This window comes from Lytechinus variegatus, chromosome 6 (assembly GCF_018143015.1).
Source record: "Lytechinus variegatus isolate NC3 chromosome 6, Lvar_3.0, whole genome shotgun sequence".
Classification (NCBI taxonomy): Eukaryota; Metazoa; Echinodermata; class Echinoidea; order Temnopleuroida; family Toxopneustidae; genus Lytechinus; species Lytechinus variegatus.
The window spans coordinates 25,537,152-25,609,240 of NC_054745.1; the positions used below are offsets into that span (position 1 = coordinate 25,537,152).

The window sequence follows — 72,089 nt, forward strand, 5'->3', positions numbered from 1 at the left end:
TGTATTGTTTTAATATTACACAATATTTCTATTTTTACAGATTTGTCAATAAGGACCAACACGAACCATAAAAATAATGTTTAACAATGGTAATTCCACAAGTTCAGGGAGAAATAAAATTTTGTTTCACAGGACAATGAGGAGAAAACTAGAACATTTCGTATTTTGCATAATAAAATACAAAAGAAATAGTGAGTATCATTAAGTTCCCTCATGTGCATATCAACCGGGATGTGCATATGATGTTTTGTGAAATTAAGGGAAATTTTAAAATGTCAAAACTTTCTTATCTTACATCCGATTTTTTAAGTGTTATGTTTGTTGGATTTTTATCTTTTTATTCAAGTTATCTTTTTTTGTTGGGGTGGACCTGTCATTTAAACCTTGCTCGTGGTTGGCTGCTAAGCCCTGCGACCATGGTAGTTGCAATAATTGCAAAGTTCAAAGTTAATTTCCACATTTCCATAAAAACATTTTATAATATAGCACATATCACATCGTAACGCGTCATTCAACAGATATCCATTTAACCAACCCCAGAATCTTGCTCATAAAATAATTCGCCACCATGGTCAGATATTTGGAATGCCTAATTGCCACATCCATCAAACAGTCCGCGTCTATTATTTCTTTTAAAGCTTCATTGAAAAAGTTTCTTATTTCTAAGTATTCTTATATTCACCTGCACTCACCCACTAGCACTCACTCGCACTTTAAAAAAAAATTGATCTTGTCTCTCCCATGAAATATCTAACTTTTATACTTTCTCTTTTGTGCCATCATTTTATCGAATTCTATTTATAACCTATTACGGTTCCCATGTAGCCCTCCCTCATGGCTGCTATTGTTTCAAGCAGTTACCTGCAGTATAGCTGGCCCCTGCATTTTTACCCACTTTAATATTTTACGTGCTTCATTTATGTATTTTTCAGTCTTATTCATTATTTATGTTTTCGATTGTCACACAAAAATGTACTCACTTGTGTCATTGTTATTGTGTCATTCTATTTTCATTTGTTGATTTATGAATGAAATGCAGAAACTCCTGCAAAAAAAATAATAACATTATGCCAATTACTGATGGAGCCACCCTGCAAAAAAAAGACTGACAAATATATAAAAGACTAAATGAAAATAGACCATGTGGTGAGTGGACGAGTTGGCAATAGACGAATTGGCAATTCACAATTATATAAAACATAATGCTAGTACACCCCTCCCTTTAATGATGATCGTCGGTGGAGGTTACGAAAATTGCAAAAAAATGAAAAAAAAAATATGTCTTCGTTAATTGTTATGCTAATAATGTGAAATCCTTTATTTCATTACCCACTTTTGTTTCCTTTTCTTTTTTTCCTGACAAAAATCGTTCAATTTCTTCGGTTGCCTTAACAGGAAATCATCCTTCATAATGACGTCAGCGAATAAACCATATGTACAGCCAATCAGGAGCTGGCTGGTAAGACAAAAAATATTTCCCCCCCCTTCCATTTTTTCTTTCGTCTCTCAAACACAATATCCCCCTGCCTCCCCCGACTATTCTCTCTTATATCATTTGATATACAAACTTTAGATGCACTGCAAATACTCCGGTGTTGATTTAACACCAGCCCGGAATCTATATATGTTAAACAACACCAGTTTCATTTTGGTCTAACACCAGAAAGGTGTTTATACAACACCAATAAGTATTAAAACCATTCCATTGTATTCCATTGTAAAAGAGAACTGTTGCTCGGCTAGCGCCATGAGCGTCTACTGACGGTGTGCGCGCTCTAAAAATATACACCATTATTATTATTATCATTAAAACAGCATCGGTTTGATTCTAAACTGGTGTTGTTTCAATACTTCACTGGTGTGGACATATATAGAATCCGGGCTGGTGTTAAATCAACACCGGAGTTTTTGTAGTGTGGACGTATGCAAAACCAGTTGTTCAGTATGCGGAGCTGCCAAATTGTCACGATATTAATACCAATGACACTAATTTCAAAATTTATAATTTCATTAAGACTCGATGACCCCACACGGGGTAAAGGGTATTATAATCTATATCTGTATTATATGTACATGCAGTGCTAAAATATCATGTGCAGAATATCATTATTAACGCATTATAATTAGATTATTTCTGTATGTCCAAAATTCAAAATCATAATCTCAAACATCAATGCAGGCACTCGTATCATTTAGTACTTGGCCAGTTAAATAATAGTTATAATAATGAACAAAAAAAGAAAGAAACACATTCGTTTGGACCTAGCCAAGGATGGATCATCTATTGTTACTGGGGATGATGTGACAATGCTAAGCACCCCCAGTAACAATAAAATATTTATTATATTATTCATATATTAAATCTGGAATAGTTTGACACTCATTCTTTTCAGCCTGAATAAATCAATAAATGTGAGCAAGTACCAGGATTAACATTTTACCGTATGATTCACTTTCGTCATTACCAGGTCAAATGATTTCTTGGTACATTTTATTTTCCAGAAAGTTTTGTTGGCTGTGGTTCTTCTGGCGACAATTATCCTTCTTATCGCATCGCAGACCATGGTCAGCTCGGCACCCAACATTGGGATATACTTCATTGCGAAAGAGAACGAGTAAGGATGAATTAGGGGAGTTTTCGTTTTGCACGTTAACTATAGGCTTATTTCTAATTGGTCTAATGCCAAATACGTCCATTTACAATCCGTCCACTATCATTTGGACTACCATCAGTTCGTCCCCTATCCACATGGTCTAATTGCCAGTTCGTCCACTCACCATTTCGTCTAATAACCATTGGCCCAATAGCCGTTCAGTTCATGTATGCCTATAAAATTGGACTAAGTGTTCGTATTGTGCAAAATGAATGAAAATAAAATGGTCATTAGACCAACTGTGTATGAGACTAAATGGTCATCCACATGAGATATGAAGGTGATTTTTTTTTTCAAGATTCAATAAATTTATTTTCATTTCCATTACAAATATAAATCAAATACAAATCAAAGTACGAATACAAAATCATTTTGACTTAGGATAATTATATAACAAAAGCTTTTATGAATAGTGAAGAAAAGCGTATATGGGAATGAGGGGATCCACTAAAAAGCATTTCTTGTAGAGCGTGGATCCCCTAATAGCAAGTTGAATGAATAATTTATATTAAGCAATTGAGACAAGGCAAGGCAGTACAAATTAAGTAAAATATGAAAAATCATTCGATTGTACAAATATACAATATCATAAAATGGGAAAAAAAGCTGTGATAAATATAATAGGAAAACTATTTTAGAGAAAAGAAAGGAAATAATAGCAAAAAATGGAACTAAGGTGACAGAAATACGGGACGACATGCATTATCAACGTTGATTGTCGCGATAGTAATAATAATAATCATGTTAAAGGTGCGTCGCGGTGATAGTGTCAGGGCTCTGATGGTGTTTGTGGTGCATATCTTGCCGCGGGCTACGGACACGTAACCTACCCCGTTTCTTTTCCTTTTCTTTTTTAATCCACTACATTTTCGCCTATCTGTTATTTCAATGACAGTAACATCGTGTCAGCACAGAGTAGTCGTGACATCCCCATGACGTCAGATATTGATGCCAGTAATGTGACGTCTAGCAAGTTCAACAACGGAAGTCACCCGAATTCTTTGGCGTCGCAGATTGGCGCAACTTCTGAAGTGGAACCTACCTGTGTACGTCAGAAAAACTTAGCCTTCATCAAGACGCACAAAACAGGAAGTACCACGGTGGCTTCCATCATGCACCGATACGCACTCTCGCACTGGTTATCGTGTTTGGCCTACAAATCAGACCCTACGCGAGGCCATATCAGATTCGATGTGCTCAAAGAGCGCTCCAACCGCAAATTCATCCCACCGCTTGGCGTCCGTGACGGAGACTACGAGAATTACAAGGACTACAATATGCTGGCAGTCCACGTGCGCTATCAGCCGGAGATGTTGAAGAAGTTTATGGCCGAAGAGACGAAGTACATCACAATTCTCCGGGAACCAAGCTCGCATTTCGAGTCTGCCTTTACGTTCTTTGGAGCGGAGAGTGAGCTCTTTGGTACCCATCACGTCGGCAATATAGCCAAGTTTGCCAAAAAGCCAAGCCAGCACTGGAACAGACTCTCAAGAGGCCATAAGAAATATTACACGCGCAATGGGCAGATGTTTGATCTTTCATTAGACCAAAGGATACACACCGATAGAACGATTGTGAAATCGATCATTGATGATATCGCAAAGAAATTCAGCTTGGTCTTGATCATGGAATATATGGATGAATCGCTTCTGTTGCTGAAGAAATTAATGTGTTGGGACTTCAGGGACATTTCCTACGTCGTAAAGAACCACCGCGCGCATACCTCCAAGATGGCGGACGGCGTGCGCGTGGCGCTGCGTAAATGGAACTGGGCGGACAACCTGTTATACGAGCATTTTAATGCCACACTGTGGAAGAAGATTGCTAAATACGGACCGACGTTCAAGGAAGACTTAGTGAAATTTAGAGAAATCTTGAAAGAAGACTACGACGAGTGTGTAGCCCAGGAATTAATAAAAAGAAAGAATAAAATTGTAAGGACGGAGTTGGCTAATAATTCCGACTATTGTACCAATTTGGCAGGTAGTCCATATCGTTTATTTAACAAAGTTTACAAACGGCAGATGGATAACATGAAAGTGACTTAACATATTGTGCAATTGACATTATATGACGTCATCATATCATAGCGCCCTCCCTCAGATGGTATAGGAATACGCGTAGACGGCGATTTGTCAGAGATGCGCCAGCTGCAGCTCACCTACGTACGCATACAAGGCAGAAGGATATGCTAACAGATGAAATCTATCGTTCTAGAAAGAATTGGAATTGCGTGGAATGGTTATTTACATATATATACTGATGGATCTAAATACGAAAATTTTAGAACGGGGGCAGCATTTTATGTTCCTCAATATAAAATAAAAAAGTATTTCAGGTTGTCAAATGTATGTATTATGAGAGTGGAACTCATGGCCATTTTAATGGCACTTGAGTGGTTACACTCCTTTGATAAACCATGTTCAGTTGTAATTTTTGCGACTCTTTGTCAGCACTGAATATGATCGATTCATATTTCATAAAAGACACTATTGTCAATGAAATTTAATTCAAAATTTATAGACTCACTTTAAAAAATGTTTGTATTAAAACTGAATGGATTCCCTCACATTGTGATGTTAACGGTAATGAGAAAGTCGATAAAGTTGCCAATAAAGGAGCAGCGAAAAAAATTGTATACATCGTTTTACCAAACACTACAAATTAACTTGCTCACGCATTGCATTTTATAAAGTTGTATGGCAAGCAGATTGGAATGTGTCTAGAAACGGTAGATCTTTATATGCTATTCGTGATAGTGTATTTAAGCAGGCATATAGAAAAGATTTTTCTCGGAAAGAGGAATGCCTCCTTCATCAAATCACAGTAGGTAAGTGCAAATTAAACTATTATATGTTTCAAATTAAACAGCACTCTTCAGGCCTCTGTGAGGTGTGCAAAGTATTTGGGACTATTGAACATTGTTTTATTCCGTTTAAAAGGAGAGACGAATTATGTTTGATAAACTAAAGATGAATAACCCGAATCTTAAATAATTGTTAATTAATCCCGATTATACACGGGAACTATGTTTTATATATGCCACTAACTGTTTTGACAGGTGTAAGGATTTGTAATGCTTATTAATAAGAAACTAAGAAAAGAAAAAACAAAAGAATAAAACAAAATAATAAGAAGGACGTGAAATTGTATGTGACTTTACACTTGAATTGTTATTTGACGAAGATTTTAATAAATTCTATAAATGTTTACCTTATAGCCGATTGGTTAGCTGGTGTGCCCTTTTCTACGAACATTCATTTAGCACGCGCGATATTTAATTTCTCTATTTGTATGAAAGTGTTATTCCTCGAAGATGTTTCATCTTGTAGGACCAACTAATATAATAGGTGGATGGGTGACTAATCTATATTAATATGTTATATAATCGTCACCAATGGTTTGACGTCGTATGCATGGATCGCCTTTGCCGACGACGTCCTACTTTAATACGAAAGCGACTGGAGCGTATAATCTGGAGAGATTGAAGAGCGCCATCATAATTATTCAACAACAACAACAAATTATTATTATTGTTTCAGCCACAAAGATAGCTTTGCGGTGACGTCAAAGAATATGGTTTATGAAACATCATGTTGTATAAGATTGTTGAAAACGGTCTTTATAAGAAATACATCCACCATGAGTATGCAAATAAATGCGTCAACCGGTTCTGAAAATTTGAGGGACCATTAGCGAGGGAACGAAGTAAGTGACCAAGCCAGATGGGAGTGATACTACCATATCTGGGCAATTCATAGGAACTCAAGGAAAGAAAGTCAAATGCGTATCAGAAAGGTTGATTAAGGTAAATGGGATTGATTTTTAACTGACTGCTAGGAAAGCATGGAAGCTTAAAGGCAAGCAACCAGAGGACCGACGGCTTAGGGTCCTCTCCTGGTAGCGAGGATTTAAATGCCTTACCAAAGGGGCGCCAATTGTTAATCGAGCCCGGGTCACCGCAATATACGAAACCCCGATCTACCGACTGAGCTATCGCGCCGCCATAACACGTTCTTTCCTCGATTAATGGAGGTATTCTCCTAGCGATTGTATTTTCCTTGAAGCGCGAAGTGCGCCAAGGGATTTGTTCCGAGGGTAAAAAAGGGACAAGAGATTTACTCACATTGTGCTGCACTCATTGCGGGTGAGATGAATAGTGAATGGGTAACCAAAAGTCTTTGAATGCACATTTGACATGGTTAGCTCGATCTTAAGGGGGAATGAAACCTTTGGAACAAAAAGGCTTGTGTAGAAACAGAAAAATCAAAGAATAAGAATAAAGAAAGTTTGAGAAAAATCGGACATATAATGAGAAAGTTATGAGCATTTGATTATTGCATTCACTAATGCTATGGAGATCCTCACATTGGCAATGCGCCAAGGATGTGTGATGTCACTGATGAACAACTTTCCCTTTGGTGGACAATAAAATACCCTCAAAATGTCTGTTTTTGCTTTTTCTTATGATGATACAAACTCTTTATCCATGATGTATTCTTAAAAAATATGTATTACATACCCTCATGTAGAAAGAACACATAATCTATGGATAGATGTGATAAAAGAGGCAATTCAAGTGAAATATATACTAAAGTAATGGGGAGAGTTGTTCACAAGTGACATCACACATCTTTGTCGCATTGCCAATTTGCTATCTCCATAGCATTGGTGATTGCAATATTCAGATGCTCATAACTTTCTCATTATTTGTCCGAATTTTCTCAAACTTTCGTTGATCTGTTTCTTTGATTTTTCTGTTTTCACACAAGCTTTCTTGTTCCAATGGTTTCATTCTCCTTTAATTTATGGCAATTAATGATACTGCGCGTGTGTGTTTGTATTTAAGTTTTGTGAGACGTGCATCAATCAGATATGATTTTTTACCTCTGGGACCGATCTGTAACGTCACCATCCGAAAGACGTGACCAGGGCTCGAACCTCGAAATCTATTTGTAACTTCCCCACATATAGCTTGGATTACAGGCGCACGCCACACCGCCTTGGCATGTTTTTGTATTTGAAAAATAAGTATTTCAATGACACTTTAACTTTACTTTCGATTCATAGCAATATTTGAAATGTATGGATATTCCTAATCCCATGTGAACGAAAAATAAGTGAAATTAATATTCATGTTGCATATGTCTGTAGAATGTACCACAGTATGCGAGGGGGTGTGGGTTTGGATGATTCCGTGTGTTTGAGTGTTTCTGATGAATCTGATGACGGCACAGAGGGTTGGGATTTTTTAAAGATTTATTTCTCGTATATTTTGCACATTATGTACTGTATAATTTGTATGTAATTTGATTAAACAGGGTCTGATTGTAAACCAGCCTTTGAATTGGTTTCCCTGTATAAAGATATGAAATAAATAAGATAAAATAAACAAGTCTTTGTATACTGTTCAAAGAAATTAATCATGCTCTATATTACATGCATAGGCTACTGATTGTTTCTATGAAATAAATATATTATATTTATATATTTGATATTAAAGACTTCAACATCATTGATGCTATTTCCATTTTATATATTGGTTTTGTGATGTGATGTTATGTTATGTGATGACATTGTTTTCAAACTGAAATGATCACTCCGGGCTGAAAATATTTATATGAATATATCAAAATTCACAGAGCAAAATGCTGAAAATTTCTTCAAAATTTGATATCAAATAATGACGTAATTGAATTGTAAAGTTAAGAAATATTTTGTGTAAACAGTTATATGCACGTCGTCATGGATATTAATCAAATGGACAGATGATATCACATCATCACTTTCTCTTTTCTTAAAGGAGAATGAAACCGTTGGTACGAGATAGCTTGTGTGAAAACAGAAAAATCAAAGAAACAGATCAACGAAAGTTTGAGAAAAATCGGACAAATGATGAGAAAGTTATGAGCATTTGAATATTGCGATCACTAATGCTATGGAGATAGCAAATTGGCAATGTGACAAAGATGTGTGATGTCACTTATGAACAACTCTCACCATTACTTTAGTATATATTTCACTTGAATTGCTTCTTTTATCACATCTATCCATAAATCATGTGTTCTTTCTACATGAGGGCATGTAATACATATTTTAAAAGAATACATCATGGATAAAGAGTTTGTATCATCATAAGAAAAAGCAAAAATAGACATTTTGAGGGTATTTTACAGTCCACCAAAGGGAAAGTTGTTCATCAGTGACATCACACATCTTTGTCGCATTGCCAATATGAGGATCTCCATAGCATTAGTGATTGCAATAATCAAATGCTCATAACTTTCTCACTATTTGTCCGATTTTTCTCAAACTTTCTTAATTCGTATTCTTTGATTTTTCTGTTTCTACACAAGCCCGTTTGTTCCAAAGGTTTCATTCCCCTTTAAGTTATTCCATGAACTCATAATTCTTTCATTTTTTCATGCATGTGTGAATGATATGCACCCATTACTATGAAATGCGTTGCTGTAATGAGACTAATGAAATCAGTAGTCATTCCAATTATTTTAATTATTGGAGAGAAAAAAATTTATTTCAAATAATAATATACAAAAGAATAGGTGGGGATATGACATCATCAAGTTGCTCATTGAATATTCATGAAGATGTTCCAAGAAATGTATCACCAGAATAATGCAAATCATAAATTGCCATAACTTTATTTCTTGTCCGATTTTGACCAAATAGTGTTTTGTTTGTCTGTCTGATTTTGCTTTATCTGTTTAAATCATTATTCACAGCCTGGGTCCCGTAACACAAAGGTTAGCGATTCATCGTACGCTTGATTCTCACAATTGTAGTCAATGCAAATCATCGTATAAAATGTTCTACCATCATTGCTAAGCTTTGTGTTAGAGGCCTCTGGAGTACTCCTAAATCGAAAGCACTACGCCTTCGTATCGTTACATAAATTTGCTTACGACTGTACGCACGTATGTTTTCCCATCGTCTTTGGGATATTTTGATGGGGGGAGGGGTTAGATGGCATGTATTAGTGGGGTTTTTTTCTCAGTTGAATAAAAGGCTGTGGAGACAATATAGGGACACTAATCATACCTCTGATTTTTACACTCTTCCTATTTTCTTTAATTTTTCCCCTCCCCACTACTTGAAAGGTTGTAGGGGCTGTCTCACCCCCGGGTCTCACCTTGCCACCCCTGTTAATTAACACAAAAAGAAAGGTAAAGATATACTTCGGGCCCCCTTACAAACTCTGCTTTTGATAACTGTGATATATCGCCCTCTGCGTTGTGTCTAAGACATTACCAAGCCAATCAATGACCTCTCTGCAAATATATATGCTTCCTCTCTCTTCTCTATACCTTTCGCGCAGGGGGTGGGGGGGCACTTCCATTGACGAGTGGATACCATGCGCGACCACGGGGTCTCGAAAAGTACCCTAAACGCGTATTTTCCATATTCTGAAAATGCACCCCTTAACAAGTATTATCATCTGAAACCCTACCTTTAACAAGTATTGGAAGCAAAACGATACTCTTGGCTAGTATTCCCTGAAATGAACTCCTAAACAAGTACATCGATATTTTATTTTTATCATGTGGTCCGTCCGTCGGTTTTACATTCACACACCATTTGGTTTAGTACTGCACCAGCTTCCACACCTCGCGCAAATCGGACTCTAAACACGTAACTTTCCTAACGAAATAGATAACCTTTTTTCATTTATTTTGTGTTTTTGATACCCTTATCACGTTACGTACGCGTGAAAAAGACATCCTTTTATACGTGTTTTTTTTTTGGGTCGCGCATGGTATCCACTCGCTAATATGTAACTTAATAAATAAATCAAATAAATTAATTGGTTAATAACTTAATTAATAAATAAATTAATAAATAAATGATTGAATAATTTCAAAAAATCAATAAAAAAGAGGTACACAAACTCCACCATGGCACAAAGTATTCAATCATAAAAACTACAACTTGGCCTAAATCCACATACGATCAATATAATGACATAATACTAATATTTATGTACATATTCTTTATTCCAAAAGATTCCAATTATAATATACAAATTCTTGTGATACTGTAATATTCATACTAAACAATAGATAATAGATAACGAAGTCGAATGTTAATGGAATAAGTATATGAAATATAGCTGGATAGCTCCCTGTGTTCTCCAACACTAGTGCCCCAAAAGCACTCAGGAATAGATTGTTATTCAAACAAAAATTAATTAAAATTTAGTTTCAACTGTTGGAAATAGAAAAGGCAAATCTAAAATTTACTTCCCGATAACAAAAATGAACGAAAAAATGAACCCGGGATGATGAGATCATCGATCTGCAGAAGTAATCTGATCAGGGTCCAGTAACACAATGGTATGAAAGAACAATTCTGATTGGTTCCCAGTCGGTCTACTGAGCAAAATGCCAATGCAACAATGATCTTGATAGGCTATTTCATTGAGTCATTATTAAAGGTCAAGTCCACCCCAACAAAAAGTTGAGTTGAAAAAAAGAGAAAAATCTAACAAGCATAACACTGAAAATTTCATCAAAATCGAAAGTTAAGACAATTCAAAATTTCGCTTTATTTCACAAAACAGTAATATGGACATCCTGGTCGGTATGCAAATTGGCAGACTGATGACGTCACCCACTCACTATTCCTTTTTATTTTACTATATGAAATACAAAATACATGTGGAATAACCATCATTTTAACAGTTTATGGTTAAGTTAAGTAAGTCCTTATTGTCAAATCTGTGAAAATTGAAACATTGTATTATTCAAACAATAAAAAACAAAAGAACTGGAGAGTGATGGACATCATCGACTCTCTCATTTGCATATCACTGAGTTTTGCATTTAACTCTTTTGTGAAAAATAAGCTAAACAAAAATGTCATAACTTTCATATTTTACATCCGATTTCGATGAAATTTGCAGCGTTATGTTTGTTTTTTATTTTTCTCTATCGATTCAAATCACCAATTTTCTAGGGTGGACTTGACCTTTAATAATGACTCAATGAAATAGCCTATCAAGATCATTGTTGCATTGGCATTTTGCTCAGTAGACCGACCAGGAACCAATCAGAATTGTTCTTTCAAACTAGTGACTAATCGCTACGCTTCATGTAACGGGGCAATGGACGTTATTTGTTCAGAACACCTATAGAAAACTTAATGATGATAAATCATGATATTATACAATAATCCTCCAAATTTTCAACCTGTTGGGTAAATAGTGGTAGGACTATTTTTGGTGTGTATACAATATGCAATGGGTGAGTTTCGCGGGTTCCCGAACAAAAGTACTAACATCTAGTGCAGGCTGCACAGAAACGTTGTTAGCCTAACAGAGCGCTTACAGTAAAGCCCAGTCACATCTTTGGGATTGTGAAGTCAAAACATTTATTTAAATGCATTATTCTAACAACTCTAACATCAGGCATCTCTGTCACATTATAAAAGGGCCTCTGTCAGTGCATTGTTAGCGCTTACAGGGTCATTCTGTGTCAAATTACAAAAAAAATCAAAATTCAAATTGTTCCAACTCGAAGTTTACTCATATTTGGTAATTGACACCATGAAAGAAGAAATTCTAATTTTGAGATTTTAATGAAGATTTCAAATTTAATAAGTCAAATTATTGCCAACTCAAAGCATTATTTCAGCCCAGGTGAGTGTTTCATAAAGCTGTTCACAAGTTACAAGTGACTTTACAAAAGACTGGGGATCCTTTCTAAGGAGCTAAGTCCACACCAATGGAAATTGCGTGCACACAATTTTTTACCTCAAAAAAGGATCACCAGTCGTTCGTTAAAGAGAAATGCCAGTAGTTGCAGTAAACACTGATTTCATGAGAAAGTCTGTAAATCCAGGCTTAATTGTCAGTATATCATCGAGGATCTAGATCTGGTACAGTTACATAAACTGAACTTTGTGAAATCTTGAAATCTACGCTGAAAAATGTTCACACTGAAAATCACCAACACAGATAGGAACACGTGGGACAGTGTATTATTATTGCTGGAATAAAGACCCGACGGAAGTGACCGAATCCGCGCTTGTTTTGCTTATTTCTCAGCAATTGCACAATTTCTTAAAGAATCCTTTGGCACATATTTTTTATTCATATAAACAGACACTTGGGTGGTCATTATATTAGATTCTGTAAAAAGTCATTTTGAGATCGTTACCAATACTGGAATTTATCTTTAAGCCTTTTGTACAGATGTTTGTATCTTATTGAAAGATTTATGAAAAACTCAACAGAATAAGAAACACAGGTGAAGTGTCATTGTATAAAGCAAGAAATTTGACTTAGGCAGAGATAACCTGTATTGTACATAAAATCAGTAACATCTGCGGGTGGATCACTCTATTTTGTTGAGAACATTGCACACCCTTAGATGTGTTTCGTTTACATTTTAGCAGAACCACTATTTCCCATACGATGTCCCTTTGCCCAAGAACATATGATTAACAGAATGGGTCCCGTAATGACTTTTTATAACTTATGCACAATTTCTCTAACAAATTTACCATCAGCCAATCAGATTGAAGCATTTCAGTAGCTTTTAACTGATATTGCAAATTAACATCATTATAACAAGTATCATGAAACGGAGCCCATGAATGCAGTTTCATGGATCAATAATTGCACAGCATGATGCTGCTTTTAATTCAAGACATCCCTTCTACAAATTCACGCCCCCCCCCTACACAGAGGGCCATCAAACGCCTTACGATTGGTCGGCGACCCGATTTTGAAAAAAAAAAATCCAAAATTTGTTGCGAATACTGGGACAAGGAACATCTAACAGTGTACAGTTCCAAATCATTGTGCGCGAACTTATGCTTAAAATTCAAGATGTTATTGACTGGAAGTTTTCTATATTCTGCTCTGAAACATTCCTTTTCGGTTAGGCAATTATTTGACTTACAGAAGTTTGGCTTATGCATTGAGTACTGTGTGTTCATAAAACACAGGAAGTCAATTGAAAGAGGGATTATATGGGGGGATCAATAATCCCAACCACCCCCCCCCCTCCATGGACAATACCCACGTTCAGGTTCATTGTGTCGTGCGGTGACTCACAGTAAAGAGGAGCCTTTATCTGACACTGGGTCCAGGTCAAATTTAATTTCTTTTCCTTTTCCACCATTGTATGAAGTTTTCTAGTAGGATTACCATGTGATCTCATTCTTATCACTGGCTTTCGAAATTCCATGAAGACAACTTGTCAACTTTTTTTATTATTGTAACTTTCCTTGCAAAAATAATATCTCTCCAACATTTCCCCATGTGTTGCATGCATTACCAATTCCTTCTTCATCCGAACTATCAACCAATGGAATGGCCTTCTACCAAAAACTGTAGAACAGCCATCAACAGCAACCTTCAAAAATGCCCTTACTTAAGACCCAATCTAGGCCGGGGTATTTTGGGAGTTCATATGGCCGGGAGGCCCCCCCCTAAGATCTCGGCCGTCGACCGCACGATCGCGCCGAAAATTGGCATGCTGGTTGCCTGGGACATAATCTCCAAGATTGTATAGTAATTTTTTTCGTGCGAGTCACTATTAAGTGATTATGCTAATTTATGCGTAATTAGTATGCGAAATCATACTTTTTCCTCTAACTCTCTAAATAAAGCTCCAAATGTACTAATTTTTGGTATAGAAACTCTTTGTGGTGTTCTTAGCAAGTGTACATGAAAAAAATTGCGATATCAAATCATTTTCTTATGTATTTTATTGTTTTTTGCAATTTCTCATGTATTTCTTTGTTTTTTTACCTTTTGTTTTTCATTGTTTTTTCAATGAAATTTGTTGGGGACTCTTCTGTGATCATAAAAAGCATAAAATAAATACATTTAGAGCAGCAAAACTAAAAATAATCATACATTTATGAATTTTGGTTGAAAACACAATTTGCATTGACTTTGTACACAAAATCACGTTTTTGAGCAATTTTCGGTCTGACATGCACTTACATAATGTTGCGTAATTTCGGAACCACGTACCCGGATGACGCAAAGTTGGTCTCAAAAGTTGCGCAAGACTTGAAAGTAAAAAGTCAGCGAGTGGCGCGGTCAAAAAATTTCGCACGGCGAAAATATTGCGCGATTTGTTGAGGGGGGGGCCTCCGAGGCCCCCCCCCGGCCTAGATAGGGTTAAGACCCAATAATTCACAAAAACTAGACCACACTCTCCGGCACACCTCCAGTTCAAACTCTTCTTGGAGGAACGTCATACCAAGTACAGAGTTGCAAACTTAGGGACTATTTCCCATCAATTTTCATTTGCCTTTTTTTTTTTTGATCACTGATATCAGCTCAAGAACTGCAAGAGGTAAACTCCACTATACATGTGTTTGGTAGCATGCCCAGTGATCCTCAAATTGGCAGAAATACTACCTAAGATCAAAGCAACATAAAGAATGGAGGTATATTAAAAACCATTTGAGTACAGAGCTCTGCCATCGATTGCATATTGTCTTCCGGTATCGCACTTAAAGAACGAGTAGGCTTGTGTGGAAAGAAGAAAATCAAAGAAAGTTTGAAAAAAATCAGACAAATAATGAGAAAGTTACATGTATGAGCATTTGAATATTGCGATCACTAATGCTATGGAGATCCTCCCATCGGCAATGCGACAAAGATGTGTGATGTGATGTCAAGATGTGAACAACTTTCCCTGTGATGAACTATAAAATACCCCTAAAATATTCTTTTTGCTCTTTCTTATGGTGATACAAACTCTTTATCTATAATGTATTCTCAAAAATCCATATTAAATGCCCTCTTATAGAAAGAATACATGATCTACCGATAGATGTGATAAAGGAGGCAGTTTAGGTGAAATATACATAAAAATTGTTCACAAGTGACATCAAACATCTTTGCCGCATTGTCAACTGGAGGATCTACATTATGATAATGATCTAAACTTCAAATGCTCATAACTTTCTTATTATTTATTCATTTTTTCTCAAACTTTTGTTGATCTGTTTCTTTGATTTTCCTGTTTAACACAACCTATCTTGTTTCAAAGTCCTCCTGAGGACTACAAGAACACACTTGTCAAAAAGTCGAGATTGGGTGGTCCTTTTCAGGAACAACACTTGTCCAATAAAGATACATTGTGTACCGTGAAACCTACTACACTATTCTTCTTCGCCATGGAAAAATTCATAAGTTAAATTCTCTTGATACATGCGATTTGCACAATTTAAAATAATGAACCTACAAAAAAATGAAACTTTGGAATTACAAACCCTTCGGACTATAAAGGAGAGTACACCAATCTATAGTTATATTAGTATTGATTTATCTATCTAATGTTTAGAAGGAAAACATCACACTTTATGCTTCTTTTTCTTTTTCTTCTTTGCGCTAGTACTTGGACCTTCGCCACAGTCCTCTTCATCTTCCTGATAATTTCTCTTACGTTTCTTCTTACCTGAGCTAGTCTCTCCCCTCTCATCCTCCAGACCCTCTTCACTACTTTCCCTCTTACGTTTACTAGTCTCGCCACTAGACCTTTCTTCACTATTCTCGGCAGTGTCATCTTCGTGCGAGCAGTCTGGGGTTTCGGAATGTCTGTTCTTATCCTTCTTAGATTTTTTCGTCTTTTTCTTCTTCTTCTTGTCGCTGTTCTCATTGTGCTCACTGGCGCTTTCCGACTTGCTTTCATCAACGAGCCGCCGCTTCTTCTTATTCTTTTTTTTCTTCCGACCGAGATCGATGCCCTCGTCCTCCTCAATGTCGCTCTCTCCCCGAACCTCGATCTGCTCCCCGTTCTCCTCATCCGAGTCCCGAGCAGCTGCCCGTGCCTTCTTCTTCCGCTTCTTTTTTTTCTTCTTGCTGCGATTCCTCTGACCATCCTGCCCCTCTTCGCTCTCCTCTTCCTCCTGCTCCTCCTCTTCTTCGTTCCCTTCATCCAGTAAACCTGATGGTCCTGCGACGTCTACATCTGACCTCTGACCCTGCTCTGCAGAATCCCTGAAACCGAATCCGCAACGAGGCACTTCTAGCTCGGTATCCGAGTGCGATTCACTCTCCTGCCTGCGCTTTGCTTTCTTGAGGGCACTCATCTTTTGTGCAAAGTATTCCCCGACGCTGCAGGAGCCTTTGATGGTGACGATACCATGGGTCTTCTCTTCCTTCTCTTTCTCTTCTTCGTTGTCTGAGTTCTCTACCTGCGAGGGATGGAGATAATATACAAATGATATCTAATATATTATTGATATTAACAGCACTGATTCACAGGGCTCAATTTAAGACTTCAAGGGGCAAGGTCATTTTTTGAAAGGGCACTTAAAAAATGGGAAGGCAGTGCTCCTTTAGGGGCACCTAGGCCACAGGCAAAATGGGCACTTAGTTTGGCACAAGTCTATAAATCCTTGGAAGGACATCAAGGCTTTTTGAGGGCATCTGAGGCCATGATCTTGGATGCCCATTACATGTACTTAATTCGAACCCTGGATTCATGACTGAAATCTGTACACAATTTTCCCAAACATCAAATGCTGGAATCTTTAAAGATAAATGCTAGTTTTGGTAACAATATCAAAATGAGTTCGTACAGAATCCAATGAAATGACCACCAAAGTGTCTGTTTGTATAAATAAAACGTATGTGCTAAAGGATTCTGGAAGAAATTTTGTAATTGCTGAGAAATCAGCAAATAAGCACAGGATTCGGGTAGAGCGTCGGGCCCGACATTCAAAGCAATAATTATACACTGTCCCACGTGCACTTATCTGTGTTGGGGTTCTTCAGTCTGAAAATCTTTCAGTGTAGATTTCAAGATTTCACAAAGTTCAGGTTATGTAACTGTACCAGATCTAGATCCTCAATGATATACTGACAATTAAGCCTTGTCATGAAATCAGTGTTTATTGCAACTACTGAAATATCTCTTTAATATAATTATTGAACAAAATTGCAAGTCCACATACAGTATGCTTCCTTATGACATCACAAGTGTATCCAATTGCCAACTCATCTACTGTCATTAGGTCTACCATCGGTTTGTCCACTCACCACATGGTCTACTTTCTGTTTCTTTTATCATATGAAACATTCCAATTTTCTCCCTGAGCATGCGGCATTGGCATTGTTTAATACTCTTTGTTCCAGTCAAGTTGTTCCTTATTGTCAAATCCGAAAAAAAATGAAATATCGTATAATTCAAACAATAAAAAACAAAAGAAGTAGTGAGTGAGGGACATCGACTGTCTAACTTACATGCCACTGAAATTTTAGTGAAAAATAAGCCAAAAAAGGTCATAACTTTCTTATTTTACATCCGATCTTGATGAAATTTTCAGTGCAATGCTAGTTTGATTTTTCTCTATTTATTTATTAAATAAATATTTTCTTGGGTGGATTTGACCTTTTAACAGAAAAAATATCAGCATCCGTGTGTACCTTGATTTTTGAGACCATGGATTCAATCCATCTTTGTGAACTTGAACAGTTTGTGTCCAACTTACCGATTGTGTTTGAGGTGTAACCGGAGCAGAGCTTGTGAGGCGGCGTCCCAGGATGCTATTCATACCATCCTCTCCATAACGACTCATATCCTTGCCTCGTGTGAATTTCTTGTAACTACAATAAACATCATATATTGAAAAATATTTTCAAAATGATAGCGTATACAGAAACGGAGTCATTTCACTGAACTGATTGTATTGCTAACTTTTCCCCCCATGAATTTCTAGTAACTATAAGTGAACATCATAATCCAACAAGCAATGTTAAAAACAGATTACTTTTATCATTATTATTAATTATTACCAATAATATTATTATTATTATTACATTTATTATTATTATTACATTTATTATTATTATTATTATTACTATCATTATTATTATCATTACATTTATTATTATTATTATATTATTACTATCATTATTATTATTATTATTATTATTATTACTATCATTATTATTATTATTATTATCATTATTATTATAATTATTACTCCTCTAAACAGGATCAAAGTCCGTATTTTTTCTTGAATAACTTTGCTCTAAAAAAGAGCACCAAGAAATTTCAAGTGCAACTAGGAACTTTACACTACTAATGTCCGAGAGTCTTTCTTATCAATCTGGTTGTCCCCAAGATAGCTGCTATCTGAATGTCGTACATCCGACTATCATTACTATCATTATTATTATTATTATCATTATTATTAAATAGTAGTAGTATTAGTATTGTTAGTGTTGCTGTTGTTATTAATATTATTATAATCATTATTATTATTATTATTATTATTATTATTTCATTCGGCATAATAATAATAATAATATGTCCATTCATATAGCGCAGTTACTCAACTGCGCTTTGATACTTGGTATCATATTATTACCCCGGCTGTAGCTGAGCCGCCATATTAATAGGCGCTAAAGCGTTCAAGGAAAAATCCTACCGGGTACCCATAATCAGACATATAAACAACATATCGTCGGCCTTATGCCAAAAGGGCCTTAACCCGATTTTAGGGGTTCTGAATATTTTATAATAAATTTAACACATTTCAAGTAAAACTTAATAACTTAACACGTTTATCAAAATTGGCTTCAAAAGCAAAAAACGACCACAAACTTTTGATTATTAGAGAGGCCAAAACCTTTATAAACGCCATTATCTCGGAATGGCCAAAAGCAGTTAAGGCCCTTTTGGCATAAGGCCGACGATATACAAACAATAGGATAAGGAGAGTCACATAAATGCCGGGAAAGGAAAAAGATAACCCGAAGATCTTACTATGTGATTTTACAAAGATAACATACATGTACATGTATTACAAAATAGTAAAACAAAATTATAGTTGTTAAAGATCATAACACAATAGAATCAAACATATTATCAACATCCAGGTAATTTTCCAGGAACATGTACTACCGATAGCAATAAGCACAGCAGCTGATCAACACTACTATTTACAGCTAGCTAGCTCAGCTAATTGTGAAAATGCAAAATTTGTTTCTGTAGATCTAAGGAATTTTTAAAATTGTCAGTGATGGAGTTTTGAACAGTCCAGATGTTCCTGAAGCTGCAAAGTAAATGATCAGCTATTCGAACAGGAAATATCCCTCACATTACGTCAGGGTCTTATGTCAGGGTACATGGAAAGAAATAATTTTCAATACATGTTATCATCAAGTATCGGCTATATATGATAAGGAGAATTTAATAAACGTAGAAATAAGTATTTCCACTTGACTGCCAGTTTTATCAATTCAACATTGAGATGAAAGGGGATTTTCTGAAATCGCCCCGAATCTGGCGTAATTTTTCTTCTGGTCATATGCTACTCACTGAACTCTGCTGCGAGACTTCTTAGAGCGTTCTTCCAAGCTCAAGGCTTCTCTTTCGTTTGACGTAGAGGGCGCATGCCCCTCGTTGAGGGAGCTGAGAAGGTCGTTGAAATCGTCTTGATGGGCAATCCAATTGTCTTCTTGACTAGCCTTGCATCCGATCCCTATTTATCAAATTTAAGATATTATCATTACTCATAACGATGATGATAGCATTCCATATATTTCATTCACATTTTAAAAAAAAAGGAATGCAGACAAAATGATAATGAATAAATGGCATAGCACACTGTACATAAAATTATGTTTAATTGGACTCTTAAAACTACATGTATAACATAAACAGTAGAGATGCTCCTGAATCAAATGCTGTGACACAATATATAATAAACATAATAAACATAGGATTGACAAATAAATGTGGATAGAGAAAGCTACAGAAATAATGAGTTCTAACTCGCATAAGCTGCCTCATGATAATTCAAAATAAGAAAACTGGAAAAGAGTCACATATTACACAAAACACAAAAGTGAAATTCAACTTTTCATAATTTTATTTACAAATAAATATTTTAATTTTTTAGGATGATAGTACATGGAGTAATACTGGTAGTGATTATATGGATCAATAGGGATGACAATGTTGGTGGTATAGTGAAAATGATAAAGATGATAATAATGATGAGGGTGATGAAGATGGTGATAAATGGTGAAGATTATGATGATGGTGATGATGATGATAATAATGAAGATGATCGTGATGATGATGATAATAATGAAGATGATGTTGATGATAATGATGATTAAGACGATGGTGATAATGAAGATGATGGTGATGATAATGATGATGGTGATAATGATGGAGATGATGATGATAATGATGATGATGAAGAAATGTTGATGATCATGATGGTGATGATGATGATGATGATTATGATAATGATGGTGATGATGGAGATGATGATGATTATGATAATGACAATGAAGATGATGGAGATGATGAAGATGATAATGATGGTGATGATGATGATGATGATGATGGAGATGATGATGATGATGAAGAAGGTGATGGTGATGATGATGAAGATGATGATGATGAAGAGGATGAAGTTGGCTATGATAATGATGATGATATTGACAATAAAGATGATGGTGGTGGTGATGAAGGTGATGATAATGATGGTGTTGACTATGATGATGATAGTAACAATGACAAAATGATGATGACAATCATAAGGATGATGAGGGTGATGATGATCGTGGTACCCACTCCTCTACTGGCCAGTGTGAACTCACCCAAGTTGTTGTTCTTGAGAGAAACTTTGACGTGCGAGACATTTCCATCCTCTTTGACCCCAAGACCTTTGCCCTTTGACCAACCCATCTTCTCCATCAACTTCTGACCAAACTTGGTGGAATCTGAATGGATAGAACATAAAGAGTCAAGAGAGATGGAGAGAGAGCAGGGGGTGGAGAGAGGGGGAGGGGAAAGAGAAAGGAGAAAGACAGATTGAGCAAGTGGGTTGGGGTGGGGTGGAGAGAGTGGGAGAAAGAGAGAGAGATAAATTGGGAGATGGGGTAAGGGTGGGGTGGGGAAGGATGGGAAGATGTGGGAAGCGAGAACGAGAAAGATAGATTGGGAGAAGGGGTTGGGGAGAAGTGGGAGAGAGCAGTAAAGAGAGAGATCGATTGGGAGAGGGGGTTGGTGTGGGGTGGGGCGAGGATGGGGAGAAGTGAGAAAGAAGGAAAAGATAGATTTGGAGTGGGGGTTGGGTGGGGATTGGGGTGGGGAAAAAAGGGAGGAGAGAAAAAATAAATTGAGAGGAGAGTGAGAGATATCAGGGTCATTCCATCTGGATTCACCCAGTGGTTGCACCCGACCGTCTCAGAATTCGTTGTAAATTGGTATACATAAAATTCAACATGGCCCAAGCACAAAACAGAAAAATTATTCAAATCGGTCCGTCGGTTCTCGCGCTACAGCCCGCCCTTTTCTCCTTGTTTTGACAAAAATGGGCGTGACCTTCAACTTTCAATGGCCATTGCGTCATAACGTGTTGACCATTTTTCACGAAAATGGTACTATTTAATAGGAAATTCAGAGAGGAATCAAAAAAATGCATCAAATAATGCATTGGAGCGATTTATAAGGTCGTGACCCTTGACCTATTCTTTGACCTTGAATTTGACCCCCGGACAAATAATTTTTTGACTTGATTTTCGTGTATGTTAATTATTTGTATGATATTGACAAAATATGTTAAAACCAATGATGATATTTTATTTCTTCACCTTTAAAAACTCTTCCAAAGATACCATGAAATTTCACTCTAGTCCCACATACTGATATTCATGTTAGTAAAGTGTTCAAAAGTTACATGATTTCTTCTAATCTTAAAGGGGAAGTTCACCCTGACAAAAAGTTTATTGTAAAAATAGCAGAAAAAATAATAAAAAATATTGACGAAGGTTTGAGAAGAAATCATCAAATAATTAAAAAGTTATAATAATTTCAATTATTTGATTTGTGACGTCATATGCGAGCAGCATTCATACATAGCGAATGGTAAAAAATCAAATAAATGTCATTTTCTCAGACAATTAAAAATGGTTTTCACTGTACCTTTTGTATATCAATAGACACATCATTTCACATCCGATCATGAATAGAAAACAAAATTAAGTCATCAGGAACCATACAAACTTTGAAATTCATGCATTTTATTTTACATAACACATGGGGTAGCTGCTCGTCTATGACGTCACAAATCCAAAACTTTGAACTCTAATAACTTTCTTACTTTTTAACGGATTTTCCTGAAACCTTCACCAATATTTTTTATTAATTTTTCTGCTATTTTTACAACAAAGTTTTCTTCAGGGTGAACTTCCCCTTTAAGTCACAGTATGCAAACACATTAAAAGAAATTAAGCTCATCAGTTCACAAATGAAACATTAAACATTTATGCTAATGAGTAGGTATCTGTTTAGGCATTTTGATGTTCAGCAATATATATCATATATGTATATATTCTTCTTAGTAAAGTGTTTACCCGGTACTTTTATCATCAACTTGTTGAGTATATGCTTATTTAAGGATCCCTAATATACATATATGATATATATTGCTGAACATAAAAATGCCTAAACAGATACCTATTCATGAGCATAAATGTTTAATGTTTCATTTGTGAACTGATGAGCTTAATTTCTTATCATGTGTTTGCATACTGTGACTTAAAGATTGGAAGAAATCATGTAACTGGTGAACACTTTACTAACATGAATATCAGTATGTGGGACTAGAGTGAAATTTCATGGTATCTTTGGAAGAGTTTTAAATGTGAAGAAATAAAATATCATCATTGGTTTTAACATATTTTGTCAATTTCATACAAATAATTAACATATACGAAAATCAAGTCAAAAAATTATTTGTCCGGGGGTCAAATTCAAGGTCAAAGAATAGGTCAAGGGTCACGACCTTATAAATCGCTCCAATACATTATTTGATGCATGTTTTGGATTCCTCTCTGAATTTCCTATTAAATAGTACCACTTTCGTGAAAATTGGTCAACACGTTATGACGCAATGGCCATTGAAAGTTGAAGGTCACGCCCATTTTTGTCAAAACAAGGAGAAAAGGGCGGGCTGTAGCGCGAGAACCGACGGACCGATTTGACTAATTTTTTTTGTTTTGTGCTTGGGCCATGGTGAATTTTATGTATACCAATTTACAATGAATTCCGAGAGGGTCGGGTGCAAAATTGCACTTTCATTGGGAGAATTGGCATGGAATGACCCATCAGTATAAAAATTTAACACACACTATGCAGAAAGACAAATCATAAAACATAAGAAAATGATTGGAAATGTCCTTATGGCAGTAGAGGCACACGGCCAATATGGGAGACTCTCTCCAATAGGGGAGACAATCTCCCACATTGGAGACTTGCTTAGCAAAAGGACAAAAGAAACAACACCAACAAAAACACAATTTTTTCCACCCAAAGTTTTGTCTCGCTGAGGTCAGAAGCCCATTTGTTTTGTGTGTGGATGACAACAAAAATCCTTATCAAAACAAAAGTAGACGGTGAATTTTTAAAGTAGACGGTTGAAAAGGTGTAAATTTTCATGAGGAATCTGCTTATCACATTTTTATTTGCCGCCAAGGTAATCCTTTTGCCGCAAATGTAAACAAAGAAAACTAGTCTCCAAAACTGGAGACTGTCTCTGAAATTGGATACCCAAATTCTTTACAAAAGTCTCTGATATTGGAGATAATCTCCCACATTGGAGACAGTCTCCAATATTGGCCGTGCGCCTCTACTGTATGGATACTTATCTTTTGCATGTAAATGCTTAAACCTCTGTATTGAGATTGAGTCTGCTGTTTTTAAGACGTTTGTATTTTGCATGTTGCATGAATTCAACAAAGGCAAGGACCCAAGGTGGTTGCAGATGGTACATGTATGTCAATGCCAAACTTTTATTTGACTGGTATCCAATACTAGTCATTCTCATAGCCAGTCTCTCTCAGTCACATTTCAAGGTCAATATGCCCATCACTTTTCCAAAGAGTGTGGTCGAGAATGACTGTATTTTGGCTTGATCTCGACGTTATTGTCAAATTCTAATAATTCAGACATCGCTTCACCTGGTAATCAAAGCGATACTTGTCTGACTGTGAATTTGAACGATGTTGTCGAGATCAAAGGCGAATACACATTTGTAGAGCCGTTCCGATCTTTTTTTGCGGGCTTCAGATCATTATTACACATTTTGGCCCCTAAACAAGTTGTCGCCAGTATGCACCTTAAACAAGTTTGTACTGTAAGAAAGGTGAACACTTTTCAGAAACGAGGAGGAAAAAAAACCCAGGGAAAAAAATACCAACTTACTATTATTTAGGCCTAAACTCGTAATTTGTCTAGTCTTAAAAAAGGTTTGGAAAAAAATGAAAACACACCCTGACTGAGGGCCTGACCTGAATAAATGCGGTTAACCCCGCAATTTGACTATGTTTAAAACTTCAATGTTGACCATTGTCATTGATTGGATTTGATTTTGAGCAGTCTTTCAGACAAAACCACCCTTTTTCTTGAAAATCAGTGTTTTCGATATACCCTCTTTTTCTTAACATGACCAAACCTGAAAAAAACACTCCTTTGGACTTCCAAACACGTTTTTGGTCACGCATGTGTACAACAATATATTTAACTGCCCCCCCCCCCCCCCCCCCCCGGGTACCGTAAGCTCTGGGGCCTTAGCAGAGTCCACATACACGCATTCTACATGTACTGTACATGTACATCTGACATACACAAAACGGACACTGCACGCACTGCCACTGGCATCCTACTCCACAACCGCACACTACGTGTCAGACTCTGACCGCACTGACATCTAATACAATCTTCTTGGGAGCAACAGAACCACTGGAACATCAGAATAACTGATACTCATATTATTCAATGTCGAACATGTTTCATACCTTCACTCCAAGCTTTATTTCTCGGGTCAAAAGACAATTTCTGTCGCCGTCGCGGCTCCGCAAGCATCGCCATCTTGTTGATGCACGTGGATGAACCATAAATATGTAAATAAATCTAGCTTCACTATCAGACTCTCTGAATAATAGAATAATAATTATTATTTGTTGTTTTTACTTTTTTTATTATAAATGGTACCAAATAAGAGCAAATATATCTATAAATCGTAATTATGAAATGACTTTACATTTAAAAAGAAATATACTTAAATAAATGATTAGAAAATCACCCTAAATGCCTTGTACCACATTTAAATTTATGAACAACTAGGTTTAAATGTCCGTACCTTCGTCCAATCAGAGCAGAGTATTTGCGGAAGCGGAGATCTTCATCGGCCAATGAACGACCACTATTCATTGATTACCGGCCCGCTGTTTTTAAATGCACAAAAGATCGTCAGAAACAGGCGATCGCAGCTGACTTGATCGACGCATTGAAATTGTCTGCAGTTTTTTTGACTAATTTTGAAATATTTTGGCTTGAAATATTAAGATGGCGTCAAGACATAAGGAAGATCTCAGAGTAAAGGAAGTTCCTGATGTTGTTACAGATCCATCAACTGGAAAAACATACACTAAAGGAAGATTTTTGGGCAAGGTAACTTGTGAGCTTTTTTTTTTCATTTGCAGTTTGAGTTAGCCTAGTGAGTCATGTTGCCTGTTGAGCTGTGTGTGAATGCAATGTGTCCTGCTGAACAGACACAGGGCAGTGTTGTGTGAGGTTTTGGCGTCATTTGAATGGAGTCAGGAAATTGAGCTCAAAATTATTGGATTATCAAAAATAGTAGGCCTAGAGGTATCAGTTAAAAGAGAGAGAGAGTTGAGAAGAAGGGAGGGGCACATATCTGCGCAACTAAATAAATTTGAAAGTAAACGAAATAAAGTTAGGCCTACCTAGCTAGGCCTAGATCTAATTAAAATAAGGCGAAAAAAAATCCACAAAAAGTCACAATTTTTGGTTAATGGTCATGCCGGCCAACTTTAAAGTTAAACTTGTCAGAGGGGTTGGAACAACTCGACCTCACCTCCAAAACGGGGCTGAGCTGGATCTCTCACCTGTTTCGTGAAGACTTATTTTTTTTCTTCATAATTTTGTGTTCTAATCAAATTACGAATACAATATTACTTGAAACAATTTTTCAAGCAAGGAATCAGTCGGATGTTATCTTAATTCTTCATTTTCTATCTTGACCAACTTTCTGTTTTCAGCATCGTTGAAATAAAAAAAAGATCTAGAATCAAGATCTAATTAATCTCTCTATTTTTTGTGTGTGTGCCGAAAAGTTTATCAGAATTGTCAATTGGAACAAATTATGATTTTCTTACAAAAAATGAGGAAAGTCATTTTCAGATTAAACTAGCCTATTAAATAAGACAAAGTTACAGTTACACATCACACAACATATTTAGATTTTAGACCTCTCGGGTACTATGAGAGCATATGGGTCAAACTATATCCATATCAAATCAACCAATTTTCAGACAATTTGTCACCCGACCCCCTCCGATCTTCTTCAAACTCGTACCAGGAGGAGCTGCTCCTCTGTGACTTATTACAAAATTAAAACTTTGACAAATTGTAAAGTATGCTTTGGCTGATGAAAACCTCACCAATATTTATTTTTTTCCAATGATTGTCTGGGTGAAATTCCCTTTTTAAAAGTGATCTATCTAACAAGACAAAACAACCAACTTGACCACTTCCATTAACTAGTGGATTTTATAGGCAAAAACTTCTCTTTTGTAACTCATGTCATCAGTTGTTCAGCTGATATTTTCAAAATTAAATCCCCTGTCCATGTCCCAACTAGATTAACAACAAATGTATACCAAAATGTTCACTCAGACATTTTGGCTTTCATGTAATTTGCCAAAATTCCCCCACCACATGCGGAGTAGGCCTTGGTTGGCTTGGTAATAGGTCTTTTACATGTAGAACCATGGGCCAGGTGACGTCCATGGTGGAACGTGGGGGGGGGGGTATTCTGCAACTGTTGAGTTTCAAGGTGTTCAAGTTTTTTTATCTCCCTCATTGTCAATGTGGGCCACAGTGTAAAGATGTTATAACTTGCCCAATCCATACCCTACTAAAAATACCCAAAGTATAAGTTTATATTTTTTTTGTTCTGAGGAAAATCCATCAAAAATTAAGAAAGTCATTTTATATAATTTGTTAATTTTTTTTACATTATATGAGAGCAGCTCCCCCAAAATAAAATACATGTATTTCAAGCTTTAATGGTTCATGATAACTTCAACTTTTTTTTTATCTTTCAGAAGCATGTATGAAATTATTTGTCTGTTGATATACTAATGACTCTTAGTATGAACAAACCATTTTCAATTCTTATAAGAAAATACAATTTCATATTTTAACGACAAGATGTACACGTAGACATGTACAGTGTATAGCTTAAGATAGCTGTTACCCCCTTTAAAATGCGCCTGTGGCTGTACTGGTGGAAGCGCCGTGGTGTAGCGGTTCTGACTCTCGCCTTGTAATCAGAGGGTCGTGTGTTCGAATCCCGCCATGGCCTAGCGCCCTTTGGCAAGGCGTCAATCCACACTTTGCCACTCTCACCCAGGTGCTAATTGGGTACCGGTAGGAAACAACCGTCATTGTGGTTGGTTTAGCAAGTTTGCGCCTAACAGGCTGCTTGGAATGCTATGAATCCAGTTAAGAGCATGATCGGTTAAGGGTTCGCATTGAGGTGAAAAAATTTTTTTAAGGTACTTTTATCAAATTTGCTTTTAAAATGATCTTTGATATCTCAGGTTTCAAAAAACTAAGTTTCATGAAGATTGATGATTCCGAAAGTACCGGAATAGTCCATTTTATTCATGGGGGTGCTGCTACCTCTCATCACGGACGGACATTTCTACTCAAATTAAATTCACTCTAGTTTTATTGTTTTTAAAGTTACTCTAATTTGGTTTGGATGTTCTTGCACTCTGAACATTTCTCTATTATCAGACATAATATAGTAGAAAAAAAATATTGGGAACTAATTTTTTTTGGTAGGTGTTAACATTTCCATTTTGAAATTTCCGTCCGTGATGGAAAAAAAGATGAAAAGTTTTTTTATTCTTTATCAGAGTAGAAATAAAAAATAAAAAGGTTTAGAGGTATCTCTCTAAACACTGTACATTATTTTATTTGAACATGGCTAAAATCCATACATTTTATCCATATCATAAACTCAGTAAAAAATGATCACGGACGGACATTAATTTGATCACGGACGGACAAAGTTAATTCACTCAAATTCATTTCACTCTAGTTTTATTGTTTTCAAAGTTACTCCAATTTTTTTTAATGGTCTTGCACTCTGAACATTAATCTATCATCAAACATAAATTAGTAGGAAAAAAATATGGAAGTAAACTTTCCTTGTAGATGTTAACATTTCCGTCCGTCCGTGATGAAATTAATGTCCGTCCGTGATCATTTTCATTAGGATAATGTCTATGGATTCAGCTTTTTATTCTTTATCAGAATAGAAACAGAAATAAAAGTGTGTAGAAGTATTTCACTGGACACTGTTCATCATTTTATTTGAACATAGCTAAAATCCATACATTTTATGCATTTAATAAATCAATGAAAAATGATCACGGACGGACATTAATTTCATCACGGACGGACGAGTGAAATACTTGTGGAAAGATTCATATATGCAAATGAGAAACTTTGCTGAGCAGATTATGAGTTTAATTTTAGCTTCTAATTGCAGTGAAAATGGCTCTGAGAATTATTCAGAACTCAAATGGAATAAGCCTACAACTCTTCACAATTTTTTGTGATATCTTTGTTTGGCCGTTATTGGGGCTATATTGTTGTCAGGAAAATTGTTAAGCATTATTGGAATGCAGATAGAGTTGAAAAGCTACATGTACATGTATATATGCCAAAAAAGCGGGAAACAAAGTATGGCAAGAACACGTCCAAAGCTGTAGATTTCATCAATTCAAGCTTGCAGAAAGTGATGGAGAAGAAGTAGAATGCAATGCATAATCTGATAAGCAGAAAAATCAATTTTTCCATGTACAAACTTATGGATTCACAATGCTTCTAACAGAACATATAGGTTTGTGAAAATTACATGAATACCTTTTTTCGAAGTCCATTTTGGAGCTAATTTTAAGCAAATCGCTTATCTGGTAAACTGTGAAAATGCATAAAGCTCGCACTGCAGTGTTTAGAAGTTAAGCTTTGGATTGGAATATCAATTTCAATTTTGGATTCGGTCAGGGCCTAAATACATGAGGGCTGTTGATGTTATGGGGTGTCTCCGCTTTAATGCAAAAGATGGATTTAAAGAGAGCCCCTGACAAGTGTTGATCCAACAAACAAGCATAAGGATCAGTGACCTGTTAATCTTTTAGATTTAGTTTTTGGACCTTAAAAAACATCTTTGCTCTTGGAAAATTAATGCCTAAAATCATCATGATCATAAAAATACTTGTATCAACATGATCAATAATCAACTAGCTGTTGATTTTGAACCTACTTGTATTCTACACTTTAAAAGACAATAGGGGAAGGCGGGGGTAAGTTGTGACACTTTTTGCATTTTGCACGTTAGAATTGATATGACTAGTAATATTGTAGAAATAAGTACCTTACCTTTAAATTTGATTCTTGGGAAATATTTTTCACCTATATATAACTTTCTACCCCCACGCTGAATGTCATTGTGACCTTTGAAAAAAAGGATGTCAAATTGCTCAACTTGCCCCATCTGTGGGGTAAGTTGTGCCATCGTCTGGGGTAAGTTGAGCCACAAAAACTATGTAAAAAATGTATGCGGGAAGAACCAGGATGTCAATTTTTCATTTAAAGTCTTTTCACTTGCTAATTCTCTATGAATACTAACATCTTCTAAAAGTAAAAGGACTGTCATGTGAATTTGCTCCTTTCTGCCTGCATATCAATGGCTTTTTACGTTTTTTATTTTTTTTTGTTATACATCACTTATTCTTTACGTTCGATTTTGACAAGAAATGTGTTAAGAGCAATCGTATGTATACTGTGCGTCTAGCATAGAAATCAAGTTGCTACATCTTAAATCAAGTTGCAGCAACTTGATTGAAGTTGTAGCAACTTGATTGTGCAACTAATACTGTTTAATATTATTAAAATATGTACAAATCATCAAAACAATTGCATTTGTTTACCAAAAAAGTACTAAGAACTTTTTACAGAGTACTTCCATTGTATTTTAATTGTGTCCGTCCGTGATGTCCGTCCATGATGTCCGTCCGTGATGGAAAATATTTGCAATTCTCTCGGAAGTTTGATATTGGTTAAGAATTCAATATGCTGAACATAGAAGCTAACATACCCGAGTGTTAGGTGCATTAACAATAATTGGTCCATGTAAAGCTGTTTAGATAGAAACAATAAAAATGTACAAAAATTCTAAAAACCACATTTCTATCTTGTCCGTCCGTGATATGGCACATTTAGTGGATACCTGTGTTTGTAGGTAACCATGGCAACAAACTTTTTTAATCATTCAGCATACTATGTCCTACCCTTCACTATAAAACACAAAGGAACCTTGTTCATCTTATTCCTAATTTGTTACAAGCCTTCAAAACTTTCAAAATCTATCAAATGTCCGTCCGTGATGAACCGATCATGCTCTTACCGGGTAATAATAATTGTGAAGCGCTTTGAACAGTCGTAGATTGATAAAGCGCTATATAAATGCCAATTATTATTATTACTGAGCCATTACATTATTATTTTTTCTTTGTGTCTACACAGGGTGGTTTTGCTAAGTGTTACGAACTGACTGATGATGCCTCCAAACAGATCTACGCTGGCAAGGTCGTCTCAAAAGCCCTTCTTGTCAAACCTCACCAAAAAGACAAGGTAGCCTATATATTATGTTACACTTACACAGGGATAAAATCCTGAAGTAGCTCAAAGACTAAATTAAGAAAATTCTTTTGTGTCTTTTATTGAATCAACAATATTTTTGAAATGTACATAAAATTGAATATAATTCGACACAAACAACCATCGAAAAAATAGAAGAAAAAATGCTTTAAATTAAATCAAATATGGTCAGCAGGTTAATTCCCTTCAAATCTGGTAGCAAGTCATTCCCTGGTTTGTATAATATATAAACTTCACTTTATTTGTCAGATTCAGATATTTCTTAGCATACCTAATATAGTATAGTATACTCTCTTTATTTCTCTTTTTAAGATATTTGAGAAATAATGGACAATATTTAAGAATTTGGGGTAAAATTGGACTTCCAACTTGCATTCTGTATTCAACACAAACTATGATACTATCATGTATGTGCATTCCTGCACCCTGTATACAGGAGGAATGCTACACTCCTTTCCAGAGAATGATTTGAGAATAGCATTCAAAACAAATGGTGACAATACAATTGAATATAGTAATCAATTCTTCAAATCTTCTCCATTTGCAAATTGCTTAGATGACGATGGAGATCCACATTCACAAGAGCCTCCACCACCGTCACATCGTTGGCTTTCATAGCTTCTTTGAAGACAAGGACAACGTTTATGTGTTACTGGAGTTGTGCCGGAGGAGGGTAAGTGAATGTGTCCTGTTATAATATAAAACAACGACTTGATTAAGTTATGATATCATTCACACTTTTTCTGCAATGTGTCCCTGTACAGCATGACAGGCTTCAAACCATACATGTAAGCCATGTTGTTAAGAATCTGAGCTTGAATCCTGTCTAAAGTTAGCGCTGGTAAAGGCTATGTGAACTATGCATGTGTATCATAGAACATAACAGTATTACAAAAGGATAGAATTGATCTTTTATGCTAATTTTTCTGCTTTTATTGAACCCAACTTATTGTGGTGAACTTCTAAAACATACTTTGGAAGAAAATTAAAGGGGTACCTCAAATGTGCTGACACCCTATAAGAATAATTATTATAGATGTATTGTGCCATTTTCCCACCTTTTTAGGGACCATCTTCTTCCCAATGTAAATGTATTGCAGGACTTGTAAAGGTGTTAGAGGGTGAGCACTTGATTCCCTTTGTCTTGGGTTGTATGGAGCCAGCTAGGAAGAAGGGTCAGATCACTTTCTAGAAAGGAGAGAGACTGCTTGTCTCCAAGCCACTCTGACTCTCCAAGATCATGTTTCTCCTTTAGAAGAATTGTCTTTTGAATGATTGGAAGAGGAGCTGTAGGAGTATGACATTAGTGCTGGCCTGCATTATGTAGTGGCTGTTTTCCTGGTAATTATTGGCTGACTCTGTTCATTTACTCTCTTTCCAACAGTCGCTAATGGAGCTTCACAAAAGACGGAAGGCGATCACCGAGCCAGAGACTCGTTACTTCATGCGGCAGTGCATCCTGGCTTGTCAGTATCTGTGCAAGACGAAGGTGATCCACCGTGACCTCAAGCTCGGTAACCTCTTCCTCGATGACAACATGGAGGTCAAGGTTGGCGACTTTGGCCTTGCTACCAAGGTCGACTTCAGCGGAGAGCGCAAGAAGTAAGTCCCGTGGAGGAGACGTGCAATTTTACTGTGATAGGTCATTTATTTGTCTATTTTATTTGTGATTTAGATATGATAAAGCATCAATCATTCTTGGTTTTCTTTTTTTTCTGGGACACTCTATATAGTGATTTTAACTGTTTTTTGTTTGATTTTTTTTTCTTCAGGACACTATGTGGCACTCCCAACTACATTGCCCCGGAAGTGCTATCCAAGAAAGGTCACAGCTACGAGGTTGACCTATGGTCACTAGGGTGTATCATGTAAGTCATTTTTTTTTTAATTCTTCACGGGGTAAATTGCCAACTCGTCCACTCACTAGATGGCCTACCTTCATTTAATCTAAAGCCATTACCTCCAACAGCCATTTGGTCCAATTATCACTTTGTCTAATTAGACCAAGTGGTATATGGACTAAATGCTATTGGACCAACTGGTTATTAGACGAAACGGTGAGTGGACGAACTGATGGTAGACCAAATGATAGCAGACGAGTCAGCAATTCGACATATTGGCATTAGATCAAATGAATATAAACCATTCTCAGATGGTCATTGGTTGGTGCAGGTCCAATATAGTTACAAAATTTATATATAATTATATTGGTCTTTTGTGGATTAGACTTTTGACTTTGAAACAAAGGGCAGTGGGTTCAAATCCCAGCCATGGCGTAATTTCCTTTAGCAAGAAATTCATCCACATTGTGCTGCACTCAACCCAGGTGAGGTGAATGGCACTGAAAGGCAGCTCGAGCTAAAGCCGGGTACGTGCCTTGGAATAGCATATTTCTAGTCCAGATAGATGGCGCAATATACATGCCCATCATTATATTGATAGAGATTTTCACAATTTTCTTTTCTGATTGCTGCTTCTAAGGCAAGTAAGTTTTTTTTTTTTCAACCATACATGTAATTCTTTTCCAATAGGGACAGTCCCTATTTTCGGAAAAGAAATCAATCAATTTTCATCCATACTGTCCCTTTTTTGTGAAAGTTTGGGTTGGTTAGAAAAATTAACCAATGTCTCTATGTATTAGTTTAGTTTGGTTGTTTTTTTTATTATTATTTATTTATTTTCATTTTTTTAATCCTTTTCCTCCTTTATGGATTTGCACTGTTTTGGTCTGTCTTGCAGGTATACGTTATTGGTTGGGAAACCCCCTTTTGAGACCCAGAGTTTGAAAGACACATATCAACGAATCAAGAGGAATGAATACAGAATACCATCCAGTGTCAGTACACCAGCTCGCAATCTCATTGTAAAATTACTCAAAGTAAGTCAAGACTTTTGTAACGTTGGTAGTAATAGTTCTTGTGCAGTAACTATCACATGCTATAACTTCTGTAATGTATAATTTTATATTTATGTCAGGGTGTTACATAACTTTTAAGAAGCACTTGCCCAGTCGGGCAAGTACATTTTTAAATAGTTCAAATATACTTGCCCAAAAATCTATTTCACTTGCCGGAAAAATCATCGAAAATAGGTTTTACCTCTTCAAAAGAAAGTATTATGGTTTTAAAAACCATTGACCTTTTTCTCTCTTTTGACATGAACTGATCTACCATGTTATTGCCATGACCAAAATTAGGGTCAATGTCACATCATATGGACCCTAACTTTGGTCATTCTATTGTGAGAATTTTGATTGCCCAATTTGGGCAAATTTTTTTGCTCTTTACTTCAAAACACTTGTCCGACTCAAACTTTTACTTGCTCAAGGCAATCAGGCAAGTGCTTATATAGCACCCTGTATATGTACATGTATATCGAAATGATTTTTTTTTTCCTATTCTCATTGCATGTCCATTTAAACACTACGACATCAAGGCTTTGAAAACAAGCTTCGGACAGATTTCTTGCATTCCCTCTCATGCCCCTGTCATTAAATCAATCTAGAGTTTTCAGATCAACCCTCTTCATAGATATGCCCTACCGCCTCAGCTCCCAGTCACCTAATTTTACTATGCTATGAATGTATTCATACAAAGCCTGTTCTTATTTAAAGGGGAAGTGAACTTTGTGTGGTCTCTCATTGACTGTGTGTTACACATACAACAGAGTCTTCAAATTTTAAGTTTTCAATTTCAGATATCTAAATACTACAGAGAATAAATTGACTTGTATTTGTGTAGGAAATTAAAATGTTTTGAGAGGAAAAGTAATTGTTTTGCTACTTGGTACCATAATTATTGACGTATAAATGTATTGAGTAGATAATTAGCATGTTATCATTCAAGTGGGTCTATATTACTAGATTATACTAGCATTATGGGTCAGGAAACTGGCCAGGTATGAGTAGTTGATTACTCGAGATGGGTACATATTGGTTCATATCTGCTTTAAATCAATCTTTCCCTTTATTAGAACAATCCCCAACAGAGACCACCCATTGATTCTCTACAGGATGTGTTCTTTACCTCAGGGTACCTCCTGCCTCAGCTCCCAACCATCTTACTATGGCTAAACCTTCTTTTTCCTTCTTCCCCTACAGAACGATCCTCAACAGAGGCCGCACATTGACGTCCTCCTACAAGACGAGTTCTTCACCTCAGGGTACCTACCACCTCAGCTACCAACCACTTGTCTTACCATGGCTCCAAGGTTCCAAGTGCCAGTATCCTCATCTAGAAGACCTCTATTAGAAGTCCAAGCACAAGGTAGGTCTATTCAACCATTGTTCAGACCTTTTGCCACATATTTATCTAACCTCTGTAGCTGAGTGCAACTCTGGACACATGTAGATGTCCCCAGTGGTGGATCCAAGGAGTGGGGGGGGTCACAGAATTTATTAGGGTCTTATAGCCCCCCCCCCCCTTGTCAGTCAGCCCTGGGGCCCATAGCAGGAAGAGTTGCGTTTGAAGGCAACTCGAAAAACTCAAGTGCAAGTACTTAATGTACATGCGCATTTCATTGGTTGAAAGTCATGTTAAGATTTATAATTTTCAAGATAGATTTGAAGTCCAAATCCCAAGGCTATTGAATTGCCTCTCTGAAATTTCTTTTAAATATAATGTCTCTTCGATGCGTACATACGTCCTGCATTTGATGTGTGTCGCACATTTAAAAAAAAATTTTAAGGTTCATGGTAACAACATTTTCCCCCTGTTTTATTGTGATGCATTTGAAGGGGTGGTCCACAAGGTCAACAGCTCTGAATATTGCCCAGTCCTAAGACAATTCATACTTTGATAACAATGCTTGATGCCTGCGTTCTTCTTGTAGATGAGAACGTCCCTCCCAGTCGTGAGCAGAGCGGGAAACCCCGGAAACACAGCGAGCGCAAAGAGAACGGCAAACCAAAGGCTTTCCAACCCAAGGAAGATTACCTGGCCAGCCTGAGGACTCATCTGCTCAGTGTGGTATCCTCCAAGCCTCATTCCAAGGCTGACATCAGATTAGGTGAGTAGTCACATACCAGTGGATCTGCCTCGAGTCAATTCCCCAAGGCCAGTCAACAGTCAGATTGATTTCTTTCAAGCCAGCGCACACTATGGAATCTGTTGTGACACAATTTTTAAAAAATAAATCGCATTTTGCTTTAACCTTGTTTGTGCAATGGTACAGATGTTTGGCATTCAGTCTCCCATTTGCTCGCATATATCATAGCTAAATAGGCGTTGTACAACTACCCGGTAATCTTATACAAATTTTTTTGAAATTTCAGATTACAGTGAATCGCGTAGTGTGCGCCGGTCTTTAGTCCAAAGAGAATCGTCTTAGGCAGGCACATTAATAGCACATATTAATTAACACGGATGTTTGACATTCAGTCTTCTGTTTGCTCGCATATATCAAGCTAAATAGGCATTGTACAACTAATCTTATACAAATTTTTTTAAATTTCAGATCACAGTGAATCACGTAGTGTGCGCTGGTCTTTAGTCCAAAGAGAATCGTCTTAGGCAGGCACATTAATAGCACATCTATATGTGCAATACAAAGTTCCAAAGAACTTTGGTGTTATCACCCTGACTTTAGGCTTTAGCCCAGCAAGGTTTTTTTTTAAAGCACACAAGCTATTCTGAATCTGCCTAAGTCAATTCTCCAAGACCAGTAAACAGGGCATCCTCTATTAAAGTCAAATAGATTTCTTGAGTCCAAGGAGTCTTGACTCTATTAGGCAGAATCACATTTATAGTGCATATCACACTGTCATCTAACATCTGTATGCACTTTGAAAGAACTTTTGTGGTAACACCCTGGCTTTATAGTCCAGCAAGGTTTTCTTTAAAGTGCACAAGTATTTTTTTCAAGGATATAAGAATTCTAGCCAGGGGGGTGTTTCATCAACATTTTTGTCCGACAAGTTGTCAGATCTGACAACTTTCCCTGATTCTGATTGGCTGACAGGTACTGTTGCTATGGTAATTGTCGGATAAAAAAAAGACTTGTCGGATAAAATCCTTTCATGAAACGCTCCCCAGGTCCCCATGTACACCCACCTAGATCAAAAGCCATGGCTGAATCTCTCACTCTTTCAAAGTGGTCCTGGGTTCAATTCCCAGCCATGGCGTGTGTTCCTACACCAAGAAATTTACCCACATTGTGCCGCACTCGACCCAGGTAAGGTGAATGGGTACCAGGTAGATGGGATCAATCACTTGGAAAGCACTGAGCACTGTTGATAGTGTGGTAGCTCAAACAGCGGCCACGGCAATAATTGCACTTTGTACCTGACAAAAGCACTGCAGATTGTTAAACCTGAATACATGTATATGATTTCGCCATTATCATTTTCATAACTAGACTTTGAGTATTGAATATCGGTAAACTACTTACACCATTTTCTTTTCTGTTCTAGATGAAGCTGAGGACCCCGCAGCAGTGCCAATCCTTTGGGTCAGTAAATGGGTCGATTACTCAGACAAATATGGTCTAGGTTACCAGCTGTGCGATGGCAGCGTTGGCGTTCTCTTCAATGACTCGACAAGACTTCTACTCCATGCCAATGCAGAGTGAGTATTATACCAGCACTTGACTCTGGCACTGGTCCGCCAGTCCCAGAGCAGTAAAAATTGCTGTCAGGCCAGTAACTTTCAGAAGTAGCCTGATTTACTGGTCTGACATGACCAGTAAAAAATATATCAAACTAATACAAATGATATTTTGTCCTCTTTAGTATCTTTAAAAAAATGGCTTTCCAAAATTGAGAAATGGTTCTCATGAACTGTGTTGTGTGTGTACTGTTTGTTAGTTGGGTTTTTTGGGGGGCAATAAAAGACAGCAAAATATAAAAAAAAAAAAATTTCTTACTTTATTTTTGGGACTATTAAATTTTAGGTTCAGACCAGTAAATGGTAGAAAAAAAACATGGTATCTACTGGTCCGACTTGAACAGGTTGGACCAGCAGAAAAAAGGGTTAGTGTGGAGCCCTGAAATTTATACAGATATCCTATTGCCTCCTGAGAGATTGAATGTAACATTTCATTTTAGTGCTGGAATTAATCAAATTGATGGTCCATTGACAATAGTTCGTAAAAAGTAAAATCCTTTTATCTGCTGGGATAGTTTCAATAAATCATTGTTTCTTATTGGATAAGTCGAAAACATCCTTGTACACTGTATTTGATTGGATTCTTAAAATCCTCTAATGTGATTGGATAAGAATGAAATTTGTCTTCAATTTTGTTTTCGCTGAAAAGCTCCATAGTCCATGGATCTGATTGGATGATTTGAAATATCCTTGGATTTGATTGGATAAAATAAACAGCAATATTTGCCTTTTATTTTCTCTGATAGATTTGTTAAACTCCAAAAATCTGTGTTAACCCTATCTAGGCCGGGGTATTTTGGGAGTTCATATGGCCGGGGGGGCCTCCCAGGCCCCCCCCCCCTAAGATCTCGGCCGTCAACCGCGCGATCGCGCCGAAAATTGGCACGGGGGTTGCCTGGGACATAATCTACAAGATTGTATAGTAATATATTTCATGCGAAACACTATTAAGTGATTATGCTAATTTATGCGTAATTAGTATGTGAAATCATACTTTTTCCTCTAACTCCCTAAATAAGGCTCCATATGTACTGATTTTTGGTATAGAAACTCTTTGTGGTGTTCTTAGCAAGTGTACATGAAAAAAATTGTGATATCGAATCATTTTCTTATGTATTATATTGTTTTTTGCAATTTCTTATGTATTTCTTTGTTTTTTTGACCTTTTGGTTTTCATTGTTTTTTCAATGAAATTTGTTGGGGACTCTTCTATGATCATAAAAAGCATTAAATAAATACATTTAGACCAGCAAAACTAAAAATAATCATACATTTATGAATTTTGGTTGAAAACACAATTTGCATTGACTTTGTACACGAAATCATGTTTTTGAGCAATTTTCGGTCTGACATGCACTTACATAATGTTGCGTAATTTCGGAACCACATACCCGAGTGACGCGAAATTGGTCTCAAAATTTGAGCAAGACTTAAAAGTAAAAAGTCAGCGAGCGGCGCGGTCAAAAAATTTTGCGCAACGAAAATATCACGGGATTCGTTGGGGGGGGGCCTCGGAGGCCCCCCCCCCCCCCCCCCCCCCCCCCGGCCTAGATAGGGTTAAAAGTCCATGAATATGATTGGATGAATTTCAAAAAAAACCTTTGTATCTCTATCTTGAATGAGAAAGAGCAGAATTGTTTTGATGACAATTTTATTATTGGTTTGTCTATCCTACAGCACATTGGAATACATAGATAGAGAAGGAAATGAGAAGTACTGTCGTCTTGGAGCTTACGACTCCACGCTACACAAGAAAGTTACCCTACTGAAATACTTTAGGAACTACATGAGTGAGCATCTACTCAAGGTAAGATCTTTCATTTCATTCTTCTTTTTTTTCCCCTTTCATTTTAATAGGAAATATCCATTCATCCATCCATCCATCCAAATTTTTATCTATCTTTATTCATTCTCTTAGTAAAATAATTCATACATTTATTCATCCATTCATTTTTTCATCCACTCTTTCTATTTTGATGAAATAAATAATGACATAATCATATAATATGTCCAGGGGCCCGTTGCATGAAACTTTTTACCAGAGAAAACTCGGGTTGTTTTTACCGGAGTTTTTGCCGTGTTGAAGTCAATGGCAAAATCAGACTAACCTTAGTTTTCAGTTTTTACCAGAGTTTTCTCAGGTAAAAAGTTTTATGCAACAGGCATATGTCTGAGCATGCTTGAAGCGCTTTAGTTTAAAATATCACATATTAACATAACAGTAAATTCTACTCTCCAAGTGATTACGATAAAAAGGGGATATTACTGAGAAAACAATAAGGTGGAACTTGTTAGTTCACGGAATAATTTTGCTTATCAAATTTGATTAGCATTTTCATAAGTTTCTCTTCTAGTCCTATGTAAAAATCTGCTACACAAAACAAACTTGTTGTTTTGCAGTCTGTAAGAAATGTTGAGCAAATAGTGATGCAATACAGGAAAATTATTCTGATGTTGATTAATCAAATGTTTATTTGTGTGTTGTAATAGACTGGTGTTGCCATGACACCAGGTAAATCAGAAACTTTGAACTTGTGTGTTGATTTAATCAAATCTTTTTTTTTTATTGTTTAGGCTGGTGCCGCCATGACACCTCGTGAATCTGATAGCATGGCCAGACTACCATTCCTACAGAGCTGGTTTAGGACAAAGAGCGCTATAGTTCTTCATCTTAGCAATGGAACTTTACAGGTATGATACTTTCCTATGAAAGGCATTGATTAAAGGTGTACTTTGTGCAGAAAATAATTACATCTAAATAAAAGAGTAAAATTCACAGAGCGAAATGCTGAAAATTTCATCAAAATCTAATTTTAAAATAGCAAAGTTATTGAATTTTAAAGTAAAGTAATTTTGTGAAAACATTTGCATGTACATGCACCCTGTCATGAATATTCATTAGGTCGTCCTCGCTTTCCTTTTTCTTGTGTTATTACATGGAATCATGTTCTATTTGATGTTTTCATACACGTGTGTATGAAATGCTTTCCTTGTAAAAAAATAAGTCACAGCAACGAATATCTTATCCATTAATCAGTTGTTAATCCACTTATTTTTCATTCTTGGTGGACAAAATTTGAATTAAGTGTAATATAATCATGATAACATAACCCCCCCAAAAAAAAAAACTGTTGATGTCAAACAAAATATGTTTACTTTTTCTTTGTGTGATTGGTAGAATAATGGTCACTGCGTGTTATATATTTTTTTTTCTGTTTGTTTTTTATTGTAATCTCACATTGTTAGTCTTCCGACTTTTTGATGAGTATTTTTTTAATAAAAACCAATAAAAAAAACACATTGATATAGTGACATCAGAATAAAGGTTGCAACTTGTGTGCATGTATCATTAACCCTATCTTAACTGGGCTATTTCAGACCAGCATATACTGGGGGTGTTAATTTGACCACCCCCCCCCCCCCCCCCAATTTAATAAGGGTTAAACTCACAAGTTGACTTGTTAATTGATTTCATTAATATTATTTTTAAATTTCAGATCAACTTCTTTGACGATCATACCAAGCTGATAGTATGTCCATTAATGGGAGCCGCCACCTACATTGACACCAAGAGAAACTTCCGCACTTTCCGCCTAAATCTGATCGAGAAACACGGCTGCACGTACGACCTCTACGAAAGGCTCAAATACGCCGACAGTATGGTCAAGAGCATGATCGACAAGAAGTCATCCGCCGTCAAGGCCAACTAGTAACCATGACAGGCTCAAATCTGTTGAGAACATGATCGAAAAGAAATGATCTGCCGTAAGAGGAAAGCTATCAAACTATGACAGGCTCATATAGGTCAAGAACATGATTTTATAGAAATCATCTTGTATTGTGGCATATTATATACTGATGAGCACGATTTGAATGGGGCATTAGATTTTCTATTACCCTGCTCCAAAAGTAGTTGGTTTATATAACAAATATCGACTGGTCTCTGGGAAATATTGGGCCCATAGTCTCAAATTCTCAAGATCACCATTTGAGAGCAAGAATTTGTACTATTGCCCTCGTGAGCAGTCAATATTTGTATACTAGTGAACCTGTTAGAGCAGAGTGGTATCCATCGCTGCCCACTTTGACTAAAAGAAGTAAGATCACTTTGTGCAATAATTTTCACTATTGCCCTCATGACCAGTCAATATTTGTGTACTAGTGAACCTGTTAGAGCGGAGTGGTATCCACCGCTGCCCACTTTGACTAGAGGAAGCAAATAAGTGTAATTCTTCCTGCATTTCTATTTCAACAGATTTTATTTTGATAGGCAGATAATTCACCTCCATGACATCCTTTATAATATCTTGACAAGCCAAAGATAGTGCTGTCCACTGCTGGTGATGAAACGCTCATTGAATTTTGATTCCTTCGTGTATCTATTGTAAATAAAACAAATAATGTACAGTATGTATATATCTATATATGTTATTCCATGTTCCCCTGTGGTTCAGTATCGTACGTTTTTAACACAGAATCAATCTTATATCAAAATCTATATGACGACTAACTCTAAAAAGCTTGAAGCTCATACGGTAAGCAGTTGTAGTTTTGCATCATTTTATTATTTGAAATGGTCTGCAAATTAAACAAATGAAGTATATTACAGTCCTGTGAGGATAAAATGCGAAGAAACCTTTTCCATTTTATCTTCCACATGCATGGTTGCGCATTTGAATGGAATCGGAAGTAGAGTTTGCGCACAAGTCCTCGTGTATATTCTGGAATTTTGGGTAAGGGTATTTCTTAGTCACTTTAGCTTCTGAGCCTTGTGTTCTATCTGAAATTCCTTTTTGTGTAAAGTTGCTTCATGATGTTAATTGATGATCTATCATTGTTTAGTTATATAGAATCATGTTCTTTTGTTGATTTTTCTCTTTATTTTCAGAATAAATTGTATTTGTTTTGTCTTCTATTTTAAAAAGCAACTTTCTCTTAACTGTACCCTTACCCGAGTTGAAACAAAAATAAAACAATTTTTTTTAAATGTTAAATCAATGAAATAGAGTAGCTACATACACGTACCTGCCGGTGGCATTATTGCTATGACGTCACTACCATTCGGAAATGAATTTGCTTTTATTCCAACAAGGAGGCTTGCAATTGCCTGGAATTTCTTTTTTTATTTTTTACTTTTGTACTATTATTCAAAACTTTGAGAATTGAGATGTTGGAATATTCTTATCAAATGCCATTTCAAATTCTTTTCCAAAACGCGGATTGTATAGTGTGAAGGGGCTTTACATCATGTTGACAGTTTTTCAGAAAGAATCTTGTCAGGGTTTTTCACCAACAAATTTGCTCTGAGCCAATCAGATGCAAGGATTACAGTAGCTTGTAACAAATAGTCACTGAAAATCATTGATTATTTCTTTCATGAAATGCCCTCCCCTTGACCCCGTCACATTGGTCAGGTTAGAGTCTGTAAGAAATCAACTCATCTCTGCGCTCTTTCGTCACAGGCATGGCCCATTCCATAAAGAGTTTGTGGCAGCTACCATCGCGACATGGCTCGGTCGGAAGCCAATCACAAACAAGGCTTCCACGGTAGTTGTCATAATGGCACTTAGTTGTAACTCTTTATGAAATGGGCAACAGATTTAGAGCATTAATTTGATGCCATGCTTAAGGAGAAGCCTTGTTCTCTGTAGCTTTCTGTAATTATACCCTTTATACTCCTTGCCATGTAGAATAACTTTTACTAGGTCAAAGTTTATTGTACTTTGTAACATTTAAGGTTTACCCAGCATGTATTCATGGTTATTGGGGATATTCCTATGATTAACATTTGCTACACTATCAGGACTTAATAGAGGTGGTTGGGGGCATTTTCCCCTTTTGAAAAGCGAACTCCACCTACGAAATAAGTCCCATGAAATTTGCAATTGGTGATATTTTTTATGGCTTGGAATTTTGTTTGATAATCTTAGGACTTTGTATCATAGCAGAACGGTACTTTGTATATAAAATACAGTGTTCATGAAGACGTAGTATTGACTTCTGATTTAAGGTTTATAATAATGAAATAAAATCTTCTTGTATTTAAAATTTTGCTTCCTTGGTTTTTCTTTCTGTTATTGCCGTGTTCAACAAGAATAAAATACATCACAAGGTGTGGGATATTGTACATACTCCACACCGTCTTACAAAGTGTTAGGATTTATCCGATCAATCGTAACTCTCTATGGAAATCCATCAGTGTCATAATTTTTTCTGTAGGAGATTGGCACAATGTCCTTTGTAAACAAAGAGAAACACAGTGAATTTTCAAGAAAACAATGCATAAATATACATCATATTTAGAAAATATTTTGAACAAACGTGCATGATACATGTTGACGTTGCTGGCCATCCATAGTTGCGATTGATCGGATCAATTGGAACTCTATGTAAGACGGGGCCCAGACCTGCCAAATGTAGTACGACAATACACCCGTCGGTGGACTGTACTTTATTTTATCAGAACTTCATCTGGGCCCCGTTGACAATTGAGGGAAATTGAGAAATCAAAATGTACTTTGGCACTGTAAAATGGTGTTGGTTTCTCAAATTTGTGCATCAAAGCATGGGGTCCATGATCAAAGTAATTGATGAGACGCGTCTGGAAAATGTGAATTTTGTGTTGGGTAAGGCTACCTTGTCAAAAGCCTGTTGCCGAGTCCTTTACCAGGATATCCTACTTTACTTTTCATCGCGGCTTTCTTGCATCCCCCATCGCTTTGTCAATGATGAAATGTGATTATCAGTGATGAAAGACAGCTTTGGGAATTCCTTGCAAAAGACCAGGCTCTAAATTTTTCCTAGGTGTCTTTCGAACCTTGTTTTTAAGTGTGATAATAATGGACATTTACACAAAATTTTCAGAGCTGTGATAGAAAAAGAAAGGGGTTTGCTTTTGTTTTTTTCTAGAAAGAATTGTATTGTTGGTGGGTAATATGAAAGTGGACTGGTTGGAGAAGGCGAATACGGGGGTGGTCAATTGATACACACCTGCTTCGTCTCTGTTCCTTTTGTGTAATCTTACATGTACATGGTCTAACAGAGTACTGAAGTGTGACGTGACTGACGTCATCAATTTTCTCTTTCTGCATGTTGGTAGCGCATGATGAAAACCCCCACAAGGAATATTTGGTGGGAATCGGTCCATGGGGGCCCCAAAGTATGACCTCATGAATACATAATTAGTCCCATAAAAGTCAATATTGGTTCTAAAAGTTTAGAATCAGGCCAATACGAGAGCGGTGTTGGCTCAGTCGGTAACGCGTCTGCCCGTCGAACCACAGATCGTGGGTTCGAGTCCACACCGGGCGGATGACTGAAGCCAGTGCGTTGTGTGTAAACGTCTCTCCCATGTTTCATAGATGCAGGCTATGTTACAATGGAAAACACTCCGTCCCTCGGATAGGACGTTAAATGGAGGCCCCGTGTAGAGGAGAGTCACCACCTTTGCACGTTAAGAACCCACTGCACTATTCGTATAAGAGTAGGGGGAAACCCCGGTGTAGTGGTCCACCTGCATTCCCCCAAACAGTTATATCGGGAGGAGAGACCTGCGGGTCATAGTGATTCAGTTCGCTTTTCGCCTCCCAGGCACAGGTGACGCCAAACAAATAATAATACATTTTCTTCATGTACACTTGCTGCAAACACAATAGAGTTTTTTTAAGAAAAAATCTGAAACATTTGGAGCTTTATAGGGCGTTAGAGGGAAAACTACATTTTCCAAACTTGTTTGTAAGATCGCTTCCAAGACCGCTTTGAGCATTCGTATTACACATGCTACATAATTCTGTGGAACCTTGAAACTACAGCAGTGCACAAAAGTTAGTGGACCCCAACAGAAAATGAACATATGTAAATATTCCAAGTTCTACCATGTAATAGATATCTTATTGTGAAGTCGGGTGATAAAATATTATATGTAAAAAAGTTTGTTTCTCTGAGCTCGCCAAACATTGTAGAGTTGGGCCCGAATTCTGAAGTCGGGTTTAACTAAAACTCAGGTTTAAAGTTGTGGCTTAACCCTAAAAAGACTGGGGGGCTGATTCAGCCCCCCTCAACATTTTTTTCGCGATAAATCCGCCGCGCAAAATTTTTTGACCGCGTCGCTCGCTTACTTTTTACTTTTAAGTCTCGGGCAACTTTTGAGACCAAAATTGTGACCCCCGGTACGCGGTTCCGAAATTACGCAACATTTCGTAAGTGCATGCAGACCCAAAAACGTGAATTTGTGTACAAATCCAATGCAAATAGTGTTTTCATCCAAAATTCAGAAATGTATCATTATTTTTCCTTTTACTGCTTAAAATCAATTAATTTTATCTTTCTTATGGTCACAATAAAGTCCCCGACAATTTCCACTGAAAAAACAATAAAAAAGTCAAAAACAAAGAAATACATAAGAAATTTAGAAAACAATAGAATAGATAAGAAAATAAACGTGATGTTGAATTTTTTTAAAATAAATTTTATCAGATGCCTATCTAGAGTATGTGAAACAAAAATTAGCATTTCAGGGGCATTATTTTATTAATTAGAGCAAACTTATGATTTTAAAGCTTGTGTATAGTTTTGGTATAAATCCACCAAAATGCACCTATCACTATTCCAATTCATTGCTAGCTAATATGAATGGATATGCCCTATAACAGTTATGATGTGGAGGATATGAAATGAAAATGTGTTTTACAGGATAAATTTTGCGATTTCACATGGAAATTTAACTTGATCGGGTCACCCGATCAAATTAAAATATCGGTGTGTTTTTGTCTTTCAATTAAATCCTATTCCAAATCATGGAATGGGCTGAAACTTTCAAGATATGTTCTTTGTCTGTAACTTGTGGATACCTAATCACTAAATTTATAAGATAAGGGCTTGAATGCCCATTTTTTTTCATTTAAAACAAGCATCGCCAAGAGAGGGCGCTATATATCCAAGATTTGAATATTTGAAATTTTCTCAGAGAAGTGCAGTTGGAAAAATATCGAACGGTCTCTATGCTTCAGTAAGACTGTCATATTAGATGATATTCGATTATCAATCACATTATTGACCCTTTACCAAAGCTATACACAGGCTTTAAGCATAAATTAGCATAATGACACATGAGATTTTTTGCAGAATTTGATGTAATAGTTTTGTAGGTAACGCCATGGGTAATGCGTGTGCCAATTTTCCCCGAGATCGCGTGATCGATGGCCGAGATCATAAGGGGGCTGAATCAGCCCCCCCCCCCCGTCTTCTTAGACGTCGAAATAGCCCAGTCTATTTAGGGTTAAGTATGGATAGCCAATTGCTACATAAATCACTAATAGTATAAAAAGATATCACATTTCAGCTCATTTGGCTCTCAAACCATTCATAATTGTCTAGGAAGTATAAATAAATGATTGTCTTCACCATCGATGAATCAGGCAGGCACTTCCCATAATTTTAGCAGAGTTAGACCATAGACCAAGTTAAACCTGACTTCAGAATACGGGCCTTGCTGTCTTCATTCAATACTCAGCATGAAGGAGTGCATTTTTTGATGGGGTTCACAAACTCAACTAAACATGTAGCAAGGCACACACAAAAATTTGAAAAGGAAAGAAAACAAAATCATCACAGCTTTCACGATTTTACCAAACATGGAAGTCATTAGATTTTAATGTCTCTGTACAAATAAAGTAAAAGAACCGAAAAGCGGTTCGTAGAAAAACAAAAAGCGAGAATGTAATATTCACAACCTGTTATCTATGTACAGAGGAGAGTAGAAAAGGGGGAAAAGGATTATATACAAATATATGCATTATATACAAGTGAGCTCTGTTCACATTCAGAGTAGCAAACGCACATGGGATACAGAGTGTGAGTATGCTTAGCTAGTTTGTCTGAACACACAGAAGCGTTCACACACACAAATCATAGATTAATCTGAAAGATTTTCAGATTCACCTGATCGGGGTAACATATGAAATTTAAAAAAAAATTGAATGGCATTTAAAACAAACTCATAATAAAACAGTGAAAATCATTCAACCCAGGTATCAAATTTTGTCTGTGGACAGGCCCAAATATTCACAACCACCGCATATAGTGGGGATTATTGTTATAGTCTCAGTCCCTCTCACTGGAATAACAGAGTGACCCCCACATGGCATAATAGAATAACCTTGACTAAGAGGAACCTTTACCACACATGCCAACTTTTCAAAATGAAAGATCTTACTGAAACAACGTAAAATCTTATTTTGAGGCAATTACAAATAAAAGTATACTGCACATACTTTAAAAAATATGAATTATGCTTTCATTTTCCTCTTGTGAATGAATAAAAAATCTTACTAAATCTGATAAAATCTTAATGGTTGTCAGGTATGCTTTACTGATACAGACAACTTTCACAAACTTTTTGACAAGTGAATGGCAGTTACAATCAATGTCGATTATCTAGATTCCTTGCATATCAGAGCCATTTATCACGATTTGTGATTCCCAATCCGAATCAACTTTCTTTCTCCGATTTCTGCGTAGATTAAACAAATCCTGTGAAATCTTTAGAAGGGAGGAGGGGGGGGGGCTGTAATTACGAAGTTAACAACATGCTTATGGAGACTTTAATAATGGCCCTAAACAAGTAAATAATAAATTATAATTCTCCGATCTCAGACCACCCAAAAGTATATTGTCACTTCACTTCCCCCTTCCTATTAAAATAAAATAATGCTTCAAATATTGTACTTTCATAATAGGGTGTAATTTATTCCCTTCACAAATATCAGGCTGTTGAAAAGTATTCCATTTTCCCCTGATTTTGGTAAGTTTGATTCCAGGGGAGCGTTTCATGAAAGGACTTGTCAGACGTTTCATCCGACAAGTCCTGTTTTATCCGACAGTTACTATGGTAACAGTACCTCTCAGCCAATCATAATCAAGGAAAGTTGTCAGGGATGACAACTTGTCAGACGAAAATGTTGATGAAACACTCCCCAGCTTCACTTTTCTTTTAGGGTACTTCTGGGTACAGTATGAGCTGTGTCCACCTTCTCAATGGCAGTACCCCCGCCCCCGATCCCAAGTGACATTCCTTCAGGTACATGTACCAGAATGTCTTGTGAAAAAAGTTAGAAGGAAATGCATTTAATAGCTTGCTCCAAACACAACTTCTCTCTATCAATGAAACTTGAATATTATATAGTAATATGGCTATTCCATAGAATATTCAACCTTTTTGTACAGCTGACTCCCATATTTCTTTATTCTTACTTCACTTCATAAACTGACCAAGTCATGGTCATTTGACACAGCATTACAGATTGTCATTAGAACCAGAAATCAGAGACAGAAAATTTCATGAAGGTCCCACATATGAGGGGCCAGACAGACTTATTTTATGGAATTGCCCAATAGTAAAAAAAAAAATTCAAAGCAAACTTACATATTTCATGACATGTCTCTCCATCCAAAAACATAAAATAGAAACATCTTCAGGTGAACGGAACAAGTTACATAGTACTATAAAACAGCTCAACAACAGAGTTACTATTTATGCCTGAATCTCCCAAAACAGGTAACGACTTCTGTTATTCAACACATAATTTTGTTATGGTAAACTCTGCATTAATAATAATAATAATGATGTCATATTTAACCCAGGGTAGCCACTTCAGTTCTGAAAACTGTTCTACCAGCGGGCCCTGCTTAACATGATAATGTTATTATTACCCTGGCTTTAGCAAGGCTACCTTGATCAGGCGCTCGAGCATTCAAGGAATTTCTTCCTACCGGGTACCCATTCACCTCACCTGGGTTGAGTGCAGCACAATGTGGATAAATTTCTTGCTGAAGGAAAACATGCCGTGGCTAGGATTTGAACCCATGACCCTCTGATTGGAAGGAGAGAGCCAGAACCACTAGACCACGATGCGCCCACATATCTTATGAACTAGAAAAAATAATTTCAGGCAGGAAGGTTCCTGATGTAGGGGGTCAGACCTGGGGGGCGTTTCATCAATATTTTCGTCCGACAAGTTGTCAGATCTGACATCTTTCCTGGATTCTGATTGGTTGAGAAGCACTGTTGCTGTAGCTATAACTGTCGGATAAAACGTCTGACAAGCCCTTTCATGAAATGCTCCCGAGGCCAATTTTTTTTTTTCATTTTACATGGCTACTATTTTCAACCTATTGCCTAAATCTGCTACATTGAATAAGCTTTGAGGCCGTTCTCATTACGCTTTCTAAAACTAGTTTACTGGAAACCGATTCAGGAAACCACTTAGGAAGATCGCTTTGCTAGCGTTCCCACTTGATCACACGAAAGTGGTTTTCAAAATCACTTCACGTAAAGCGCTCTTGTTGCTATGGAAACGCTCTCAGTGGGGTGACACGTTTCGCGCGAAATTCGAAACCGCAGCATAGGCATTCTACACCTGTCGTGTGGAGTAGCGCGCTCAAAATGTGTGAAGATCGCTTCCCGAAGAACGGTTGTGTCCTCACTTACGCTAAAACCAGTTTAACGAGGCAAAGCGATTTTTGAAAACTACATCGCGAGGTGGTTTTCCAAACTGGTTTGGAAGATCGCTTCCAAGACCGCTTTGACCGTTCTCACTATGCGTTAAACTAGTTTCCACTAAACTAGTTTCCAGTAAACTAGTTTTAGGAACGTAGTGAGAACAGCCTCTTTGACATGGCAGTGAATCGGTATTTTGCAGGGCTCTTTTAAGCATTTCAGAAGAAAAATCACCAAGAGTCCCTGGGTAGGTTTCCCGGAATTGGACGTACATACCCTATAGAATAGCCTAGATGAAAGTCACAATTTAAATCTTAAATAAAAGAGTAGAATATAGATTGTTTCTTCATAATGTACAGAAATAAACTTATCTGCTACATAAGTGGATATCATGGCAAGGCAGTTTTGTTTTGTGTTTTTTTAAAGCATACACTACACACCAGTGTGTACAAAAGACTTTGCATGACAGCGACATACATGTACTATGGGAAAAAAATTTACATCCTGTACAAACGGCCCTGAGATACACATTAATACTACTTTTAAAAAAATAATAAATTATAAGGTTTGGATTGAACTATCTATGTTCTTTCTTTAGTCTGAATTTGAATATATCTTTCTTAATTTGACTGATAATATCTCGATAGATGGTGCCATAGAAACGTCTATCATCATGTATTATGCTTAGTGAACATTAAAAAAACACCACTGTTGCCAATTTGAAGAGAATTACGTAATTTCCTTTCAATAAAAAGTGGTGTTTTATTTTGGAATGTAAATAAAATCACAACACAATGCTTCAGACACTGCATTCATTGCAAATCACTGCAAAAAAAAAATTAAAAACGTCAATTTCAGTGAAAAACAAGTAAAATGCCATCTGCTCATATTCCCCTTCTTTCTAAAGGAAAGGACACAGCCTGCCCCCCCCAAAAAAAAAAAACTTTGATTCCAGTGAAAAACAGAAATAAAATGTAAGTAATCTGATCATATTCCACTTCTTTAAAAGTAAGACATTTTCTACCCTAACCTCGCCCCACCATCCCCCAAAAATGAATAGAAGATTTTTAAAATTATCAATAAGGACAGGAATTGATTACATAATCATTTTAACAGCATTATACCCAAATGGCACTTGATAAAACCTGAAACAACAAAAATAAATGAATAATACAATTCCTCCAAAAGTACTAAGGAGTATAAATAAATGCATAAATCATAAAACAACCAAAAAATAAAATGTATGTGGCGTTATCCGGCAGTTCTTGTTCCACAAGCTAATTTAAAATCTGAAATGAAATCTGCCCCCCCCCCCTCTTCTGTCTTTCATAGAAAATGCCACTTTTCCTACTGCTTTGCTACTGTAAAGCAAGAGTAGTTGACGAACTATTCAGCTCTTTCAAAAGAAATAGCACTTTTATTACTTGCAATCTTTCTTTGGACAAATCCACTTTGCTCTCACAAAAGAACTGCAACTTATTTTTACTTCCTTCTTATGATACTGTTGCAAAAAAAAGTTGACATATGACTTCTGCTCTTGCAAAAGAATTACCACTTTTGTTACTTGCTTGCTTTGGGTATCATTCAGCAGGACAGTTATTTCCTTAGAGAGTGATTCTCCTCCGCTTCACTTTGCCAGCATCGCTCTCATCCATCGACGTCTGCTCCTCTTCCTCTTCTTCCTTGCCGGGCGTGGTTGCCGTGGCGACGTTCGTTCTCTTGGTGTAGAAGAGAATGTAGGCCTGGCAGGCCGTCACGTCTTCGACCGAACACAGCTCCAGTCTCGCATCGTTACAGTGAACCCAGAAACCTATGAAGGAAGCAAATGAAAATTATCAAAGTTAATGGCCCGTATTCTTAAGTCTGATTTAACTTAAACTCAGGTTCAAAGTTGTGGTTCAAGTATGGATAGAAAATTGTTACATAAATCACTAACAGTAGAGATATATCATACTTCAGCTCATTTGGCTCTCAAACCATTCATAATTGTGTAGGAAGTATAAATAGATGATTGTCTTCACCATCGATGTATCAGGATAAAGCACAGGTAAACGTAAGAAACATACGACTAAATAAAAATTTTGACACTTTTGGCTTCCATAAGTTAAACCCGACTTCAGAATTCGGGCCAATATGTTAGTGGCTGAAATAGAGGTAACGGGTAGTCCCTGTACAAAACCTATACGAAATAATGAATTAAGTCATCGTGGGTTAGAAATCTGTGCCACTTTGCCCTAAAGTAGCTTCTTTATGAGGTAATTGTATACCCATACCATGTACATTGTTTGTTTATAATAGTTTAATTGTTAAATTGATGAGATTTTATTTCCAATTCTGTTTTATATTTACCTCCTTCTTGGTTCCATGAGTATGCTGTGTAGTGACCAGATCCAAAACTGAGCATAAAGGAATGAAAGATAGAAAATAGGATCATCATTAGCATCATCATCAACATCCCTAACATCAATGTCACCATCATCATCCCTGACATCATCATCTTAATCATGTCATCATCATCATCATCTTCTTCTTTTCTTATTCGTATCATCATCACTATCATAATAATAATCATCATCATCATCCCCAACTATTGTCTTCATCATCATCACTATCCTCATCATTATCATCATCACCACCACCACCACCATCATCATCATCACCATCACCATCATCATCTTCATCAATACCATCAATTCATCATCATCATCATCTTCTTTCTTAATCGTATCATCATCACAATAATAATCATCATCCCCAACTATTATCACCATCACTATCATCAACATCATAACCATGACATCATCATCATCATCATCATCGTGAACATCATCATAATCACCTCTACCACCACCATCATCATCATCGTAATCATTATCAAAATCATCATCATCACCACCATCATCATCCCTGATGATCTCTACCTACCCTCTACCGTGATGTATAACCAGTGATGTCAGATCATACATGTAATCCTCTGACGTCACAATCTTCTTTGGGTTTGGATCTACCAGACAGAACTGTCTCATGTTCAGCTCTTGATCAAACTTCACCGGAACGTGGATCTTCTCTCTGTGGTTTCTCCCTGACCACCTAAACAAAATGAGATTCAGATTCACATTGTGATCCATTGTGGTCCACTTTGTGTGGGTCAACTGTCCCGTCTTTACGAGTGAAGACAGAAAAATTCAACCTTCTTGAAACGCCGATTCGTCTCTGTTCCTGGGGGCCCCGTTTCATAAAGCTGTTTGTAAGTTAAGAATGACTTTAAGAACGGCTGGGGATCCTTTCTTGTGGTAAATGATATTCACCATTAACTGTTCATTGGTAATTATTTGGGGGTTGTGCGTAATAAAAGATCACCAGTCGTTCTTAAAGTCGTTCTTATTAAACTTACGAACAGCTTTATGAAACACCCACCTGCTCTACAACTCCACTCTTCAACTCAAGCCTCTTCTCATCTCTTCAACTGACACTAGCTTTCCCTCAACTCTTCAAGCTTCTCAGTTCTTCTTTACAGTCCTTTTCAGGACTACACTCCACTCCGAAAAGAATACCCTATTTCTCACCTATGCATTTCACTTTTACCTCCATCCACTTTTCTAGGTCCTTCCACATGGTGTAGCATAAAACAACTTCTGCCGTAAGGCAGTTTCGTGACAAGAAGTCTCTTGTTAGCTTCAATTAGTAACTCACGTAAATCTCTTAAGATGTAGTCTTAGTACATGAGGTAGTTCGGTGACAAGACGTCTCTTACTAGCTTCAGTCTTAGTACACTTATTAACAAGGTAGTTTAGTAACAAGTAATCTCTTGGTAGCTTCCGTCTGTAACTCACCTAAATCTCTTAAGATGGAGTCTTAGTACATGAGGCAGTTTGGTGACAAGAAGTCTCTTATTAGCTTCAGTCTTAGAACAAAATTAAATTTATTAACAAGGTAGTTTGGTGACTAGTAATCTCTTCGTAGCTTCAATCTGTAACTCACCTAAATCTCTTAAGATGGAGTCTTAGTACATGAGGTAGTTTGGTGACTAGTAATCTCTTCGTGGCTTCCGTCTGGATGACTGGTTTTCCGGACGCCTCTCTTCTCTTGCTATTACACTCCTCACACTGGTAGACTGGTCCGTCCAGGTGTTCTATCTCTGTGAACTTGGACAGCATCTCGGTCAGGTGGCACGTGTCCTCGGATATGTTGCTCCGGTTGGAGCTGAACTGATACCTGGAGTAACATCAAACCAAACTTTGACTTAAAACTTGTGGACTGACTGACTGACTGAACAATCACCTCGATGACCTTTGGCCTTGTGACCCCCAGATCAGATCTCTGTCAATTCCACACGCATATATGCGCTAAATTTGAAGTTAGTCACTCAGAGGTTTATTCTAGTTAACACCCTAAATAAATTGATATTTTCATGTATTTATTACTTTCACCATCGTGACCCCAAATTTGAATGTAACATTGTCATTCCTAAAAGCTCTCATGATGCACCTTTGAAGATGACCTGTGAAAATAATTCCTTACTTTTCTCAATAACAAAAAAAACACAGGTCAGACGGATGGACAAATGACTAAAAAAAAAAACAATCATGGTGGCCGAAGGCATGAAAGTAAAGGAATAGAGAAAGAAATAGGATGAAAAAAAGAGGGGTAAAAAATGGAAGACACCGGTAGAAGAAAATTGATAATTATGGGATTTACCTTTCAGGAAACTCCAGTGATAGGTCCCAGAACGGTTCGTAGGTGTTTGATTTCGACCGACATTTCAGACACATCACCTGAGAAACTAACCATCCTTCAAAGATCTTTGGGACAATCTCCTCTGACGTCATGGAGACACCATTGCCTAGCGACAGTGAGAGGGGCGTGGTTAGGTTCTGGAGCTCGGAGTGAATCTTGTCCATGAACTCGCTGCGAAAGTTAAAGTCAAATTAAGATATCAGGGTTGTGTAACTTCTAAAACACTTGTTTTTGGGGTTAACCCTAATACTCCTTTGGCATTTGTTATTAGCAGGGAGGGGCCATTGTGCCCCCCCCCTCGAAATCTCGGCCATGGGTCGCCTGATTGCCTCAAAATTTTGCACAAGGGTCAAGAATAATGTAATCCACAAAGCTGTATGGCTAAATTTACGAAAGTCCTTTTATTTTTTTTTTAATTAATCAATTTAAGCTTATTTATGCAAGAAATCATAGATTTTGGCATTTTTCAATAATTAAAGCCTCAGGAATAGCAATATTTGGTCCAATTTCATAACTCCCTCATCAATTCCTGAAAGAAAAAGATAGGTTGTGGTAATTATTTCTTATGTATTGCCCCCCCCCACAGAGTATTAGGGTTTATGTAATTTCTTATCATTTTCGAAATGTCTAGAATTGACTTAAACAAAAACGTTCTTCCCCCCCCCCCCCCCGAATTCTCAAATGAGCCCTGGAAAAAAAATTCCCATTCATTGCAATATCAAAGCTTACCCAATGGGTGATTTCAAGTCCGGTGTTGGCCTTGGTTTTGGTGTTGGCGTTGGAATTGGGATTGCTTTCCCTAGCTCCAAAACTTATTCAGAGTTTGTAAAACTGATCCAGATCACATAATTGACATCTCGACAACTAGTGAGTGACTTTTCGGGACCATCTTCAATTTATATTTGGTGTTATAATCGTGTAAAAATTGACCTAACACCAACACCGAAAGGTCAACACTGAACTTGAAATCACCCAATGAATTAATCACCTAACACCAGCTTCATTTTATGTTTGGTGTTATAATCATGTAAAAATTGACCCAACACCAACACCGAAAGGTCAACACTGATGTTGTTGCAGATTTAGGCAATGTGCTGTGGAAAGTGGTCCCATGACATTTGTTCCACTGACAATTGCTCAGCTCTATGAATTCCACACACTGATCAAATGACCAACTTCAACCCTGGGTGTAACACTATACCCTATCCTAAACGTAACCCTTAAAGGACAAGTCCACCCCAACAAAAACTTAATTTGAATAAAAAGAGAAAAAATCAACAAGCATAAAACAGAAAATTTCATCCAAATCGGATGTAAAATAAGAAAGTTATGACATTTCAAAGTTTCGCATATTTGAACGAGCCAGTTACATCCAAATGAGAGAGTCTATGATGTCACTCACTATTTCTTTTGTATTTTATTATATGAAATATTTCTATTTTGTCGTCATTGTCATATGAAATGAAGTTTCATTCCTCCCTGAACACGTGGAATTCCATTATTTTAATATTTTGTGCTTCAGGCAAGGAGGTCCTAAGCGTCAAATTCGTAAAAAAATTGAAATACTGTATAATTCAAACAATAAAAAACAAAAGAAATAGTGAGTGAGTGACATCATCGACTCTCTCATTTGGATGTAACTGGCTCGTTCATATAACTATTTTGTGAAAAATAAGCGAAACTTTTAAATGTCATAACTTTCTTATTTTACATCCAATTTTGATGAAGTTTTCAGCATTGTCTTGTCTGATTTTTCTCTATTGATTCAAATCAACATTTTTCTGAGGTGGACTTGACCTTTAACCGAATATAAAACCCTATTGCATCCCTATCCCTATGCCTTAAACAAAATGAAGTCTGGAGCATAGTCACTGGAGCAAATGTTGTGTCACTTTGAAAAAATAGCATCCTTGGATTTAACACTATACCCTATCCTAAACCTAACACCTAAACATTACATAAAACCCTATTGCAACCCTAACCCTAATCCTACAACTTTAGACAAAATAAAGACTGGAGCAATAGTCACAGGAGCAGGGGTCGTGTCACCTTGGAAAATACCCCCCAAAAGTAACTAAAAATAATATTTTGCCCGACGCAGAGTACTTGAAAATCGCCGTACTTACCAGAGAAATTCCTGAGCGTCTTGCTGTGCGTAGCCGCGGAACGACGGTATAAGCCTCCAGACTGAACTGAGGAAACCATGGGGTGATACAATAGCCCATTTGCCGGACCACATGACCCTCAGAAGCATGTGAAGCTCATGACATAGTGGACTGAGGGGAAAAAGAACAATAATAGCCAGTGTTTATATAGTGCTTTTCCCATAACGGCTCAAAGCGCTTTACAGCACATCATTACCCCGGTCATTGGATTCATTTCAATCCCGCACAATAAGTGCACAAGTTCCACTCCCTAGGGAGCATTCCTTGCACTCATAGCAGCCTCATAATGACACTGGCAAATTCAAACATGCAATAACTTTCGCATCCTACCGGGTTCCCACTTAGCACCTGGGTCGAGAGTGGCAAAGTGTGAGTTAACGCCTTGCTGAAGGACGCTAGACCACAGCGGGATAACCATTTACAAGGCGCAGGTCAGAACCACTACACCACGGCTCTTCCACAGCAAAGAATGTTACACAAATAAATTAATCAACATGAGGTCTTAGTAACATGTGAATTTCATGACAAAGCAGACTGAAGAAAAGAAAAGGGTGAAACTAACATGAATCAATGTTTATGCACCCTTTTCTATATATAACAGTGCACCTATCATTGTGATAGTATACAAATAGCGAATAGGCATGAGTGCGATGGTGCGAGATTTCGCATGAGGTGAAAGAAAGATGCTCTATTCAACGAGGCACCATTGCACGAATAAGAATATTCGCTATTTGTGTTGTACAACGCCTCAGACTTTCGCGAAAATATTGGGGAAAAGGGATTTTTTTTCTTGCAGTATCTATGAAAAGGGAGCAAAAAATTGAAAGCAAAAAGCAAATCCCAACAAGCGCACATGACCTCGGGCAGCATTGCGCATGTAGCCAGCAAGCTATGCGCGTATTTAACCTTCATTTACTGAGCGCAATGAATTGAATCGTATTGTGACGTCACCTCCCAAAGCCGTGCAACGGTACATTTTGGACGGTACATTTTGAATGGTACATCTTGCTTGTGTGCAACGGTACGAATGTTTGACATTCAGCCTCCCATTTGCTCGCGTACAACAAGCTAAGTAGGTGTTGTACAATACATATTGGAACTATCTGAAATGAGGGATAGTATACTGTGCAAATATAACTTATGAGAGATAGTTCACAGAGCAATGCACTTTTTAGTAAAGATATTACAAAGTTTCCACATTTTTATTTGTGCACACTGCAAATCCTGGTGGCTACAGAGATAAAGGATAATGGATATTCAGTCTTGCTGAAATCAAAACATTGAAAGGTACATTCGACTCTGCAAATGTAAATGCATATCAAATTGTATTGAATAGAACTTTGAATCATCAATGTAGAGTTCATGTAGTTCAGCATTTGGGCTGACATGTGTTGTCTTGTTAATAAATACCATTTTACTACCTGACCACAGGTACTAATACTTTTACTTACTAGTTGGTGACCTTTCGATGGTCTTTGCACTTTGAAGGGTGTACAGTACTATCATCTGACTAGTGAGTCAACCCATGAATCTACTTACTAGTTATTGGTGACCTTTCGAGTGTCTTTGCACTTTGAGGGGTCAACAGTTCTATCATCTGACTATCAATTCAAAACACTAATATTGGTGACCTTTCAAGAGTCTTTGCACTTTGAAGGGTCAACAGTACTATCATCTATCGATTCAATCTATAAATCTACTTACTAGTTATTGGTAACCTTTCGAGGGTCTTTGCACTTTGAAGGGTCAACAGTACTATCATCTATCGATTCAACCTATACATCTACTTACTAGTTATTGGTGACCTTTCGAGGGTCTTTGCACTTTGAAGGGTGTACAGTACTATCATCTGACTAGTGAGTCAACCAATGAATCTACTTACTAGTTATTGGTGACCTTTCGAGGGTCTTTGCACTTTGAAGGGTCAACAGTACTATCATCTGATCCTCCATTCAGCCCTCCTCCACCCGGTCCTCTGTTCCTTTGCTGGCGCTGGACACGACTTGAACTGGACTCTCCACTCCGGGGCGTCTCCGTCAGCTAAGATCAATGAAAATAGGGTCAGGAGGTCAGAGTTCAAAATATAAATCTTCTTGTAAAAGATACCAAAAATCTCCCCATTTACAGACCTTTCTTAAGAAAAAAAATTGTATTACTCTCACCTTGAAACATTCAACTGTCGTCTGTCTGATGTACTCATGGTTTCTCTTCCGACTTTCTGAAGACGATGAACTTTGACCTTTGCCCTCTGACTTGGTATGAGGTCGAAGGTCAATCTCTACTTTGAGGAAGCAGTCCCGAAACCGTAAAAGATGGCTGCGGAAACATTAAGAATAATTCAAACACTTAAGAAATCATGAAAAATTTATGAGAAATCGCCCAGTTGAAAACCAACAATAAGTCAGCTAACAATCAAATAGGAGTAGATTTTAAGCTTTAACATGCTATGAAACCTGCAAAAATTCATCTACTATTCTTGTATCCACACATGATTAAGAGTAGAATAACAAGATATTTTCTGAAGCATGAGTGCAACATTTACTATTTTTTAGACATCCTCAATTATTTTCATTAAGAAATGGCTTTTTCCCCATTTTGGTTGAAATTTCAGGACATTTCAGGATTTCATTTTCTAACAGAAGCAGAGCTGCCAACCCCAAAGAGATTTTCAATATTTTCAAAAAGCTGAAAATAAGTATTTTTGTGAGAAAACAGTATTTTCAAATTACATGTAATACTATTGGTCAACACACATAACTGAAACTTAAGAAATCAGTATTTGGCATGAAACCATCAGTATTCTTCTCAATTTTCAGTTCTTATTACTGAAAATCAGTACTACTTGGCAGCTTTGCAGAAGGTTGAGGATTTGTTACATTTTCAGATATTCTTGTCATGCAATTCATAGTGGGCTTTATTGAAGGTCAAGTCCACTCCAGAAAAATGTTGATTTGAATGAACGGAAAAAAATTAAACTTGCATAACACTGAAAATTTCATCTAAATCGGATGTAAAATAAGAAAGTTATGACAATTTAAAGTTTCGCTTATTTTTCAAAAAAACAATAGTACAATTCAGTGACATGCAAATGAGACAGTCATCCATCACTCACAATTTCTTTTGTTTTTTATTGTTTGAATAATAGAACATTTCATTTTTTTACAGATTTGACAATAAGGACTAACTTGACTGAACCATATAATATTCAACAATGCCAATTCCACATGTTCAGGGAGGAATTAATCGTTTCACTTGACAATGAGAAAATCAGAATATTTCAGATTTTATATAATAACATACAAAAGAAATAGTAAGTGGATGACGTCATCAGTCTCCTCATTTGCATACTGACCAGGATGTGCATATAACTGTTTTGTGAAATTAAGCAAAACTTTAAAGCGTCATAACTTTCTTATTTTACATCCGATTTGGTTGAAATTTTCAGTGTTATGCTTGTTGGAATTTTCTCTTATTATTCAAAACAATTTGTTGTTGGGGTGGACCTGTCCTTTAATATAGGATTTGTATAGCACATGTATCCACCTTGCCAGGACCTCAAGGCGCTCCTATATCACCCCGGCTAAGCTTGTCTACCGATTCTGGTGCGCACAGCTTTTTGAGGAATTACTTCCTGCCGGTACCCATTTACCTCACCTGGGTGGAGTGCAGTGTGGATAAATTTCTTGCTGAAGGAAAACAAGCCATGGCAAGGATTCCAACCCACTTGAAAACTAAAATTCATATAACAGGAGTCAAGGTTCTCACCTTAACACTTTCACACTCCAATTTACTGTAACACTTAGAACACTAAAACTCATGTAACAGGTGTCAAGGTTCTTCACTTGAACACTAAACTTTATGTAACACATGTTAAGGTCATTTACCTCAACACTTGAAGAATTGAGTTCATGTAACACGTGTTACCCAGGTTCCTCAGTCCAGTAACACCTGGCGTTAACACTGTCCATTTCCTCTTAATCGGTGTAACAACCTTCTGTACCCGCTTTGCCACCTTCGGCTGCGAGCTACCACTGGCGTTAGTCTTTGTTTCAATTCTACTGGGGTCTTTGAATGAAATCTCATTATCCCCCGAGTTCTCTTGACGTTTTGGTGTGGGAGCGCTCTTTGCCGGTGTCCTGTGTCCCGTGACTTTGTCGCCATGGACGAGGTGTTTCCAGGCGAGGAATGTTGTCGAAAGCAGCATGAATCGTCGGTGTATGAGGGCGGTATGACCCTTGTCTCGCATAACAAAGTTGTCATCTCGCCTGCAAAAAAGGAAGAAGGAATATCAGCTATAAGGTTATGTTCATTGATTTCATTCTTGGGGATTGATGCAGTTTTCTGCCAAGATCGACCCCTCTAAAAAAAACACAAACTTGGCAATTACTCTTTAGGCTGATATTTATGCCTGATTACATTTAGTATCATGTGCAATCAAATCAATTTACTATCAATCACTAAATTTTGTGTTGAGAGCCCCTGGCAAGATGTAATATCCCTTTATTTGACAGCAATAAAGACACCTCATTTTAAAACCCTCTTCTTCACACTCTCTCTCTGCAGCAACCCTGTCCATGCCTTTACCTAGATCTCTTTTTTCTTCTTTCTCTCTCTTTATCTTACTATCTCTCTATCTCCCTCCACTTACCCATGACTATGTTTAAGTTGACTCGAATCCACAGATAGAGCCCTTAAAAACCTTCTCCTTCCACCTCTTGAAGCGTTTTCTTCAAACGTCTGTTTCGTGATTACGTCAAGCGTGTCACGCAAGAACTTCAGATCTCCTGTCACGTTGTCATTCAGGATGTAGTCATCGCACTCATAACTATAAGACAAAATACAGATACAACCTTAGTTATTGCTTATCAGTGGTACTACCTACTAATAACTATATCACATCAATACAGACACAGCATTGGTGCTTATGAGACTAAACATGATTTTAATAAGAAATGTGAAAACTGAAGGAAAAATTTTAAGGGTGACTATGATGATGATGATGATGATGATGAAGATCATGATAGTGATGATGATGATGTTGATGATAGTGATGATGATGATGATGATGATGATCATGATGATCATGATAACAATGATGATCATGATGATGATAACGATAGTGAAGATCATGATCATTACCATGATGATGATGATGTTGATGATGATGACGATAGTGATGATCATGATGATCACGATAACGATGATAGTAATCATGATGATCATGATGATGATCATCATGATGATGATAATGATGACCACGATGATGATGATGATCATAATGATGATCATGATGATGGCAGAGACAATGACAACAATATTAAACATTATGGTTAAATCAAGCATAACTGTGTGAAAAGTTCAATCACACACCCAATAGTTATACAGAAATTTTTCTTACCAATAGACGTATCTCTCATTGACCTCAATGGCTAGCGGATGATTGCTTTCCTTGAAGTGCCTCAGAGCGTGCTCCTCGTTGTAACGGCCACATGCAACGTTGGTACAACTCAGACAGGCCTACAGTGGTAAATTATACAATCAATGTTAGAAGGACATGCTATATATTTCTGTGTTCAACAATGAAAACATAAACAATTTCAAGGAATTCAGAATTCACAGAAAACACAATTTTAAAGCAACATCTGCATTATGAAGAAAAAAATGTGAAAATTTTGAAAATAAAAGCAACATCTACATCTAACAAAACTTTGCATCAGTTGAAAACCTGCTGATCAAAATCTTTTAAGCATGTGTTTGCTAAGTTAATAGACTTACCTGAACTTCAGTAAGTGTAACAATGCTGAACAGTATTTTGGAATCAAGGATTCGATTGAAGATGCAATTAGATTGCAAAGTTGGTGACTTTTAATTATGCAACTGGGTCACGGTGGGTGTTTCATAAAGCTGTTTGCGTAATCTAATTGGTCAATACGCAGTAGTGCGCGTCCTCTTTGCATGATCTGACCAATGCCGTCAAGCCTTTTATACCGCAAGCATCCAGGCATTTAAGTACAACTTAGTTTAAGTCATACTTTGTGAAACACCCCCCAGGTCCCATGCATAGACTTACCCAGACACTCTCTGTAGTCCCACATACTGAACAATGCCACTCTGAGGGGTCCAGGATAGAATGGGTTTGACCGACGCAAAGCTTCCCGACATGGCGGCAGTGATCCATGACTGACCAGTATCAGTCAACTAAACCAAACTCTCTCCAGAAATAATTGTCCTCCGCTTTACACAACTACACCATCATGACTTGCCATGAAGTCTCTATAATCGGTTGCGTTGCTAAGTACTGGTGTTGTTACGGATCTTTTGTTGTAACAGTGTTGTAACAGTGCTCAAACTGCCATTGTCTGTACATGAATCATCAGCATTTTTCGATTGTGAAACATTCCAGAAAACAGTAGTCAAGTTGCTGGTTTATCCTTTAATTAGCAATAACAGCTTGTTAATCACTGCAGATCTGAAAATGTTCTGCCACAGAAGATATGAATAACTGTCTTTCTTTCATCATCAACATTGTTCTGTCAAGAATGGCACCATAAAAGATGATATTCACATTGATTTTTCTGAAAAGGGGAATGTTTCTCATACTGTACAGACCCAGATCAATGCTCGCAAGCCTGAAGGCACGTTCCAAGATTTGCAATATAGCTCACCACAAAACAATTTTCTTTACTCTATAAACCTCAAATAAAAGAAGTTTTCCAGGTGAGATATAGTCTACAGATGTAAGATTTGTGATGAAGTATCTCCAGGAATGATCTAGCTGATGCTGAAGTTATTCTGAGTTTTTCAAAGTCTTTGGGTCTGACTTGATGTAGACTAGCAGAATCTTGATGAAGCTTGCTCAGATGCTGTGAAGATATAAGATAAAACATTTGGAAAAAGATTTATTACATTAATAGGCAACAAATATCATAAAATTGATTTGAAATCAAATTTAATCATAAAATTTTCAATTATAAAATGGGGAGTTAATTCAACCTATATGAATTGGGTAACATGGGTTGTCTTGTATTTTAATAATTTTGAACAGATTTTCTTTGTTTTTTGTGCCTTCAGCACTCTGCAGAGTGGAATAGGTGCATTACAAATCCCATTTTTTTTACCAGTTATCACCATCATTATTATACTTATCATTATTACTATTATTTATTTGGGGGATTCTCATTTTATAGCCTTGAAGGGGGTATCCTACATAAACTGGATTCCAAAAGAAACTGATCAAAGTTCACAAGGGCACTGCACAAATTCAAGCCAGTCACAATGAACAATATTTTGACAATTTTGGTTCAATCACAAAGGCTACCGTACAGCCCTTTACATCAATTGGTTTAAAAACGAAGTCACAAGATGGCAAAAGAAAGACCAATGAACATATGGGCACAAACAAATTTCTCGGTTTGCTATGCAATCCTACAAGGTAGAAAGAGTTGCGTTTAAAGATCAAGTCCACCTCAGGAAAATGTTGATTTGAATCATGAGAGAAAAATCAGACAAGCACAATGCTGAAAATTTCATCAAAATCGGATGTAAAATAAGAAAGTTATGACATTTCAAAGTTTTGCTTATTTTTAAGAAAATAGTTATATGAACGAGCCAGTTACATCCAAATGAGAGAGTCGATGATGTCATTCACTCACTATTTTTGTTTTTTATTGTTTGAATTATAACATATTTCAATTTTTACGAATTTGACGTTTAGGACCTCCTTGCCTGAACCACAAAATGTTAAAATAATGGAATTCCACGTGTTCAGGGAGGAATGGAAGTTCATTTCACAATATTTCATATAATAAAAAACAAAAGAAATAGTGAGTGATATCATCAGTTCCCTCATTTGCATACTGACCGAGATGTGCATACAACTGTTTTGTGAAATGAAGCGAAACTTTAAAATGTCATAACTTTCTTATTTTACATCCGATTTTGATGAATTTTTCAGTCACAGAATCAGTGTTATGCTTGTTGAATTTTTCTCTTTTTATTCTTCAAATTAAGTTTTTTTGGGGTGGACTTGTCCTTTAAACGCAAGCCAAAAAATCATTTGCAAGTCCCAAATGCACGCTGCTGATTGGTTGAAAATCAAGTTACGTATGATTTTTAGAGTTGCGATTGATTCAACTCTTTCTGCAACGGGCCCCAGCAGTTTTGATTTCATGATCGACTCAATTACAAAGTCAGACTTTGATAGAAATAAATTCTTGGTTAACAACATTCTCTCATTTAAATTTAATAAGCTCTCACATCACGACTCACTTCAGACACCATACTATGATAGTGGTAGCATATCAAAATCATACAAAATTCTCATACAATCACACTGTATGCATTCCCTCGTATAGAGCCAGGCAGTGCCAGTCGCGTTGCAGCTGGCTTGAACTGAAGAAGTCAACGACACTTCCATTGGCAGCACCAGCAGACGCAAGTGTCAGTGCCAAAAAAAGCAAACGCCTGGCAAGGCCTGACCGCCCCTAAATTTCTTCTTCTACATCAATTCAAGAAACAAAAAGAGCAAGATATTACACTAATCTATTACTGATATCAAAAACATTATCCTTCCATCAAATAAACAATCAGAATCGACATTATCAATCATGTTAATTCGGACATTCATTCCACTTTGTTTAGTTGATCCCTGTATGCAGTATTCAGTCCCACATACCGTCATTTGGAACGTCAACAACATTAAAACTTCAAATTCCATTCTACGCTACAGTAATACCACAATATTGACAACATACCATCATTATCCTATGAATTTATTTTCTTCACGGAAATCTTATCAAATAGCATGATAGAACAAGAGCTAACGAGTGTACTCACCAACTTTTATTTTTCAGTTTTACCCTCATCTCGCACCGACGAACAACCGCCATATTAGTACGTTGTTAAAGGTTGGGTTAAGCCATTAAGTGTAGTGTTGCGATTGGAAAGCCGTAACCCATGCGCTGATGCAGGCAGAAAGCGCGCAAAAGAACGCTCATTACAGAAAACTCGAGCCAAGGTAGAGAATTTGTGGCAAGTGTTTCTATCCCAGGATGCATCAGCCTCGATCGATTTCGCTTATTGACAAAGGGATCACCTTGAAAGTTTGACAAGAACAATAAATGTAATAGAGATCGTCAAGATCAAACAAAAGAGGGCTAAATTCATACTTTCGTTTTGTCGTTTAGGTGAAACGGCGATGCATTTTTCCATGCGATGCTGATCGAGGAGCTGCATGACTTGAGTTCAGTCAACAACTGCAATCATTGCCTTAGATGCGGGGCCAGGGGAGGCGACAGCTACCCAAAGTTCCGCCACCCCCCCCCCCAAAAAAAAAAAAAAAAAAACTACAATAATGATAATGAATACATAAAAATAATGATGATATTAACAATATTGATAATATAAATAATAAGAATAATAATATCAATAATAATAACAACAATAATGATAATCATAGCAATAATAACAATAATAACAGTAACCCTGGGGGTACTTAGATTTTATTTGGACGGGGACGTGTGTGGCTGAAGGTTCAAAACCCTTTACAGGTCATTTTGGCTAAAATTGGTATTAGGGATCTATTTAGATTTGACAAATTGTCAAATCTAAATAGATCCCTAATACCAATTTTCCTTCTTGTTTTTTTTGCTTAAGCAAAAAAAAACAAGAAGGAAAAAAAGGTTATCATCCGAAATTGGAGGAGAATATGGACCAGCATCCAAAAATTGGGTGCATATGTTAAAGGGATTTTCCAGCATAAAACCATACCCCATGTCTGGGGATTTCTTCCAAAAATGCGACCCATTGATTCAGCCGTGATCCCTATGCCTCATGATTTCCCTGGGGTGTGTTTTATTTAGGGCCCGGGTTAGGGATGGCTTTCGCAAAAGGAACTCGCCCCCCCCCCAAAAAAAAAAAAAAAGAATAAATATAGTGAGGATAATAACAATAATAATAATGATAATAATAATAATGATGATGATAATAATAATAATAATAAAAATGATGATAATTGAATAGTTAGATAAATAAACAAATGAATAATTAATAATTGAAAAATAGATAAATAAATTTTAAAAAATAAATAAATAACTAAATAAATTAAAAACATGAATGAATAGTAAATAAAAAAAAATTATAGATGAGATAGGGCCTAATAGTTGCATGTAAATAAATAAAATAAATGCAATGATAAATGAAAAGGGTTTTGAACATAATTTTTATACAAAGAAAAAAAGTTTTGTCTCGGCCCCTCGCATCCGATCACTTTTCAGCCAACGTGGAGGAAAAAGCATGGAGAAAAACATACCCTAACTCACGTTTGGGTATCTTAAAATAAAATGGAAAAGGAAAAATACCCTAAATACGTTTGACTCCTGGTTTGACCATTAAATTGACCAGTGTTTCAAAACCACCTTAGTGTTTTAATACCCTTAACTGGTGCACGCGTCCAAAACTGAAAAACAGTACCCCTTTAAACGCGTTTTTTTTTTCTTTTTTTGGTATACCGCATACAGCAATATATTTGACTGCTCCCCCCCGGTTTATTCTTAATTGTTACAACCACGAATTTCGTTTTTCATTAAAAATCTAACTTTCTAGTGGCGTTCTTGATGGGGCCAAGAGGAAGCAAATGTTTTAAAAGGATACAAATAATCCCGGCAATTAATAAGAGAACGAAAATGATTGACATTTGAATACAAAAACCTAGGTTCGGCCAGAAGTTCAGAAACGTTGTAATGTTTCTCTATATTTAGTATATTTTCTTTCTTCACCTCTTGGTTGTGAAACTTGTGTTGCATGGCCCACAATCAAGCGCCCATTCCCTGGCCATCTTTACACCAGCTAGGATTATTATGGTATTTTTCTATCCAATATGGTTGATGTATGAAGGATTTTATGGAAGTCGGTATTTTTTTTAAAGGACAAGTCCACCCCTAACAAAAAGTTGTTTTGAATAAAGAGAGAAAAATCTAGCAAGCATAACACTGAAAATTTCATCAAATGCATGTAAAATAAGAAAGTTATGACATTTTAAAGTTTCGCCATTTTCACAAAACAAATACATGCACATCCTGGATGGTATGCAAATGAGGAGACTATGTCATCATCCACTCACTATTTCTTGTGTATTTTATTATATGAAATATTAATATTCTTATTTTCTCCTCATTGTCAAGTGATACAACGTAATATTAATTACTTCCTGAACTTGTGTAGTTCAATACTATATATGGTTCAGTCAAGTTAGTCCTTATTGTCAAATCTACAAAAAAATTATATTGTATAATTCAAATAATAAAGAACAAAAGAAATAATTAGTGATGGACATCATCGACTGACTCATCTAGTTGTGCTAATCACTGTTTTGGAAAAAATAAGAGAAACTTTAAAATGTCATAACTTTCTCATTTTACATCTAATTTTGATGAAATTTCCACCACTGTTGATTTGATTTTTCTTTATTTATTCAAGTCGGCATTTTTCTGGGGTGGTCTTGACCTCTGATAAAAACGGACCAGGATTATCTACTTCTTGAAAGTTTAAGTAATCATACCTGAATAAAATATAAATTTGTGTTGATCGCCCCCCCCCCCCTGCGTTGTTTCGTCAATCAATATCTACCCGGAAAAAATATCAAATACAGTTTTTGTTGGGATCGATGGACTTTACAAAATCCAGATAATATAGAGACGGGCTGCTGGTGGCGAAGGGGGCGGGGCATGTGGAAATGAAACAGAGAGGAATATCCAACAAAATATAAAGGTAGACTCTATAGCGTTAATCATATCGTGATGAAAATGAATGATTTTTTTTTTGCAGGAGTTTCTGCATTTTATTCAGAAATCAATGATAAATAATCATGTTTACATAATTGAATGAATACAAATTAAATGTGACAATTTAAAAGATACAATATAAATAATACAAACAAGACTGATAATTAAATCATACCTTAGCATGTGATATAGTTCGGTAAAATACAGGGGCCAGCTATTATAAGCACAGAGGTGCTTGAAGCAATAGCAGCCAGGAGAGGGGGCTACATGAAAACCATCATAAATTATATTTGATAAATTGATCGTCACGAAATATAAGATTTAAATATATATATATATATATATATATATATATATATATATATATATATATATATATATATATATATATATATATATATATATATATATATATATATATATTGGTAGAAAAAAAATGGTAAAAAGAAGTGCAAGTGTGTGCATGTGGGTGAGTGCAGGTAAATCAAATTAGGTATACTTAGAAATAAGAAATTTTTTCAACGAAGCTTTAAACGAATAGAGAGATGTACATTGAATTTATAGCATGTGGCAATGCATTCCAAATGTCCGGGCCACGGTGGCGTATCGTTTTATGAGCGAGTAATATTCTTGGGTTGGTTAAGTGAAGATCTGGTGAATGCCGTGTTGGATAATTGTGAATGTCTTTGTTGTAAACAAAAAAATTGCGAAATGGAATCGGGATAGTATTGGATGAAAATTTAAACATAAATATGGCCGTTTGATAAATGTTAATATCTTCAATTTTCAATGTTTTTAAGTTGTGAAATATTGGATCAGTATGTGCAATGAAATGTGAATGAGTACATATGCGGAGTGCTTTCTTTTGGAGACGGAAAATCGTTTCTATTTTTACCTTACTACCATACCCCCATACTAAGTTGCAGTAAGATAAGTGGGATAAAACGAACGAATTATAAAGCATAAATAATGATTTTTTGGAGAGATAATATTTTAATCTAAACCCGGGGGGGGGGCACTTACATTGACGAGTGGATACCATGCGCGACCAAAAAAACACGTAAAAAGGATGTCTTTTTCACGATAGGGCACGTTACGTAACGTGATAAGGGTGTCAAAAACGCAAAAATAATGAAAAAAGGGTATCTATTTCACTAGGAAAATTCGTGTTTAGGGTCGAATTTGCGGGGATGATGAGACAAAATTAAAATGTCTTATAAAGGATGTCCTTTTTGCCCCAACACTACGTGTTTAGAGTCCGATTTGCGCGGGGTGTAGAAGGTGGGGTCGTACTAAATCAAATAAGGTAAAGCCGACGACCGAAGGACCCGTAACAATAAAACATTCCTGTACTTGTTTAGGGGTTCATTTCAGGGAATATTTGCCAAGAGTATCGTTTTGTTTCGAATACTTGTTAAGGGTAGGGTTTCACACGCCAATACTTGTTAAGGGGTGCATTTTCAGAATATGGAAATTACGTGTTTAGGGTGCTTTTCGAGACCCCACGGTCGCGCATGGTATCCACTCGTGAATGGAAGTGGCCCCCCGGGAATCTAAACAAAATTCCTATTCCTCTGGATGCCATTATGCAAATATTGTGAATGTGACTGTTCCAGGTTAAATTTGAGTCAATCCATACACCTAAAAATTTGGTTTTTTTTTTTCAATGATAGGGATGTCATCTATGTATATATTAAGGAACATATGTTTAGTTTGAATGTGTTTAAAATACATAAAATTTGTTTTGCTTATATTTAGGGAGAGTTTATTAGCTTTAAACCATTTTGATAATTTCTTTAATTCTAAATTAAGTGTCGGGACGAGTATAAGTCTTTGTGGGAATAGAAGACATTTGTATCGTCTGCAAATAAAACATATGTTAATTCTCGAGATGCATTTACAATATCATTCATATAAATCAAAAATAGCAAGGGACCTAAAATCGATCCTTGTGGTACTCCACATTTCATAGTACAAATATTGGATGTTTTTGATTTGAAAGAAACATAATGGCGTCGATTACTTAAGTAATCTTTGAACCAAGTGAAAACAACCCCCTGATTCCATATCTCTTTAATTTAGAAAGTAAAATGCGGTGATCCATAGTATCAAATGCTTTTGATAAGTCCATAAAAACCCCAACATTGTGTTCTTTTTTAGAGAGAGAATCAGATATTTTGTCGAATAATTGTAAAATTGCATAATTGGTTGAGTGATTCTAAAACCATATTGATTTGGAAATAATATATTGTTATTGTTTAAAAAGGAATACAATCGCTTGTAAACTATTTTTTCAAGAATTTTAGAGATACTCGGTAATAAAATATATAATGCAGACTGTAACAGAATCCTGTCTGTTCAACTGATAAACTTTAATGATTCAATTGGAGGGCGCACTGATGCTTTCAAGCTCATCCTCCATTCCCCTCTCCATCTGTCTCCTCCCCGAATTCCCCCTTTCCATCAGATGATCTTTCCATTTCTTTTATCTGTCTCCTCCCCAATCCTTCCCCTCTCTCCATTCTCTCATGACCTGTCTCATCTCCTCCCTTCTACTTTTCCATCTGTCTCCTCCCCAATCCTTCCCCTCTCCCCATTCTCTCATGACCTGTCTCATCTCCTCCCTTCTACTTTTCCATCTGTCTCCTCCCCAATCCTTCCCCTCTCCCCATTCTCTCATGACCTGTCTCATCTCCTCCCTTCTACTTTTCCATCTGTCTCCTCCCCATTCCTTCCCCTCTCTCCATTCTCTCATGACCTGTCTCATCTCCTCCCTTCTACTTTTCCATCTGTCTCCTCCCCAATCCTTCCCCTCTCTCCATTCTCTCATGACCTGTCTCATCTCCTCCCTTGTACTTTTCCATCTGTCTCCTCCCCATT

General features: G+C 36.7%; 5 protein-coding genes across 5 annotated transcripts in view; 2 read left to right on the forward strand and 3 right to left on the reverse strand.

Annotated features, from left to right (window-relative positions):
- The first annotated feature begins 2,525 nt into the window (after positions 1–2,525).
- On the forward strand, positions 2,526–5,570 carry LOC121416578 (galactose-3-O-sulfotransferase 3-like). The gene is made up of 2 exons (XM_041610070.1): positions 2,526–2,615; positions 3,550–5,570. The coding sequence occupies exons 1-2, from the start codon at positions 2,563–2,565 to the stop codon at positions 4,700–4,702; spliced, it is 1,206 nt and encodes a 401-aa protein (XP_041466004.1). The 5' UTR covers positions 2,526–2,562; the 3' UTR covers positions 4,703–5,570.
- A 9,813-nt stretch (positions 5,571–15,383) lies between these two features.
- On the reverse strand, positions 15,384–25,563 carry LOC121417261 (PIN2/TERF1-interacting telomerase inhibitor 1-like). Its single transcript, XM_041610899.1, has 5 exons — positions 25,465–25,563; positions 21,265–21,387; positions 19,970–20,132; positions 18,135–18,249; positions 15,384–16,835 (listed from the first exon to the last, which is right to left on the reverse strand). Exons 1-5 carry the CDS (start codon positions 25,535–25,537, stop codon positions 15,993–15,995), a joined length of 1,317 nt encoding a protein of 438 aa, XP_041466833.1. The 5' UTR covers positions 25,538–25,563; the 3' UTR covers positions 15,384–15,992.
- A 339-nt stretch (positions 25,564–25,902) lies between these two features.
- Positions 25,903–44,078, forward strand: LOC121417262 (serine/threonine-protein kinase PLK1-like). The gene is made up of 12 exons (XM_041610900.1): positions 25,903–26,119; positions 31,295–31,402; positions 31,986–32,102; positions 32,814–33,031; positions 33,202–33,297; positions 34,169–34,307; positions 35,529–35,694; positions 36,260–36,436; positions 37,839–37,992; positions 39,709–39,838; positions 40,606–40,722; positions 41,529–44,078. The coding sequence occupies exons 1-12, from the start codon at positions 26,015–26,017 to the stop codon at positions 41,739–41,741; spliced, it is 1,740 nt and encodes a 579-aa protein (XP_041466834.1). The 5' UTR covers positions 25,903–26,014; the 3' UTR covers positions 41,742–44,078.
- Positions 44,079–50,955: 6,877 nt separating this feature from the next.
- On the reverse strand, positions 50,956–66,466 carry LOC121417263 (ubiquitin carboxyl-terminal hydrolase 44-like). The gene is made up of 13 exons (XM_041610901.1): positions 66,265–66,466; positions 63,500–64,292; positions 62,828–62,946; positions 62,078–62,254; positions 61,314–61,694; positions 59,592–59,745; positions 59,312–59,469; positions 57,391–57,540; positions 55,226–55,435; positions 54,509–54,742; positions 53,453–53,617; positions 52,877–52,923; positions 50,956–52,337 (listed from the first exon to the last, which is right to left on the reverse strand). The coding sequence occupies exons 2-13, from the start codon at positions 63,605–63,607 to the stop codon at positions 52,132–52,134; spliced, it is 2,109 nt and encodes a 702-aa protein (XP_041466835.1). The 5' UTR covers positions 63,608–64,292; positions 66,265–66,466; the 3' UTR covers positions 50,956–52,131.
- Positions 66,467–71,694: 5,228 nt separating this feature from the next.
- Positions 71,695–72,089, reverse strand: part of LOC121417661 (trichohyalin-like) — a 1,818-nt gene continuing 1,423 nt past the window's right edge. Inside the window, exon 1 of the mRNA XM_041611395.1 lies at positions 71,695–72,089. This exon is cut by the window's right edge and continues 1,423 nt beyond it. Within this exon, the coding sequence (XP_041467329.1) occupies positions 71,695–72,089 (395 nt within the window).

Bases quoted from the DNA above. Each gene is read 5' to 3' on its own strand.
- LOC121416578 (XM_041610070.1), top strand. From the start codon at position 2,563: ATGGTCAGCTCGGCACCCAACATTGGGATATACTTCATTGCGAAAGAG. The intron at 2,616-3,549 runs GTAAGGATGAAT...TTTCAATGACAG, and splicing joins TTCATTGCGAAAGAGAACGA to TAACATCGTGTCAGCACAGA.
- LOC121417261 (XM_041610899.1), bottom strand. From the start codon at position 25,537: ATGGCGATGCTTGCGGAGCCGCGACGGCGACAGAAATTGTCTTTTGAC. The intron at 21,388-25,464 runs GTATGAAACATG...CTATCCATTCAG, and splicing joins AAATAAAGCTTGGAGTGAAG to ATTCCACCAAGTTTGGTCAG. The intron at 16,836-18,134 runs GTAAGTTGGACA...CATCCCTCGCAG, and splicing joins TTACACCTCAAACACAATCG to GTAGAGAACTCAGACAACGA.
- LOC121417262 (XM_041610900.1), top strand. From the start codon at position 26,015: ATGGCGTCAAGACATAAGGAAGATCTCAGAGTAAAGGAAGTTCCTGAT. The intron at 34,308-35,528 runs GTAAGTCAAGAC...CTTCCCCTACAG, and splicing joins TCATTGTAAAATTACTCAAA to AACGATCCTCAACAGAGGCC. The intron at 39,839-40,605 runs GTAAGATCTTTC...TTTATTGTTTAG, and splicing joins TGAGTGAGCATCTACTCAAG to GCTGGTGCCGCCATGACACC.
- LOC121417263 (XM_041610901.1), bottom strand. From the start codon at position 63,607: ATGGATCACTGCCGCCATGTCGGGAAGCTTTGCGTCGGTCAAACCCAT. The intron at 54,743-55,225 runs GTAAATCCCATA...ATGTTACTCCAG, and splicing joins TCACTGGAGTTTCCTGAAAG to GTATCAGTTCAGCTCCAACC. The intron at 53,618-54,508 runs GTGAGTTACAGA...CATTTTGTTTAG, and splicing joins CTCCATCTTAAGAGATTTAG to GTGGTCAGGGAGAAACCACA.